Genomic DNA, 61,629 nt, shown 5'->3' on the forward strand with positions numbered 1-61,629 from the left:
TCCATCTTTATTAATTTTGTATATTTTTGTCTGTATTAATTGTTGTAGAATTTAATGGTTAAAATCATTTAAATAAGTAAATCAAATTTATATATCCAAATAATTATAAAACTATTAAATATTGCTATTTTAACTTTTAGAAATAAATGCATCTCAAATTTTATTTAAATATTAGGTCAATAAATACATAATAATTAAATGCATTCCACACTATAAACTACAAATCCATATTGTCTACATATATCAGAGATTACTCCGATAGTTCTATAGAAGTAAGACATAGCGAATTTTTGATTAATTCTGCTATAAAAGACATACTCTTCCTATTCTCCATTTTGTACAATTTTTAAAGCATTGCAGCATAAAATTTAATATACCAAAATAATTATAAATGTGCTTTTAAAGCTCAAGAATATTGTTTGTTTACCATATACCCCAAATTCCAATAAGATTTTCTAGATACAACGTAAGCAAATATTATGCATAATGGATATTAATACCAGTGATTTTTAACATTATTTTCCAAATATTTTTTGTATGCACTGAATCTATCCATAGCACTATTAACTTCTATTTCCTTACATGAAGTTCAGTGTATTGAATATCTCAGCTTTTATTCGAACTGTTCGTAGCTACGAACCCTTCATGGCTTAAGAATTCTCGTACATTTGAAGTGTCCGATTCAAATATTTGAATTCGAATATAGTCGAAAAGCTAGCTTTGTAATGTTCGAACACATTGAAGTATTAGTTTACATATAAACATTAAAAAGTATAAGACAAATTTATTAATTTATTAGCTTTTGTTAAATCTGTTCGAAGCATCGAGTATTTTGATGTTTAATATTGTCTGTAGTCGAGCATTTGATCTCGTACACTGTGAACTGCTTAAAAATGCCCGAAATTTATATGCAAGTGTCCGTTCCAAATGTTCGAATTCGAATAAATTTGAACTGGTCGAGTATCTCGAAAATCAAACAATTTGAAGTATTACTTTGTTTACATATAAATATAATCGCAAAAATTTCAATCGTTTGAAATTTTTATATTACTTACTATAATAAATTGAACTCATTTTATGGCTCGAAAAATATAATCTAATCTAACATAATATAAGAGATTTTGATTTTGATTAGCGTCTTCACAGAAGGTGGATATATGCAATTAAAAAGTGAATATCAGAAAGTTTTTGTACAAAATGAAATATTGCACAAGTCTGTAAAAACTTCTAATACCGCATTTAAAATTTTAATTTTGAGAGTAGAAAAAATATTTTTATATCGCTTCTCGTTAAATGAAATTAGATTTTATAAATGTAATAATATAATTAACATAAACAAATTAAACTCCGGTTCACAGACGTTTTCTAGAAATCCAATAAAATAAAATTTATTAAAATAATATTAAATTTTTTTATTAAAAAATTATTAAAATGAATTGTGTAAAAATTGTAAAACAAAGCCGAAAACTTTGCAGCATTGTTTGTATCCAATCTACAAAGTTTAGATAATTTTACCTAAAACTTTAATAAAATAAAATATTCGATATCGAAACATTATCTAAGGCTTCCTCTGACTAACGCATAAATTTATGTAAACACAAAAAATAAAATAAATGAAACGTAATGTAAATTTGAATTCAATGACAAACACATAATACATAAAGTTTTAACCTATCCCATCGTTATCTATTAAATTATCACTTTAAATGTATATACAAACATATAATATATGTTGAGTATATCTTCCCCAACTTTATGTTAAGGAGCACTCGATTGAATTTTTAAAAAAGTATGCAGAAATGTATAAACCACATGCAATATGCTATATAATTTCTATAACATAAAAACAATATATAAATGTATATTAAAACCAGAAAACCATATTTTGTTTCAATTGTTTGGAGTAACCTTAACTTTTGTACATACTTGATTTTGGTTCATTGAATAAACAATTAATTCACTGTTTAAAATTATTTCATTTAGAATTAAACATTTTACTATGTATTAATATTTTCACTACAAAACTATGTTTATATGTTTTAAGAGTTTGACACCAATTGCCAAATTATGTAGAATGTCTTCTTAATTAAAAATCCAAATATAATTGGATATAATTGGATTTTGAAAAGCAAAATTTTACACGCATATACATATAGACGAAGAATATAAAAAGTAATAATTTCACTAAAGTTTTTATTTTATAAAATAAAAGTTATAATAAATGGATCATTCATTTAAATTGAAAGCGAATTATATTTCCTTCGTTTAAATTATATTCAGCCAGTTTGGTTTTTTTTTGGTTTGGTTTAAGACCGACCCATAAAACTTGGTCTCCATCTTTTAACCATTGGGGATTCTTTAAGTTTTACTTGCAGTTCGCGTTCCTTCTCTTCCATTTGCTCTAGCAAAATGCGTTGATTATCTTTGAATTTTTCTAGTGGATCATCGAACTGCCGATAATAATTTAGTACCTCCCTTACATCGGATACATCAGAAGTTGCAATTGCTTAAAATAGAACATTTTCTTAACAATATAAAAATTATTTTTAATAATAATAGTTTACTTTTTAATAAATTGACTAGGTCAAACAATTGCGCATCATCATCATTGCCCATCCATCTGCCAATATTAAAAGTATTCTCTGGATGCATTTGTGTTGAGTTGGGGTCCCAGTCAATGACTATTACCTACAAATATAGTACATATTTAATATTATTTATATTGTCGTACGAGTATAAAATATATCAATATTTTCGACTTTTGAATAAGAATAATTTTATAAAAATAATAAATTTTTGTATTTATAAAAACACTTAACCGCCTAAATTTTATAGCAAAAACTTTTTCAGAGTACACACAAAAAAAAAAAAACAAATAAAAGTTGATGGAAATATTGAAAGAACATAGTTATCTCCACCTTTCATCGATTACTTCATCAAAAGAAGGCATTCACGTGTGTTTTTTATGATTATATATATTATAATCTATGAATTTACCTTACTTAGATCTCTGTTAAGGTTAGTCAGATTTTTTACATGGTGTCCATCAACAAAATGAGTAGCATCACGCACCAAGCGATACATTATATACCCATTTGGATCCAAGGCATCTAAAATTGGAAATACGGTCATGCCCTGTTCAGCAGTAAAAACTACAATTTCGAAGTGTTTTGCGCATTCATGTAAAAAGTGATCAACACCAGGACGTTTTTTAAAACGCCATCCAGTTTGATATGTCCAATCCGGATGTACCAACACGTCTTTCATTTCTAATATTAATGTATATGTTGGCTGTATATATGGTGGTTTGAGAGGATCTGGGAGTAATTTGTCTCTCGATGGTTCTTGAATCATTTTCTGGTAATAATGCATAGATCTCCACATTCGTAGAAAATATTGCTGCAATAGTGGTTCGGAGCTGAATTCGTCTTCAATAACTTTACCGTCAGTATCCACATCAGGTTTGCCGAATTCATACATAGCCCAAAGGCCTACTGCGATAGATGCGCCACCAAAAATGGCAAAACTACATTAATGTTCAAAAATCTACCATAAAAATTATGCAATAATAAAAAACTGAATAAACCAACCCCATTTTCATACGCTTCCACGCCTTTTCATTTTCGGCCTTATCTTCCGCTTCTTTTTTCTTACGTTCGCGCTCGACTTCTTCCTCTGATTTTTTTTCTCCCGTTTGAGGAAATAATCGTGAAAGCAACTCTGTCCCTTGCGTCTTTTCTATAAAATGCTTACTATAATTGTTATCCAAAAGAAAATTCTTTTAATACCAACTTGTAGTTTCTGTTGTCAAATTTCTGTATTCTGTAATATTTAACGAAGCTACTGGCGGCACCGCATGTTGGAAGTGATTATTCAATATACATTTTTGTTTCATTCCTTGAAACAAATTAAAACGGCGCGTAGTGTTGTTTCCAAAGTTATGTACCAAATTATATATATTCCTATGTGCCATGCTGTTATAATTTACAAAAGAACTTCGCAATTTTGCTTGATAAATCAATGTTTATTTCATTTCACCGGCGTATAATGTGATCAAAATTTTTGCTGGTATTGCTTTACTTTATTACTTTGACAGCTCTTTGACAGTACTTTGACAGTTGGAGCACTGCTGACCTCTGTGCTCAAACTTAAAATGCTGTACATGTGACATCTAGCGGTGCGCAATTAACTTAAAAATGATATATTTTATTATTTACTTAAATATTATACATCTTTTCCCTAATTAATAATAATTTAGAAAAAAAAAAATAATTATATTAAAAACTTTGGTTTTAAAGTCAAATATGACGAAGAACTTTTTTAAATAGAAAAATTCAAACAACAATTAATTGCAACAGTTAAATTTAATACACAATATTCAATTAATTGCATTTATTGCATTCTAAATATATACGTACAAAATGTTAATTATATATAATTATGGGACATATTTTGAATGCATCCGCAATAATTAATAATGCAATATTTTATTATGACATATAATAATATGTCTATATTCTATTAAATGACTTTATTTATATTTTAGCTTATATGGGTTAACTTTACTATGGTTTGGTATTATCAGAATAAACAGGATTATTATAAAGCTTGACTAAGTTTAGAATAAGAAAATAACTAAAGAACAACGCTAAAGCATATACGATTTTCACTATTGAGAACTTGATTACTGTATAAGGGAATTAATAACTTGAGGCTGTGGTTATATTGCATACGAATTTAGTTTTGCGTACTCGTACAAACAAATCAAATATTTGTAATCATATGTTAGTGGTTAAAGTTGCTGAGAAATATTCACACGACATGTCTCGCGCGAATTTTTGATTAAAGAAAATTTTGAAATTTTGTTAGCTGAATATAACAAATTGTAGTGTCTTCCAATTTTGCAATGGCATATAACATGCATATTGTTGCGTAGTTATTGTTCCTTATCATTTTACACGCTAACAAATGGGCGTATATTAAATCAATTATATTATTAAATCAATTGTATAATATAATTATTTTTTATTAACTAATGTTTCATTTCAGACATAAGCACTAATTTTTTTTCAGAGTTGTAAAAAACAGCATTAAGTCTGGTTGAAACATATGGACATCACTTTAAAATGTTGATTTTGTTAAATGCTTATTTTTGACATATGTTTTTTGTTGAGCACTTGTTTGTTTTTTTCAGAGTAACAATAATGCTCTTAAAATCTTCAAAATCAGGTTCTACACGCAAAAATTTTTAGGTTTAAGTTTTATTGCAGTCAAATTTAAGAATTAGTCTATTATGAATGTTCAATGGAAATATGTTCCAAAACTCTAGTTATCCATTAAAATCATATAAGCATTTCGGTTACTAATATATTCAAATACATAGATAAATAAATTAATTTAAATATATAAGATAAAAATGTTAACCATTGCCCTTCTAATATTTACTTCGTTTTCTTTTATATAAATTAATTAATTTTTAGTGTACAATTTTTATATATCATATTGTAGACAATACAACAAAAAACATACATATGTCATAAATAAGCATTTGAAATATTTGAGTAGTAATGCCAATTTGTTTCAACCAAACTTTTCTGTTTTTTACAATTCTGAAGAAAAAATTACGGCTGATAAAATATAAAATTGGTAACAATAAAAAGTGGTTGATTTATATAAAAGAAAACAAAATGAATATTAGAAGGGCAATAATTAGCATTTTTATTTATTTATTTAATAATTTAATTAATTAATTTTTTTATTAAATATAAAATACTCATATGATATTAACGGATGACTTAATTTTGCGATATATTACTTATTTTGAATATTTTATGTCATCTATTTTTTTTTTTTTGCTTTAAAGAACCCTTTTTTATGTCAAGTAAAAAGTAAACAGAGAAAATACTAATATTGGAAATGAGCATCTGTTGTTGTTTTAAATTTATTTAATATTATTATGTTTTTTATTTTGTTCTATACTACATACAATACGAAATAAATGAAAATAATAGAATAAATATACCTATAGCAAAATGATGGAGACGGAGATATGTCGTGCCTGCTGTAATCAGAGCGACTCTCTCAAGTCACTTTACCAGTCGGAAGTATTTAATGAAGATAAGGAATTAACCCTTGGTGAAGTACTTTCTTACTGCACAAACATTGAATTTACTCCAATAGAAGATAAGAAGCATATTCTACCAGGCTACGTATGTGCTTCCTGCGAGGAAATCATAATTGCAATTTTTAATTTCCGGCAATTGGTATTAAGATCGGATCAAATTTTGCGCAGTGGTCTGGTAATGTACGATGTTGAACTGTGCAAAGATAGTAACGATGAAGAAACGGTTGAATCTGTGAATATAAATGTATCTGAGAATTCAACAGACTCCTGCCAATCCAATGCATCTTCAATACTACACGAAGATAGTGCTAAGAATAGTCCTAACGTTACGCAAAGTACTAATTTGAGGAACAAGACTCAAACTAATGATACAAAATCGTACAAAACTGAGGTTGAATGTAAGGTTTGTAGATTATTATTTATTTTTAATTTTATATAATGTTTCCTAAATTATTTTAGTCATGCCAAAGTGTATATGATAATTACGATTTATATAATGAGCATGTTACCAAATGTATCGGTTTAACTGCAATAAATGAAAATAACGATGAGAATCAAAAAGCTTCTATACATAATTTAAATAAATTGTCAAATTGCCAAAAACTTAATAACAATAATGTTTTTGAGTGCTGTAAATGTAGTGAAGTATTTACATCAGCAATGAATCTAAGAAAGCATATTTTAATTCATTGCGATATGATGACTTACTTCTGTCATATATGCAAAAAATCGTATAAAAGTATTCGTACGTTGCGCACACATATGTATTCACATACGGAAGAAAAGCCTTTTCAATGTGATATATGCGGCAAAGTTTTAACACAAAAACATATTTTGGTAACTCATATGCTGACACACACTGGGGAAAAGCCACATCATTGCAATTTTTGCGGGCAACAGTTTCGCGATAAAAGAACACTGCTGGTACATAAGCGTGGTAAACATAGCAACATTAGACCTTACAAATGTTCCCATTGTAAAAAATCATTTGCCACTTCAACTCAATTAAAAGTGCATGCCAAGATTCATTTCGATGGTCTTTTATTTTCATGTGCCTTATGTGATAAATCTTATCGGCAATCTCGTTCACTGCGGTTGCATATGCTGGGACATGCTGGTGAGCGGCCAGTTCAACCAAAAAATTTTACTTGCAATATTTGTGGTAAAAACTATCAACAATTATTTTCATTGCAAACTCATATGAAAACGCATACAGGTGAAAAGCCTTTCAAATGCGAAACTTGTGGCAAAACGATGATACGAAAATCTGATTATAAAAAACACATTCTTTCTCACAGCAATAACAAACCACACGTATGTGATATATGTGGCAAATCATTTCGGTATTCCAGCAATCTAAACGTTCATAAACAATATCACAAAGCCAAGAAATATAAATGTGAGTACTGTGAAATAAGTTATTATACCACTCATTCCTTGAAGCGCCACATAAGGAGCAGACATGCTGAACAAACTGATAATGAAAATAAATTAACTCTGTCGAACGAAGAGGAACGCACAAATCTGAATTGCAATTTAGTACAAATATATTAAATATTTCATTTATAAGTTAAAGTTAACGTTAAGATTTATTTGCAATAACATATAATTATACAAACAATTTAGTAAAACAATTTATAAATTAAAATTAATATTTTGTACATATGATTAAATTTAAACTTGAAATACCTGTGAGTAATATTTAATTCATTCAATACTATTAATACTAGTGAGATTCTTGTAAATGTTAAATGTATCTTATAACATAACATATAATAACTCCTTCCTTAACATTTTTTAATGTATGCTTATGGTATGCTCTGGTATGAGTAGACAATTGTGTTAAAGGAATGTAAGATATTTGCTTTAATAATTTGTTAAGGTTTTAAAAGCATTGAGCAAAAAATGTTTTAATTCTTTGACATTTAAAAAATTTTAATTGATATTATTATAAAAATATCTGCTCAGTTAAAAAAAAGAATGCTCTCAATTTTTGGGACATATACGTAGGTTTTACGCACACGGTTTTTGTCAAACCTTGAACATTTGTTAAAACGAATAAAATAACTAAGTTTAATGTATTGTTAAATATTTATTTCGAAATAATCCTATAGTCATTGAGGTACTTGTATATTTTTATTTTGTCTTATGTAAGTTGAAGGATTTAATTTACTTATTTATTATTTATTTTTTACGGGTGTTTTCTCATAATTTGCTTTTTACCTTTGTGAAAGGATATTGATATATTTCATATTTATTTTTACAACATATTTTGTTAGTGAGTTGACGTAATTATATACCCATAATTTTAGTATATGGATTTTATGTATTATATGCTTAGAAATAAACCATCTCTTGTTTAATTGCAAGTTTACGTTTATAAGTCCCTAGGTGATAGTAAATTTTTATTTAAAATTAAGTTTCAATGAATTCATCTTTTCTGATACATATCTTTGTAACATTTCAAGAACACCTTTCTATCTATTTATGAACCAGTTCTTCAAAAATCGATTTTCATTTTGGTTTAGTATCAAATAAATTTTACTTTGAATCCAAATTTTTTATTTACATATGTTTTTATACTAAAAAAAACTTAGTTTAAATTTGTTTGTAAAATCAATGAATTGTGATTAAAATTAAATTTAATATTAAGTAAAAAATTAGACCTTTCGGATAATATGTATTTGAAAAAGACTAAAATTATTACTAAGAAAAAATTGATTTGTTTATGAAAATCTCTTGAATTTTCGTTTAAATTTCTAACTTGATAAAAATAATTTAAATTTCGTTAAATATGCGTGAACTGTAATTTTCCAAATTTAATCTGTAATTGTTTCTAAACTTCATATACCTGATAGCCCGTGCAAATTTGCTGAACAGATTAGACAGCAGATTGTGCTACAATAACTATGCCATATATACGATGTTATGACGTTAAGTTCATTAAACATTTTTAATGCATTCAATCTGCGTACGTTTATTCCTTTCATTTCTTTAAACCACTGAATAAATCAAAACAGACACATTTCATCAAATTACTACTATAAACTACAGAATACAACCATGAAGCACAGACAATTGCTATTTTTTGAGGAACGTTTCTTCTGACCGAACTTTGCGATGCAAAAAAGGAAGTATACTGGGGTCAAAAATGTTATAGAAAAAATATTCTTTAGCAAGTTTTTCCCGTTTTCCCCGGTATGCTCGAGGTAGTTATGCTCCGATATTTGTAAGGTATTCTTTGATTTATTTGGTAACGTTTATGGATTGTCTTGAACTCTTAGGGCCATGTTACGCAGGCGATCAAATAGTCGTCAATCATCACATTTATTGTTGCTTTCAATTTGTTGATCGTCGATTAGGGTGCGTAATAGCACCCTAACTGCGCCATGTCATATGAAAAGTTGCATTACTAACGACATCTTACATATAGTCTATATCGAAACATAAGTTATTCGGCTTAATAATCGTTAATATGAAATTAATACTAGTATTCTGTTGCAATAAATTATTTTTCAACATCTATTACCATTTAAAACTGACAGTTAAGATATCCCATTTAATATATAGAGCCCAGAGCATGCAATAAAATAATGATTAAACATTCCCGATTTTTAACAATTAAATCAAACAATATATTTTTAATGTAACGCCACTGTGTTAAACCAAAAAGTATTAATTAATTAATGTAAATAATTTTAAAATAAGTTAAATTTAAAGTTAGTTAATAAATTTATAAAATAAATATAATGATTATTATATGAGTATCTTAATTGAATTCTTTTTACCATCTCGCTTTTTGTAAAATTTATTATGCAAAATAAATTATTCTATAATAAATTGAAACAAATTTTTTAATCTGACGATATTCGAAACTAACTCATTTTGGTCACTAAAATTTTCTATTTTCTTAGATCTGCATTAGTTGTACACGTTTTACACATAGGAAAGCAATTCATAAAAGTGGTTTCAAGTATCCGAGCCCAAAGTGTGACTTATGGCTCAAAATGTTATCGGCCATTTGAAAAGTATTAGATTTTGAATAGTTAAGTTGCTATAAATACAGTTCCCACTTTCATTTAAAATAAATAATCGGTAAGAGTTCATTTCAATCCATTGGAGACTGTCTTAAATACGAGCTTTTAAATGTTTTTGCTAAGATTTTTCGCTATTTGCTTACTAACTCAGTGTTTGTTTGCAAAATTTATTGTTTATAAATCGTTTGGAGGTAAATATATTTACACACATAAATATATGATATAACATTTTCAGGTCCTTTTATTGAGTAAGATATTATCTTCGTGATTTTGATATAATTTTTTACTGATGGTTCAGATGATCAACGAGAAAAGACTATTAATTAGCTGATTTTGACAGAATCATCTGAAGTCTGCTTTTAGTTCTAGAAATAACGATAATTAATTTAAACAATAATTATAAAATTTTCAAAATGAAATAATTGAAGTTTGAAATTTCAGATTTATTTAAGTGTAATGGAAATACTTTCAAGAAAATAGGATCTAATTATTATTATATTGAAACTATTAAGAAGGTGAGATTTAATAATGATTTATAACTTTCAATAATATCGTATAAAAAATAAATAACATTGAAATTATAAATTTAAAGGAGAATTGGTTTGAAGCTGCCGCGAGCTGTCGAAGACTCAATGCAAATTTGGCATCAATTGAAACCGAAGAGGAATATGAGGCTCTTATAGATTACCTAAAAGAAAAAGAATATGGTGATTGGTTTTGGCTGTCTGGCAACGACTTGGGCAATGAAGGGGACTATGTTTGGCTAGGTACAGGCCAACCTATGACATATAGAAAATGGTACGAGGGCCAACCAGACAATACTGCTGAATTGGAGCACTGCATCCATATATGGGGTATAAATGGAGAATATGGTTTAAATGATGCTAAGTGTTCCGAGAAAGAACTATATATTTGTGAAGCTGATGAAAAGGATATGTTCACATATGCTTAGGTTTGAAATATAGTAAGAAGTTTAATATAATTTAAAAGTAATTGATAAATGCAATATATCAAATTTATATAATTTCTTTAGGATAATTTTTTGAAATAAATTAACAGCAAGAGTTAATGTATTTAGGATTAATACTAATATTTTGAGTTTAATAATTAAAAAATAGTAATTTATCATAAAAACTCTTTGATTTTTAGTCTTAGGTATACATTCGTACTATTAATCATAGCATTTTTTATTCTGTTAGATACACCTCTTATATGAGGTTTGTTAACGCAATTACAACTTTTTGTGGTCTATGTAGTTGACATGATTCTCATCTCCCGGGTATGCCTATTTAATTCGGATTTTAGTAAAGACAATTATTTGGTGTAACTTTTTATTAAACTATAAGCCAATATAGCCAGAGTTACTAATTTTTGCAAGTTGAGGTATATCCCACCTGTTTATATGACAATTACCAATTGTATAATTTGTGTGATTAGTGTAAAAATTGCATGAACCAGTTGGCCCTAGATATAAAAAATTATCAAGTTTAAACTTCAATGTCTTAAGAAATAAGTTATATCGATATGTGGTTTAGTGGAAAAAGTTACTCAAAATAGTAGAGTCTACAATGTTGTTAAATCGGTGAGCCCAGTCAAGCGGAATCACACCACGTAGTTTGTTTTTGAGTTGCAGGACAAATAAATAGTCATTAGCTGACAAATCAGTACTATAAAGTAGAGGAGAGATTATTTCAATAGTTTGAGTACTTAAATAGGTGGGTCTTACGTCTTACGACTCATATTTTATGAGTTTTGGTTTGCCGAGTTTTTTAATCTCTCAGAACAGTTATGGCAAAGAATTTGTGAGGTGAGTTGAATTCATAACTATTCGTTCTACGTTGCTCTATTCACTATTGTCATTAACAAAAACAGAAAAAATTTTTCGAAGTGTGTTATATTTTATTTATAAGTAGATATATACCAAATATCGGTAATTAATTTCGGCGGCCAATGAATTAAAATATATTTATTACATGTTTTATGTAATTATATTATTAAGTGGCATAATAATAATAATAATAAGTGGCATAAATCTTTTACCTTCTTGCCATATATTATTTTGATACTATGGCGATTTTATTTCATAGGAGTAATTGCATATGGTAATCCTAAAATATTGCCTAACCAATATGATATAGTAATATGCATTGTATTACTATTGTGATCAGTGAGTTTTTTGTCACATCCTTCAGATAAATTAAACATCGATTTAAACACATTAAACTTTATGTTGAATTTTTACAATGAACGATTAAAACATGGCTGTTTCTCATATCTGGACAGATTATTATGGTTATGGTTAGTTATTTAGCAGACAGGTTGAAAAATGGATATAGTTGTTTTATAAAATGCTGGTTCCGAAATAAGATTTTTTAAGAAATAGAATATCACTCTTGTTAACAGATGCTACTTTCGGTTAAACAGTCAACTGAGAAATAAACTTCTCTGTTCATAAACAAATACTGCGCGTTACAAGGGTCTTTTCGCACATGTCTCTATTCAATAGGGATGAGAAGGCATTAGGTGCATTCTAGATAAAAATTAGTTGGAAGACCTATAGTCCATCTACAGTGAAAGGACAAGGTTATTAAAGATATACCAAGTAATACCAAGTGGCGACACCAAGCCATTGATCGAAAGAAGCCTGAGGAAGTTCATTGGACGCGGCCATGGATGACTTACATCTGTAATGGTTTACTACAATAAGTATTCGTTGAGAAAGTTAGAACCAGGTTTAGAAGAAGTTAGTTGGGGATGTAACCAAGAAGGGATTATAAGGTGATAATCTCTCTCTATTTTTATTCTGTTTATGATGCGATTTTTAATAAACAAAAAATTTTTTAGATAAAATGCTTAATTTGCTTTTAAATTTATTTTATTTCATTTTATTTTCTCTTATATTTAATTTTTTAAAATTAAAAAACCAAAAATAAAACTAAATTTGGCTGAACAAAATTATTCGCACAGCTAACGTAAAAATTAAAAAAGAAATTTCGATAACAATTAATATTTTTATTTAATAATAATATTATTAATATTATTTTCTATTTAATAATAGCGACTATTTGTTTTGAAATCGAAGATATCAATTTTTGTTTGGTTTTTGGTCCCAAATTTTGCCACTCTTCAACAGTGCCACCTTGAGTTCTGCCTTTGTTGTTATAATGGGTTTCTTTGGACGTCTATCCAATTTAGTGGCCAAGCTCTTCTATTTAATAATAGCTACTATTTGTTTTGGAATCGAAGAAATCAATTTTTGTTTGGTTTTTGGTCCCAAATTTTGCCACTCTTCAACAGTGCCACCTTGAGTTCTGCCTTTGTTGTTATAATGGGTTTCTTTGGACGTCTATCCAATTCTATATTTGCACAACTCGTATTATTATGTTGCGTTCACGCAAATTTCAATTTACTTTACCTCAATTTACTCGAGTTCGCACACGGCCTAAGTACAATATCAGCAATTAGAACTTAAACTTATGACACCTACCTTGTTAAATTACGAAGACTATATACTTTTTTATAGTTCTTACATTATAACCTTATTAGATATTGTTGGTTTTAGTTATGCTAGAATAATGCAAAGATTTAAAAATATTATATTTTCACAATTTTTTTAATTATAACAATATATTTAGTACTAAAAAATCACAGCAATGAAGTGTTTATTTTAGTACCCAAAACACACATGTCCCTTTAAAAGTATTAAAATCCTACAGGATCGACAGCGAAACTGATCATTGAGCGGGAACTACTCTACACAACAGTAAAAATGTTTGGAAACAAACACAATTTCCATTCCAATAGCAGCTCAAGCTCAAGTTTGCAAGCGAAGAGAAGTGAAAATGAATATTTCTGAAAAAAAATAAAAAATAAAAAACCAAAAACAATTTGTGTTTGCAAACGCAAACACAAACACAAGCAAGACGAACACTCCAATCAGAAAGCGAATTCATTTTCGAAAATGAACGCCAGCAATTGCACCGAACTAAGCAGAATATTGTAAGTGGATTTCAGTTTCAAATGAGAATTCGTGCGCGTTGGTTGTGTGGAAATCGATGTGCTTAGAAGAGACAGGGCACGCGGACGAAGTGCCTTTTTGTTGATAGTTTGCAAGCGGCAGATGTGTGTAAATAAAACGTAGAACGCATAAGAAAGTACGAGCAAACGTGCTGTTGCGCGGATGAGTAAGTCGAGTTCGTAACGAAATTTTTAAGCAAAACAAAAATTGGTGGTTGCTGGCATTTGTTGTGGATAAGTTTTGTGTTTCTGGCACACACACACACTGTCTGCGTAACTCTGCACACACAAAAAGCCAAAGCAGCAGTTCTGCTGTGAGATACAATGCAATGCAATACACTTAAAGCCGGTGACTAAATTCTACCAGGCGAACAATTTAAATGATTGTTTATTTTATCAAACAGACAAACAAACAAACAAACAATATTTGCAAATAATATTTCCTTTAATTATTTTTTTTTCTACGTAATGCAACTAAAGTGATTCTTATGTGAATAAATAAAATTAAATAAAATATTTAAAATCAGAGATTTTCCTATGATGAAGTGGATGAAGTGGATTATGTGATTTATAGTTTCAAGCAGTTTATTTTGAAACTTTATCAGTGGATGTTGTTAAAAATATTATATTTTATTAAAGTGCGCCATAAATCTCTTGGATTAAATATTTTAGCAAACTTACCTGTTATTGCTGCACTGACAGAGTTTATTTACTTGTGTCACAACAATTCCTGGAAAGCAAAGGTTTTCGAATAAAAAAAACCGTAGACGTTCTCTGTATTGGTGTCTAGTGAGTTCGTGCCGCTGTCGTTGTTATCAAATCATATCAAGGTAAAAGCTAAAAGAACTAAAGTACGTCAAGAAAATAATAAAAAAAATACATTTCAAACCACATGTGACTGTGCTAACAAATGAAAACCCATAGCCACAAGACTCTCATTTACGATATTAGTTATATTATGATGTTATGGACTTCCCCACTTTGTGATCGTACACATGCAAATTTCAATTTTAAAAATCTGTACAGATACAAAAGACAACTGTCCAGTGACAGCTAAGCTTAGGTTTGTGCTACGACGACACAATTTACAGTTAAAGTACATTGAAGTTTAATTAAAATGATATCCGTTGAGTGAAAAATGCTGATCATTCAGAATTTAGAGAAGAAAATACATAGAATGAAACTCACAAAAGAAATATACAGCAATTCTCACAATTTACGATTTTAATCCAAGTTTTTCACCGGTTCCATGCAATTCATCACAACTTGTTTGAAACGTCACAAAGCAAATTAGACGTTTGTTGTTCCCATCAAGTGACTTCACATAAAATTAATTGAGTATCGCAGATTGAGTATCTAAAGAGCAAGTCACTCATCCATAATCGCCCACACTTAATTAACTCAGTAGCTCAGTAAAAGCTTAAATCAAATGTTCACACAACACAACTTCTTTTTCAATGACAAACAAGAGAAAAAAAAAATAATAGTTTAAGTATAAATTTAAGTATATTTAACCAAATATATTTAACCAAGAATTTAATACCAAAATTTAACAATGAAATCTTCAAAAAGCGACTACTTTTCAGGATATGGAATTAAAACGCTATTTTTTAGTAATCAGTTCTATTCGTTATTGAGGATTAATTCTTAAAATAATGACATTATCTAAAGCGGGGAGATTGCAGAATACTTGAATCGTATTACGTACGTGTAAAAAACTAAAAAAAACCTACTGAAATTGGAGCCACAAGTTCCTATTTCAGAGTATTCAATGCATGTTCTAATTTAATCAGTTCTAATTTATGAACTCTCATATATTATTTTAGCCTATTATTAATATATATTGAAATATAAGTTGTTCTCTTTGAAAACATATAAAGAGGTATATTAAAATTAAAAGCATTAACATTTCACCCACGGTTGGGTTTGGTTTAAATGGAAGCCTTGTACACAACTTTACATGAGCTTAAATAATGGCCATTGTGATACCACGGGTCATTTCAGCTTCTTAATTAGGATTCAACTCTTTTTAAACTTCCCAAAAATAAATAGCACAGTGAAATGATATTAATTCACTTTTCATTATCCAGTATACCTTCACTTGAAGTCGAAAAACTATATAAACTAGATCATTAATAAAGAATACAGGTATAACTTGCATCGTCTGATTATTTAAAATATGGAAATTTTTTTAAATTATATTTGAAGAATAAATGCTTAGTGAAAAGTAATTTTTATATGTCTTCTTCTTCTTAATTCCTTTATCTCCTTGTGGAGCATAGAGTCTCAATTTTTAAATGCACTTAATTTCAAATCCGCAATTTTTTCTTTGAAGAGGGGGTGTTTTACAACACTCCCTCTTCTACTAGTATACGGATAACATATTAGTATACTAGTTAGGGAGTCGGATACACTATTCCGATGACGGTCGGTCTGACGGTGCATAAGGAAGTCCACCTCCTCAACACGAAAAAAAAAATTTGCAAGACTTTAGCTAATGTGTGTATCTTTTATATCTGATTCTAACTTTCTTTAGTTTTCATCTGAATGATTTTAGTTTATGCTTTTGTGTGATTTACTTTACTTTGCAATTATTATAATATATAATTATAATATAATATTATTATTAAGTATCAGCTTACATTTCTATTTCTGAAGAAGGTAAAAAACCTACTGAACATAGGTATATGTGTTTACATATGTATATGCACATATATGCAAATATATACATATATATTTATAAAGTATGATTATATTAATATAATATGACGACATATTAATTAAATGATATAACCATTCCAAAAAATATGTTATTTCGATTATCTTCTAGAAGATCATAGAAGATTTATTTAATTTTCTTTCTTTTTAAATTTAGAAGAAAGGAGTGCAACTATCCGTAGTTACAAATTTTTGGAAATTAAACTGATACCCAAAAGTTTTGAAGTAATTTGATTTAATATAACAATATTACTGACAGTTGTGTCTTATTAGTATATGTTTTATGTTTCTATTTAATTATATTCCAATACATATAATTAATTATATTACAGAATACATATGATTCTTCTTGCACAGGGCATTTATATCCATAACGGTATATAACTGAGGAACTTTGGTGGAATATTACATTCAAGAATAAGCAAAATAATTAAGAAAAAAATCATTAACATAATTAACAAAAGTAATTAAATAAGACATTAAAAACGTCGTAAGAGATCTTAGTCAAAAGATTAGATATTATTAAAATTATAAATAAAAATTTTTCTATATATTTCTACTTGTCTACTCGTATTCAAATTTAAATTTTAGATTGTAACTCCGGTCTCAATGCTGATTAAGGTAAGCAACTTCGTTAATTGAATTCATACTTAAGTCAGTATTAAGATTGAGATTATGACTCTAAGATTGGTCCTTAGAATTGCAATTATTATCTGCACTGGCATCAAAAATACGACCTTATATTTAGAAAGGTAACGTTTAGAGTCTGCGCCATTTCTCTGACTGTTGTATTAGTCATAACATTAAACAGAATTACAATGTATATCTAAACATGCAAATTTATTAAGATCTGCTGAAATAAAATATATAAATAAAATAAATAAACATGATGGAATAAACTACTAGATATAATCAAAGTGAGTGCACATAATAAAAAGCAATTTAGGTTATTCATGTGACCGCTGTCTTCGAGCATATGTATCTTGAAGTCATTGCATTTAAAGATAAGTTGTGAACTAGATGATATTATATAATACAGAATGTCAGTACGTAGTTTAAACGAAGGCAATAGTCCAGTGTGCTAAGTTGCAAAAAAAACCTAAAATTTAATATTTCAGCTTCGACATTTTCATTTATTTATTTGTTTTGTTCTTGAATATTGTATTCGAATCAATGACGTCAACCAGAAGAAAAAAAATTGATATGCAAAATATAGAGAATTTTTAGAATAGTCAGCTATTTTTAAGCAGCTTTTTCCAGTATATAGTTTACTTATTGAGATACTTAGGTTTAAAGTAGCTAACATTTAGCATTGATTACACTAATTACTCTGAACACCGAATTGACTCGTCAAAATGGTGTGTTTATTTGGTGTTGGTGGGTTACTTGTAAAAATATCCAACTTTAGAGTTTCATATTTCTAAAACTAAGCTAAATTGATGTAGGTATAGTACATCGATTTCCGTGTCCGGGAAATCGGAATCGCTGCAGAAATTTAAATAAAATATAAAATATATGAATAATAAATCAGCAGTTATCTGTATCTGTAAAGCATTTTTAATGTTAAAAAATTGTATTAATTTTGCGGATGGGTTTTTTTTCTTTACGAATAGATATGGATACATAGAATATAACACAATAAATATAAACAAAAAATTTGCTTTGAAAAATCGTTGCAGATATAAAATAAAAGCGCAAAACATTTCCAAGTTGAATATGTGGCAATGCCTAGCTGTCTGTCTTCATGTCAGTTTACATGGTTGAAGGACACATAAAAGCAATTTGAACAAAAGACCACACATTACCTCTTATCACAAAATTTTATCTGTTTATAATTCGATGAAAAACTTTATCAGAACAAATTATGGCCCTGCAAATATTGAATCAACACTCACGAGCATTTCGACGAGTGTAAAAAAATGCATGTGCATTTGTTCGAGTATCTGAAAGCTTAAATACAAATGTGGGCAAATCGATTGAATAAAAGTTTTCCGATATAATTTACTTAATTATTTACGTGGGTCTACACATTTAAGCATATTTCTCTTTGTGTTTTCTTAAAAAAATATTATAAAAAAATTAATAAGTTTACCTGCAAACTGAGTAAACAAACGCGGGGTTCGTTCCATGAATTTTTGTATTTTCATTCAGGGCAAGTAAATATTTTGTTAACACTTACGAAGGGCACTGACGTACCCATGAACGCGTTTATAGAAAATATGTAATACTTTTTACATGGTTGTATACTAACTTGTAGATAGACACATTGCCCAAACAATATTTTAAAAAATTATAAGTTATTTCGAGTATGAAAAATGCCATATACCTACATTATCTGTTCTAAGTAAAGCAGCTCAGATGATTTTTCTTTTCTCCAGACATACGACTGAGTTACTTAACTCAAGAAGTGAAATTTCGGCAAAATGGCCAGAATTACGAGTATGGCGTTTTATACTTTAAAAACTACAATATGAGAGTTGATGAGAATATATCTTTGTTATGGCTACTATTAAATAATTATTTAGTATTTCTAATGAAAGTTATTTAAATTAACAATAAAAACAACTGCAATGCAATTAAATTGTGAAAATATTAGTTGCATTGCGTGACAGTAAGTTTGTCTGCACTTGTGTCGTTTTTGTTATTAAAAATCGATTGCATTTAATGTTAAAACGAATTAAATTAACCTATTTTAGGTAGACATAAACATTTAATAACATTATGGTAATTAAAGTATAAATTAATAAAAAAAACGCTACACGTGAATTTTTATAATTTATATTCTATTATAAAATGGAATATTTTCATAAAATGGACTTCAACATATTTTTGAAATTTTTGCATTGGAAATGTGAGTTTCTACAAGTTTTATGTTGGAATAATAATGTTGATTTAAATATTTATAAGTAATGTTAATAAGCAATAAATTTACAAATAGACAAAGTTTTTATTTGAGAAAGATCGTGATAATTTACATTTTATATAAATAAACTTTGAATTTTCTTTTTGGTTTAATAGTGAGTATATAGTCATAACTGTGACATGTGCTATTAATTTACTGCTATGAATTTTAAACTCCATAAACCTAAAAAAGATGTGAACCAACTTCAGAAACTAATGAATCCAACTACGAAGCAAAGAAGCCTGTCTCTTACATATGGTTGTCTATTAGAAAATAAAATGTGGATATATCTCATCCTTAGAACATGCTTTAAGCTTATTAGACTTTAAGACCAGAAAGAAATTCTGCTGATCTCAAAAACCAATACCTATTTCTGAACTTATATAACCATTTCAAGACCTATATTACAAAAATAGAAAGGATGAAACCAGTACAAGTCTCAATTAAGGGTCGTCCACTAGAAGGGACAATTATATGTTATCATACTATTTTGTTTAATTTGGTATTCATACAACAGTCCCTCAGTTTAACGAATACTTGATGTAATAAATATAGTATATAATGAACGATCAAATATTTGTAAATAACAATCGTATCACCAATGTTCTACCTAAATAACGAATGTTCTATGCATTCGAAATAGCGAATAGTCTTAAGATTATATGGTATCTTTCGTGATACGAAAATCTATTGTATATTAACTTTAATTATTATTAGACAAAATTATTATTAGACAAAATATACTAATGGTAGCACATAATACATAGATTTCTATATAATAGATATAGTTATGAGGATGTCAGATCATTTCGCTTCCCTACTATTTATATCTTGTAACTGATTGCAAATAATTAATGGTAATAGTCGTTGTAAGCAGTTGAACTGCTGACATGAGCGAAGTGGCACTGTGATGTTTGTTTCTGATCATGTTTCACTATATCTAAAGTAGGAAGCCAAACTTTTTATATTTGCTATATAGGCTTCAATGAATATATCTGGTAGTAAATTTAAACCTAAGGATTATGTAGTCTGTAGTCTGAATGAAATTAGAAATCATTCTTTTAGCTGGTGGTACGAAAGATCTACTAAATTTTTAATGTTTTATTTATAGTTATTCAAAACTATTAACCATTACCGTTAAAGCTTAAAGCTTTTAAGTTCTTTACCTAATTTGCCATAATTCTCCGAGATTCGTATTCTCTCAATTGATTCTTTATTTTTTCGATCAATTTATTTTCTAATAAATACGAAACAATTAAAAAAATAATAATTTTTTAATTAAATCAATTAAACGCCTAACTGCATTTAGAGAATCTAAAGAATTGAATTCTTAACTTTAATGAATGCTTAATCAAATTTTCTTCTGAATAATTTTATATTAAAATCTTACTGTTGAAAATGATTGGAATTTTTGTTATTAAACAATAATATTAAAATTATTAATTTTTCCGTATAAAACTACAAAATCTTGTAATTGCATGAAAAAAATTAAAATAAATAAGAGTTTTTTAACAAAAGCACGTTTATTGTACATTATCTGTACAATAATTTAAATATTTTTTTTATTAAAGTTTTTAGTTCAAACGACTTTAATGATTACGTTGTGCTGTACTTGTATTTTTGAGATACTAAAGTATCTGTGCTGAAAAATGTAATTATTTCATTTCATAAACCGGTTGAATGTGTATTAAAATGAGCTCATTTGATGAATTTCACATTGAACTATTTGCAAAATATTCTAAGAGTATTCAATTTACTTGACGAAAGGTAGGAATAAAACAGGTTCCACAAAATTAAATTTTTAACAATCTTCAAGATAATTTAACATAAAAGGCTTTACTTCATTTTTTTAATTTAATTATCATGTTGCAAATTAAAAGAACACTATATTTATAGAAACCCATTAACAATCGGCAATATTTTTGCTCATTAAATTATTTATTTTGAATTTTAAAATATCTGAATTTTATAAAAACTATAGTCATAAAATTATCGAAGTAAACTTCTTTGCAGTTTTTTTATAGTTCTTATTCCAATTTTTCTTTCCTTCATATACATAAAGTTTGTTAAATTTACTAAGAAGTTTGTAACATCGTTAACCAGATATCTGAGATTATCTTTATTAATATAATTTATTAATCAGCTCGACGAAAAAAATCGGTGTAGAAAAATCCATCTTCCCATTTGTCCATTACTCATAGATTTTTTAACAAGGCAATTGAAACATACATTGAATGCCATAAATCAGATGACATACCTGTTGTTTCAACTGAACAATCAAAATTCAGTTTTGTGTATTAAATTTAACAGTGTTTAATTAAAATTTAATTAATTAATAAAAAATTTTATTTCATACGGGTATGAAAAAGTGGATTATAGTATGTTGATTCTAAAGAAAAAAAACTAAAAGTATTAGATTGTTATGTGAGGAATGGAAATTTTATCTGTACATCTAGTAATTTCCACATTTGGTTCAGAATTGGATATAGCTGCCATCTGACCATAACCATTCACAGGTTTAGATTTATTACATGTTTTCTTTCAATCTAAAACCCCTTTATTTGTTAATATATTTCTATCTAATCTGAGGACTAAGAATTACAATTCATATAATGTATGACATCAGAGACATCTTATTGTAGCAAAGTTCATCAGTTTGCTTGTCTATGCTACTCTAAACAAATTAGTCTCTCAGTTTCTGGGATACACAAACGCAAACTTCTTCAGAATGAATCTGGAATAACCAAAATCTTATGACTAAATCGTACGGCTACCATAAAAATTGCACAATTAAAAGTTCTTATCCTTTTTTATGTGTTATATTATGTTCAATATCGACAATATGCATACATGCGTATTGAATTTCATTTGAATTGGCTATATTTTACATCTGCAAGAAGATGTTATATCGACATATCGGCATAGACTTATCTTTTTAATGAAAAAGCTTTTTTATTGAAATAAAATGTAACTATTAAAAACTGGCATATAACAGAAATAAGTGCTAATTTTATGTTGAATCCTTAAGTTCATAATAAAATTTTTATTACTTTTAAAAATGATTTTTAAAAATCCATAAAATACTTGTCCGGTTGACATTTGTGGGCAGTTACTGTATATATTAAGAAATCAGACGCACATCTAGTACTATATTACTTTTGAAATGCAATCAATTTATTTATTTTTTATTAATTTTTAAATTTCATATAAACAAATTTAATTTACATTTTTTTCATTTATTTTACAATAATATTTTTATGGTTTTGTTTTGTTGTTATTTTCTGTAAGCTGTAAGCTGGCAACGAATTTGCTTTCATATATACCATAAATATCTATACATATGTATATATAACTTTTTAGATTGTTTTGCTTTAATAAATTTTATTTTTTTATTGTAATAAAAATCTTATGTTCAGTTTAATATTACTTTATAAATTTAAAATGAATGAAATAGTAGTTTATATGCCTCCATGCGCAGTACTATAAAATTATTTATAGATAAAAGCATCATACGTTCATATGACGTTCATATATGTAATAAAACTGGCAGTATTAGTTTACGAATTAATTGAGTAATTTGAGTAATAAATAAATTAATTAATTAATAATTGATTATAATTTTATTAAGTAAAATATGTTCAGTTTAAGATTATAGCTTGCTGTAGCGGTTTTAACAGGTTGCATGATATAGTTGTTAGTAATGGTCTTGTGCCAAGTAAAATATAACATCAAAACAATTGTTCTGTAAGTTCGGCAAACCTTTAGTAAAGTAGTGAATCCATTCTATAAATATACTTATTTGTACAGTTAACACATCGACACCAACTCTAGGAGATACAAATAAACAAGAAAGAAATTTTTACTGCCTTATTTTAGGAGAAGAATCTTGTCGTTTATCAAATTGTGTAATTTTTCTTTGATATTTAATAATATATGTTTTTTCCATAGGGTATGTTTTTTAATAAGGTTAGCTTATTTTTAAATGGTGTTCTTTTTCTTTATATTTATAACAAGTAATTCACTTTAGTAAAGTATTCAGGAACAGAAATCAAACAACTACAGAAGTGTTTCAAGAATTTTTTTTTCTAATATTTAGGTAAACTCTTATTAATTATTAGGTTAAAGCTAGTTGAGTCAGTGCACTTCAGCACTTTTACTCTCTATTAACTGCGAGGTTTCTTCGTAACCCGTCTCTACACCTTGACTGGATTATTGTTTATCACTTCATCGGACTAAGCAATAATTGACCTCAGATCTGCATACCTCCCCGAGGAACCTGTAAATTTTAATACCTATATTTTTACGTTATATAAATTAACGTAATAAAATAATATTAATTACATTCTATACGTTATATAAAATAAAATTTTTAAACTTTAAGGCAAAACATTTTAACCTGAAAACTTTTATAATGATTTATAATGATTACATACGTTATTCAATGGAATATGTATTCGAGAAGGTATTAATATTAGATCAAAGGGATTATGAGAGACAATAAAAGGCGTAATTACTTTAGAAAAGTATTTTTGTTAATTTTATTAATAAAAATGTATACATTACTTGGACTTAAAAAGTTCTTTTTTTTTTTAAAAAAAATTCTTAATACTGAAATTCATTTAGTTTTTCATATATTATCTATTTATATTAATTTAAATTCATATTTATATTTATATTTAGTTAAATTTAAATTCAAATTCATATTTATTTAAATTTAAATTCATGTTTTTATTTATATATTTATTTAAATTCATATATTTATCTCTTCTCAACTGTTGCTGTTTAAATGTGCTTTTGACTGTCACAAAACTTCATTAGAGTTGAAGTAAGTGTAATTTTTTATGTAAAAGTTTATCATTATATATAGTTAATTGTAATATTATGAGATTTCTGTTAGTGTTTCTGCTATAAATATTTAGATTAAATATATGAGAATTCTTTATAGTTAACTTTATTATTTAAAAAAATCTCTTGTTTCTAATGAAGTTTACTGATTGGGCTTTTACTTAAACCTGATTTAAATCTTTTTTCCTGTTTTAGCTATCGAATTGTGTATGATTTTTTACAAATATATTATATAATTATAAATGTACTGCAATATACTATACATACAACAATAGATTGAAAATTAGTATTTATTAAAAATTTAAAAAGGAAAAAACACTTCACTGCTTCCCACTAAAACAAAACACGAAAATTTACGTTGCATGAAAGCATCCGTAATGATGCTATTGTTTAAAATTGAACCCGAGTTGGTGGATGGTCAAATGGATAAGTTTGGAGAGGTGTGGAAAAGTGTGGAAAAACACAACACGCCATACCGACAAAAAGCAATTGTTAGTACCTAATGAACAAGAAAAAGCATCTATAAATTTGCTTAAGCACTTGCTGAGGCTATGAAGCCAGCGTTCACTTTAACGGCGAACCACTGTCAAACTGCAATTATCGAACTAAAACAAGTGCCTTTATTGACACAGTAACGAAAGCGAACAAATAATTGAACTAATTTAAAATGAAATTAAATAATAAAAAATAAACGCAAAACTAATAAAACGATGAAACGATAAAAAGCTGAAAAGCTGAAAGTATCTGAAGAAACTAACAAATGTTGCATAATAATTGCAGCGGCCTTAGGAGTGCAGCAAAGTCTGTTTCTTTGCCTGTGTGAATATGCATAAATTTATTGTATGGTTTTCCTTCGCATTTTACCATAGTTGCTGAAAAGCAGAATTTAATTGATTTTTTTCTTTGCAGTCATATTTTGCGGCAAAATAGACATACGTACCCATATTCACTTTTCGCTATAAAGCAGTAAAACCATTTCATTGGCTATTTACAGGGTGTTGAAACAGGTTTATTTTATAGTTATTAGATAAAAATTTAGATGTTCAGATTTTTTCCATGTATATGAGAATGGCTTTATATCAAAATAGTAACCAACACAAATATGTCAGTATTTTAGTAAAGGACTTAAACGATGGCAAGAGTACTAAGTTCTAGTTAATGGCTGTCCAAAGTAGGGCCAACAGGTCATATAATGGCCTGTGGCTAATGTTTGTGAGGCCACCGACATGTTTGTAATCTACATTTACGGAAATTTTCTTATAGTGTACTTTGGTTTGTATAACATCATATTTTAACACCACATTAAAAATAAAATATTTTTCTTTTGGTAACAACTTATATTAGTAATATTGATATTGATAGAATTGTAAAAGATAAACTAATGAAGAATTAATAAAACTAAATTTATCATTATCGCTGTATTTTTATTTTTCTCTGGCAAAATTATGAACTATGTATTTACTTCTGCGGTCCTCCAACCTATTCACTGAATTTAATTGGCCCGCGATCTTATTTGGTCTGGACAGCCCTGTTCTAGATGATGCGAAAGTCATGTAAATATATATATATAAACCAGCATCTACTCTAGACTAGAGTAGCCTATGGTAAGATTTTCTAATACTCTCATTTTTTCATTAACACAAAAATTCTTGAAATCCGAAGTACACATATGTCGAAACCCGAAGTAAATTCGTATTTGCATACGAACATAAAATCCTTGCCAAGGTTTGACCAGTATATATGTCCAGTAAGGTTTAAATATCGCATATATGGTAAGGAAGGTTAAGTAAGGTTAGGGTTAGGACAACCAACTTTATCTTAAATTTGGGAATAGTTAATTCTTAGATAACAATGCAAATTAAAAATGATTTTGAAGAAAGACGGGCTGTAAAATTTGAGCTCAGCAGTTTAAAATCCAACTGAGGATATTACTAGTATTACAACATATTTAGAATAACTAATTACAAAGGTTATAATAAGTTTGATTCCAAAATAAAAATTATAGTATATATATTTTGATAACTCTAATATCTGATTACTATTTTTAGTTTCTAAAAATAATAATTAAATATTATACATAAAAATTATTCATTAGTATATCATAATTGTTATGAAGTCAGTGCAAACCTTTTACAAATCGTCATACTTGACTTAGTGTGACAATTAGTGCAAACTAAGCTATTTGGTAATAATTGCACCACCGTTGCAACAGACATTTGCAATTTAATCAGTCACCCTGTATAATTTTACTTTTCAATCAGTTGCAGCATATGATAACCAAATACGGAGGTGGCGGTGCTGCTGTCCGATACCGGCGACTGTGCTATGCACAGCTCTTACCGGTTTACTTTGGTACAATGACATAAATTTCTATGATGTGAGCATAATTATTGTGAATTCAGTAAACAAGCGCCGGTTTTATTAGCAGAAATGCGTAATCGACTTTATTGCCTATGAGTATGTTCAGTTGATTAGACAACAACAAAAAAAAAATTAAAAAGAAACGCAAAGCCGCACTTCTGAATTACTTAATTTAATATTTTTCATTTTTCTTTGTCAACGTAATATGTGCAATATATTTGTATTTTAATATACATACATACATATATATTATTTCTCACATAAAATAATGATGATATCATTTTTGTGTAGTGTCTTAATTGGCAATTGTTTATAGTTTTACTAGCACCTTCACCACCTCCACCACCACCACTTCCACTACTTCCATTTCCACTACACAATCACCGGCATCGGCACCAGCACCAATACCGACGTTATAGTCGTGCTTATGCATAAATGCCTTAAACTGGCAATTACTTCATTTTGTGCAAAGTATGCAAATTACAAATACAACGATTTAAGCATTTAAGCATATATTTTCGGCATGAGCTCATGTCGTCCGTGCTTATCACGTCTTATAATATCATACCATACGCAAGTATTTCAAAATCACGATGCCCTCGTCAACATCAGCGTCAACGTCAACGTTAGCGTCAACAGCTGCATAATAGTCGCTTGCTTTCGTTCGAAGTCGTTGTTATTGCACATTTGCACCATTTTTGCAACCCTTGAGCTTTCATTGATACGTTCATTTTCAACTAGTCATCCATACAAAAACAAATACTAAAATAAATGTGTAAACGATGGCATTATTTGTATTGCGGGTACGTTACGAAAACAAAAATAAAAACAAAAAAAACAAAAAAAAAACAACAAATAACAAAGAAGCACAAATTAAAAAGAACTGCACGTCAATTATAACAACAACAAAAACAACAATACCAAACGCAATAAAGCCAACATAACGTATTGTACTTTCATGCTCACTATTACGTGTTATTATCATTATTATTGCTATCATTATTAGCTTCGGCACATGAGGCTTGTTAGCGAACAAACGATTGTTGTTTGTATTGAACTGAAAATTCATTAGCAAAATGGCAAAAACAGTTTTTAATTAAATGCAAAATAAAATTTGCAAACCAGTTCAAATTTTTATTGTTAGAATAACATTAATTACGTATACGTAACAATATTCACAAGTGGAAAAGTGATCGTATGTTATTTGCATAATGTTAATCTATTAATTAACAGGGTAAAAATTACTTATACTTGACATAAAATATAAAATATAAAGAACAAAATATTCATAAAAAAAATTAAAATATAAAATCTATAAGCTAAGTTCTAGATCAAATAAAAATTAAAGTTTTAGTTTAAAATTTAAATATTTTAGTGATTAATTTGGTACTTTTTGTACCAAACTAAATTAATTAAAACATTTATTTTTGTGTGATAATGAATTTAATTATGTTCCTATATATATGTATATTCTTTAAAATAATTTAACAATGACAATGACAAATGCTTTTTATATTGAAAATCGTGTCTGCAGCCAACGGTCGCTAGGTTCTCTGTGAACATTCAATGTTGCATCAACAGTTCATAAAGAGACAACTGCAGTGAAAAGAAAAATAGAAAAATAGATCTATTTGGAGTAAAAATAGAAACTTTTTTGAATCTTTAGAAATTTATTATTCCTAAATTCAGGTTCAAGCAAATTAGTTCGATAGACTAAATTAGTTAATTCATTATCATAAATCAATTAATTAAAAATATTATTCAAAGCACAGACTGAATATGACAATTTAAATATAGTTGGATTTGGATTTGTATGTATTAGATTAATTATATTATATATAATGTTATCAAAATATAAAATTTTGGTGGAATCCTACACAGCGACATTAAATTTGAATTATACTCCTTTAATTTAAACTGTCTTTGTCTGTTTAATTACTTTACGAAGTCTGACTCATTTCTTCAGCCGATATAAGATAATCGCTCAGGCATTTGTTTTATATCAGTGCAGGACATGTGCCATGTACCATGAGTTTGGCGGTATCAACCTTTTCCTTACGAAACCTACGAATTCCTTTAAATGCACAGTTTCTTAGGTATTTAACAAACAGTTCCCTATAAGAATTCGTGTAAGCACTGTTAAATTTTTTTATAATGGTTTTATAAAATTCTAAAAGCGATTTAAAAAATGTTGATTGTAATAAACCTGGTGAAGTGTGCGCATGGTTGCAGTGGTAGGCCATTAGATAACTTCAAATGTACCTCAATTAGCGATTATCGCCGTTTTGCTACCACATTCCTCGCAAGAACCCTAGTATAAAAGAGTAGAGACTAAATCCATCTTGCCGAATTTAGGTAATTTAATAGGTCTTCATCTTCATCGTTAAGTAGTCTGATAAACTATCACAGAAGTATTTTCCTAAGAACCTATATCTATATATATTGTGCGCATATAGTTTTCTATATTTCTCTAATTGTTTTTAGACGAATTAAAAATATTTCACTTCTCTTAGCATAAAAATCGTTCCGGAGGGACAATCAGCGAAGCTATTCCTTTCCTGTCGTCAATTTTTAAATTTTCAATGTGACTTGCTATCTATAAAATTCATACCTGATTAATTTCAATAAGAAATTTCAGAATTTTTTAATATATATTAGACTTTAATTTCAATATAAACATGTATGTATAAATATTTTGTTTATAAAATTTTTATCTAATGTGATATGAGTCAGAAGGCGTTCTTAATATAATATTGGCTAATGACAGTTATCTTTTTTTTTTCGTTTAGATAACATTGTAGAATTTTTGTATGTATTGTAAAAGTGAAAAATATAAATAAAAATGTTTATGATCAGTATTTTCATATAAAACACTTTTGCTATGTATGATCAAAATTTAAATATAAAGCAAATGAGTGGATGCAAACTATAACGGACTTTGTAATACCCTATAAATCATCTTTCAAAACTAATTTTGGAAAAGTTTTGTATTTCTTATAAAGTAGGTTGGTTAACTAAATGAGATGTTTTGCTGCTAACTTTCGACCTTTTTACTGCTACAATGTGAAGTAAATTTTATTGCAATAATTATATGTTTAAATTTTAAACTACTTTATTTATTACTAAATAAAATGTATAAAACTGTTATAACTGCAATAATTTATGAAATATCGATTAATTAATTAATAGCACCAATAATTTGGATGTCATCACGACATCCATTTGAGAATTATAGACTTCTCAAATATTTTAAGATCTATGTAAATCCATATAATATATGGTATGTCTCTGTGTTTTGTTAACAAACACAGAGACCCAAAATAATATTTTAAAACGAATAATTGTCTAGTAGTAATTTCAGCATTATTCTATGTTTATAATAAATGTCTCTTTTTTTAAATAAATACCTTAATATAAACAAAAACTTATATATAAAAATAAATTCAAAAATATTGCTTTTATTGTTTCAGCTTATTAAAAATAAAAGAAACTTCCAATAATCTTTTAAATACGATTGAAATTCAAATTTTTATTCAAAATTAATGGTGAGGTAAGGCATTTAACTAATCATTTATATAAGTATGGACTCGCAATTGCATCATTCCTTTTTTATTGCGAATTTTAAATCTGAACTATATAGACCAGAATTTACTTTTTACGTCTAACAACAGCGGTTAAATCATTATTTTCGAGTATATTAGTGGTAATACTTAGAGGTACTATTAAATCTTTGCAGTACAATACATATGACTCCGGGTCAAAATGGAATATTATTTATTTGAAAGGGCATCAATTATACAGTCTATGCTGCCTGCCTAATAGGCAGTGCCTATAATTTGTTAATCTAGAAAGAGCGTAATCTAGATTATCTTTATACGTTTTGGAAGAGATTGTTCCATACTAACAATCAAATAAACTATAATTTTTTATAAATTGTGAAAGCAGCATACAGTGTCAGTAAAAGAAAGAAAACAAACCAAAAAAATAGATGCGTTTATATCTTTTCTTAATAACAATTTACTCAATTACAAATGCGTTAACCCGTCATATCTCACCCAGTAATAAAATATTTGGTTATAAACATTGTAATGTAAACGGGATACTTGTAGATGATGATAATTATACTTTATTTGTAGTACAATTATATAGAAGTACGATAAATCTAATTATTTTATAACTTATCAGTTAGTCAAATAAGTTACAATTACGCAATTAAGTAGTTAGAGTGTTGCCATTCTTAAAAACATGTTTCTGTACTATATATGGTACAGTTGATCCAAGGAATTTATAGATTTAGGAATTAGAATATTTTTATAGCGTTAATAATTAGTATTTTGACTATCGAAATTAATATTGCAAAATATTTTTAAAGATACACAATGTACAAGTTTTAGTGTCTGAAAGTTTATTCCTTTCGATACACATATGTATTAATAATATAATAGTATGTACGATTGTATAAGTTTTAAGAGAAGCTTAAATAAAATATAAATGCATTAAAGTCAAGATTTGGCATAAATCACGCTGCAGGTAAAAAAAAATTTCTATATAAAAATTTTATATAGAAATGAGTACATAAAAACGTAACAGTTCACAAAAATTTTAAACTTGATCTTCCAGCCACATTTTAGGGTTCATTCACATTTTGCACATTTCAACGAAACGACAAATAAATAAATGAGATACTCGTACTATGTTGTCAGCTTAAATCGCGCCGTACCCACATTTTCTCGAGTACCTTTTCGCTGTGTGAATAACAAAAAAGTATTGTACAGACTCGTACAATATTTACAATGTAGAAGTAAAAAGAGGCCGTCAGGAAAGATATTTACATGGATCTAATGAAAAGATTCAACACTCGTAAAAGACTAAAAACAAAAAAGTACAAAATAGCAAAATGTGCTACAGCTCAAGATATTTGAGTGTTGATATTGCGAGAGAAATAGACGAACGAATCAGTTGCTGTAGGCACGACACATAAAGGTCAAGATTAAAAAATAAATAAAAAAAATAAATATTAAGAAATTTTTATATCTTCAAATAAAGATACTTTTCTCTTAATTTCATTTTGTATTGTCTTATTCGAACTTAAGTGTAAGTAGCTTCAAATACTAATTTCGTTACTTTTTCTGTTTTTTACAATTTATTTGTTAGACACTTACGTTTATACCATATATCTCTAACCTTAATTAAATACAATACAGCATTTTTGGTTTGTACATTTAATTTTGGTATATTTACTGTATTTCACTGTAAAATTTTGACTTGACTTAAGTTTATGGCTTCCATCTTTTGGGAACCCTTTGATATCCCGGGTATGGTGATTCGACAAAGGACTTTAGAAGAGTCATCTATTTTAATTAACTTTTTTCCACTACACTATATGCCGATATTGATATTAAGCAATTGTTAATAATAAGTGAGATTTTTAATAATAAATAATAATAATAAATACGTTGTATATAGAAATTAATTCTTCAAAAACTAATTTTTAAAAGTTTGTTACTGTATTGATATAATTTTCTTTTTTCTTGAAATATAATTTATATAAATATTAATTATGTGGTTTTAAGGTCATTAAAGGAGGTTTTTGAAATAGTGATTAAGTAGGCTTACAGCGTTTCATCAAATATCTCACATTATAAATACGATAATCCTATTTCTTTCAATAAGTAAAATAAAAATCTTCTCTGCTTAAGCTTTTAATAGTTGTTGCTATTTAAAATACAAAGTCAGTAAAAAATGTTGATTAAGCTTTGTCGATATTCTATTAATTAAATGATATTTTTTTGAAATTGAAACATTAAATGAATTACCGAACCCCAATTGACTATCCGATCCTATATTCAATTTCTGTGTCGATTAAAGTTTTGTGGTTTAGGTGGTGCCTGGTGCCTACTAAAAAAAACTATCCAATTAATGTTTCAGAAAATAAATCTTGTAATAATGAAAAAATATTGACTACGTACGCGTGTATGTAATTTATAAAGGTTCACGAATCTATTGTTTCAAGTACTTCAGAACAATCGAATATTGCGTGTTTCTCAAGTATAGGCTGCTTCAAGGTTAAGAGTCAACGTTTACAATCAAAATTTAAAATAAATAATATTGTATATACAATTTATATTTAATGAAGAAAATTGTAGACAAAGGCTACTTATATCAGTTGAGTTTTTTACTACGAAGTTGTACACATATAACAATTGTACTTAAAAATATATGAAGTGCTCATCAAGTCGACTTGGAGATCTTCGTCAAGTAAATAAGAAAAAAATACTTCATCAAATATAAAACTACATGAGATTATCATCAAATTCAGTTAAATATTCTTCAGATATTGAAAGAATCAATAGTATGAAATTAATTAATTAAAGCAATACAAGTATGTTCTTCTTACTGCAGATGTATATTATATTTTTTTATTTAAGTGTAATAGAAATAAATTGATGAAAGTGAAATAAATCGATTTAAAAATCTCATTTAAATTTTTTTTAAATTTAATTGCAAGCAAAGAAGAAAATAGAAGTTTTGAACTAAAATCAACAACTTACTTAAATAAACTAAGACAGACGCTCCCCATGTAAACAATTCGATAGAGCGAGAAGATCTATTAATTATGATGAACTTGGATAATTAATAAATATATTATACACAAACTATAGTTCTCGAACAATTCATGGAATATTAAAGCTATATCAGAAAGTGTCAGGACCTTATTAATCTTTCACACTATTCTAAGTAGTATGGAGTGACATATTTGAAATACAAATTTGTATATGATAAAGTTGTTTATTGTAACTTATCTTCTTAAGTGTTTTGACTAAACTCATGTTAATTGATTGAGAACATCTAAAGTGGAATGTAGAGTCTTTATTTGTTAGATTACGTGCAAATTTGTGACTGTAGTTATGTGTGGCATAATTCGATACTTGAGCTTTAGCAGTTCAGGGGTCTAGAAAACTTTATAGTGGTATTCACGATTTCGAGTGACGTTCTTGGTAATCTGGTTACATAGTAACACTGAAAAGTGCAAACAATAAAAAGCATACATTTCGTTATTTAATCGAAATCGTGAATACCCTTATATTTTTTATGTTTGATTGCACATAATGAATATTTCTTTAAAATTTTTATCTTAATATATCTTAATTTATATCTTAAATTCTAATATTAATTTTTTCCACATAGCTTTTACATATTTTTTGAAAATCTAACATTTTACTACTACTTAAGATTAACAAAAATTTGTTAGAACGTAAAAGTGCTATCAATAACTAGACAGCTATGAATAATGAATCGGAGAAACTGAAACTGACAATTAGAAATTTTCTTGGAGTCCTCCGTAGAAGCGAGCAAATTGGCTATGAACGAAAAACATTGGTTGTAAAAGGAAATAGTTGGAAAAAATTTGAATTGTTTTGCTAACATTAATTCTTAGTTTAGAATAATAAATTCAGTTTAGAATAAAATTCAATAATTTTTAACAAATTCTCCAGCATATTCTATTATACATAATAACATTGAATATATTGTAATATTAATATTGAAAGGTTTTTTTGTGCTGTTAGATAGCACTTTATATTTCTTTGTGTTATTAGTGTTGTTAGCTGGACTCTCAGGAAGATATGCTGATTTAAGGTCCGTCATCAACTAAAAGACAAATAAATGATATGATTTTTTTTTAGCCTAGTTAAAGCCTAGTGTGGGGTAGAGATAAGCCCCCCAGTCATTATAGAGTAAAAGTGCGTAATAGCACTAACTCAAGAAGAAGAAGAATCGAGAGAATCAAGAGAGCTGGCAGTTTGACTTTTAGTTTTTTAAATTTTTATCCTTGAGTTCAGTTAATTACTTATTGACTTGATTACTTTAATAAAAGATGTTGAAAATAATTTATTAATAATAAAGTTATAGTATGATCAGATGATCATTGATAAGTATATTATGTAAAAATAACCTAAAAACTAAAATAGTTACATACACAATAATATATTATACATATGCACAATATATATATATATATATTTTATACTAATTCGTGTTTTTTTTTGTTTTTTAGTGATGACCCATTTGCTTTAATAGCGGTTCAATACATTATTGGTACGTATTTATTTGAATAAGTTATTCAACATTAAAAAGTCATACTGTAAAGCTGTTAAATTTAATTAAAATCGATAAACTTATCTGATATTCATAACAAATCGTTCGTTTGTCTAGACTGTAAATATAGTCATTTATTGCTAGAAAAATATTCTTGAACGAACGTACGACCATTCAAAATCATACAATATCTAATATTGTATCTCTTAATCCAAACAATATCCATTTCAATAATTTTAATTATAGAAATGCTTATGTAATAATATTGTGCATATCAATGAAGATAGTTTTAATTGCACAACGTCTGATAGCAAATTTTAATAAACAAAACCGCACAATCGAATATCAACTTTTGTGCTTCGAAGCAGCACGTTTGCACCGAAAATGTGAAATGTGAGTGAAATGCATGCGAACGCGAACGCGAACGTTTCGTAAGCAAAGCCTCGCCTCATTGTAATGCACCGCGCGTACGGCTGATAATCACACGTATAAGAAAATTAAAATATCAAATTAAAATGCCGTTTTGACTAATTATCGTAAAATTTTTGTAGTTAAAAAACGAAACTCAAGCACATTTTGGTGTTTTATTTTGAGGAATTTTATTTTGTTTTGCCTGTTTTAATTTATGTTTATTATTTTAAAATAAATTTTAAAAATAAAATGGGCTGGCATATTGCACAAATACTGAACTAAGTAGCAACCCCGTTTGGATCACCTGAACACTGACAGAAATTTACATAAATGTAAATTGCACCTTGAATCGAGGCGTGGGTACGGTTTGTGTCATTCATCACTCTTCCATGGATTCGGTAGTTTCTGGTAAACAAAAAAGAAAGGTGTTTATGCCGTTAAGTAAACACAAATTATTACAAAAACCGAGCCAGTTTACAATTGAAGAGTTTTCCAGTGCGTTTTTTCGTAGTCGGCGCACTCATTTCACAATACCAGCCGTTGCCTCCATTTTTTAACAATAAAGCCAAAATTTTATTATATGCGAAACAAAGTGTAACACTTTCGAAGTTCTGGCTTTACGGCCGAAATCTGTTTTTGTATATACAATATAAGCCAACATAACTCAGGAAGTGCTTTTCATGAAAACACAAGAAACCGAACAATGGCATTAAATTTTATGGACGCATAATTGGTTGCCTCTTTAAAAAATTTAAAGTTTCGCTGGCGGTAGCAGTTTCGGACTTGTTTGGAAGAATTTTTGCTATTGTGTAAGAAAATACTTGGTAATCATTTCCGAAATTGTATAGAAAAGCAATGACGCATCGAGGTGAAAAAGAAACGCTTATGCGTGAACAGTTGTGAACACCTGCTGACGGTCTTACTACTTCGGCTGACCATTCTGAGATAGGAAACATTAACACTAATAGGCACAGAAATAGTTAATAATACTGGATTAGAGCTTTGCATGACGAATATTTATTGTATTGTTGAAATTTTATGGAAGTACTAAATTACATAAAGCAATACTGTTGAATTTATATACTTATAATAATGTGATTAAAAAAACAATTTTTTAAATTATATAATAAGTAACCGTTATTTATTTTGTGCTGTAATAAGAATTGTTAGATGCCCATACTTTAGTTTGGATTTAGAAATTCCTAATTAATTTTGTTATTGTGTGGTATATGATATGAATCTTAGGAAAATTATAGGATCATAGGAAATGAAAAATTATCCAACACGCAATTCTGCTAGTAAAGCAGAGTAAACATTGGATAAATTTTCTAGAAAAAAAAATATGATGATAAAATAGCATATGTTAGTTGAAGTCAGTTCATTTACTGATGTATAGTCAAAATTTAATGGTATAGCCAAACAAATTCTTTACCGAAGAAACAAACACTTTGTGGGCTTGGAAGTCACCTTAAAAAACTTGTACCGATCTTATGAAGGACTGCTATTTCAGACGTATTAAATCCGCTATTCGTCCAAATGTAATGAAATTTTGATAATTCGATAAAGTACTAATACATCATACCTTGGATATGTTACAATATGTACGGTCCTTTTTACTTTGGAATTCATTTTCTATATAAAGTGCTTTAGTTTATAAAATCGGTGCGCTCTCAAATCAAGGTTGAAGTAAAAATGACTTAGAACTTTTGTCAGTGTTTGATAGTTGATGACAAATTTTATGGTTTCATATATTTTAACTAAAATTATACAATAATTTTTAAAATTATTCTTATAATTGTAAAAAATATATCAGTTACTGGCGCTAGGTTAAAATAATTGAATTTTGAATATTAAAATTAGTGTTGATTTAAAACGCAAATTCATCAGAACATATAAAAATTTAATTATGTGGTTATAAGTAAAGTGATATTAATAAGATATTATGTATCACTTGAAATGTGATTTTTTAAACGTACGTACTATAATAGATTTTTAAGTGTAATTTAATGTGATTCTCAGGAGTTTGAATAACAAACCCGATTTAATATATATGTATTATTGAAAAATTTTGAATGAAATTAATATAATTGCTATACACACGGGCGTAGCCAAGAAGCGAGTCAAAGGGCTGGAAACATTTAAAGATTAAAGATTTCTAAAATATAATAAATATTTAATGAGGTTCCGCTGAATATTTACTATTACATTATTTCAATATGCTGTACACAACTGCTTAAACATATAACATATATGGCTATAGTTGCGTTATTGATCTATTACATTTAGCGACGAACCGTTGCCCCATTCGCCTTTTTTTCATTACTAAGTATTATAATTTATTTCTTTGGTCAAATTTTATATCATATTCTCCTTTGGAACGCCCTTATATACATACTCGTTTACACTGAAATCAAATACCCAAGATTCTTTTTCTAGAAATATCTCAGCTAGAATGAACATTTTGAGGTACACGCAAATGAGTTACCCAGTCTGTAATGGTTTTTAAACATTTTTATGATAAAACTTAGAACTAAGTTGTTAGCTCGGTCAGCAACAACAGCAATAATGAAGCAAATTGGTGTATAATATCAATATTTCCTCATCGGCAAAAGCATTGTAATTTACTGCTTAAATGTCGTAAAGCCTAGGAAGCATGGGTATATAATGCAAAAATCAACATTCTATATTGTATAGACTGTATTCACATCTTTATATACCAAGGTTTAGAGTATGAAGTAAACAAACTTCTTTTCACATAGGGAGGTCGTAATTGTAGAATGATCCCATTTTTTAAAAAATTTAATGAGACAGATAGTCTGTTTTATTTTAATTGTTCTGCCACTCTGCAAGTTAAATTTGTCAATAAATAAGTTTATTAAAATAATTTTTATAATAAAAAAATTTTTTAATTAAATAAAATCAATCGTTACCACATATATTAAATTTTTGTATTAAAGTCTATTTTAATTTTTGTATTTAAAATTAATTATTATTTTTGATTTATCAACGTAAAGTTTAGTTTAAAAAAATTTAATGACTCTATCTTAATACCAGCTTTTAAATATAATTTTATTATTGAGATTCTTATCATGCTAACTTAAATTTCTATTTCATTTTCTAACACATTCCTGCAAATCAGATTCTCAATTAAGGGGACTAAAACTACTATCTCTCAAATTAATACTTAATCAGTTCTTTATCTAATTATATTGAAGTTAATGGATTTCAATTACTATAAAATTTAAATATCAAATTATAGTCCAGGGTACTTGCCAACATCTGAAGTAGGCGTAAAAGTTGTAAAGTTGTAAATATCGAAGCTATCACTTCTCACTTAAATCATTGAGATGGGCATGTAAATTATTTAAATTGTTTTAGATTCGTTAAAAAATTTGTACCGATAACCTCAAGATCATTGAAAAATTTACGATTTCCTGTAAAAAAATTAGTGTTTATATAATAAAATGTAATGAGTACAGGCAAAAAGTAAAACAAAAAGTATCTGCGGTTGAAAAAATGTTAAAACGTATTTACATTGAATTTACGTATTGTGATTTGTGCTTTTTTTTTATTTTTTTGCTGTTTTTTGAGAAGTTTATCCAAATCATATTTATCTTGAAATTTTGAGAAAACAATCTCTGCGGCAACAAATTTGCTTTTTTTCTTCATTTTTATTTCATTTTGGTATGCTCCAAAAAACATTTACAATCTCCATAGAGTTAGTCAAATACAACCAAAAAAGCTAAAATACCAAAACTATCTCATCTCATCGTTAGATGAGATTTAAATTTTCATTGTAATTACATAGAAACGAAGCGAACCAAAGCGGCGGAGGCAAATTATAATGGGTCGCAACAATTGCTTTGCTATCGATTAAATTTTTCCATTTGTATTTTTTAAAAAACAAAAAAAATTGTTTTAATTTTCGTTTTGTGTGGTGTAATAGACGAAAATTTGAAGATACTATAAATTTAAAAAATTCATAAATTCGTTATACCGCAGGGAATACATTCGCTGTGCGCCGTTATCACATTTGTAAATTATGATGAATGCTTCAACTGTGAACAAAAAAGAAAATCGGGCGTATTGCGTACTACGTACTATGTACTAGGTACTAGGGCTACTCTACGACTCTGCTACGGTACTCGTTTGAATACTTGTGCGGTACATTAAAAGTAGAAAAACTCAATGTCAGCAGCGGAGAGTGTTTAGTTCGCTTAATTGACATTTTCATATTCGTATTTATTGTCATAATTATGAAGCGAGAACAAATGCGAGTACATTGGAGAATTATGATCTGTTCCAGAGGCTCCCTCTGTTCTGTTGTTCTGTTGTTCTGTTGTTCTTTTGGCAGCCAACCCACCCAAAAATCAGAACAATATTTTGAAAATTGTTTCTGTGGCGCAATTGTTGCTGCGGATAAGCAAAGTATTTATGAAATTTTATTTATTTATTTGTTTGTACTTCTGAGTTCTTTATTTTTCGTTTTGTGTTGCATTTAAAAACACAATTGAAATTGAGCTCAAGTGGTCTGGTTGGTGGCGCATGTTCCTCATACCCGCTCTTTCAACAATTTCGACAAATTGAAACAACCCACGTGCTGCCAATTTACGTACTCGCGTATCATCAAAAACTCCAATCACAAAGAATTGCGAAATTAATCCAAATTGAATTGAAGTGTTCTAAAGTTGATCTTTTTAGGAACTTGTCACGCAGTTTGTTAACAATATAATTACTTTATTTATATAGTTGAAAAAATACAGTTCATATACACTGCACCCTATAAATGAGGATCTCTTCTTAGTACGATAAATTGTAGAATAGTACAATAACAAATGTTTTATTTCTCTGGTACTCGTATATACTGAATTTCATTTTAAGAGATTATGAGTAAATATGAGTCAAACTTTTGAAGAAAGGGGAAAATATTCACGTATCCACTTTCTTCGTGTGTTAAAATTGTCCGACGAATTCAATACTTCGATCTATATCCCATTGAATCTCCTAATAAAGACTATCATTAGTCTTTTCTTTCAAGGTAAATGAAGAGAATTTCTTCAATAAATCTTATTTGTATGTAGTTCTATACCACTGACCTATCCCATAATAATGAGTGAAATATATAATATATAGTCCCATTAACTCCAAAAAGTAAAACAAGCAGTTTTTTATCACATATAACATATTGGACTATAAACAAAAATTTAAAATGTTTAATAGTTTGGCTTTATATATATAGGTATAGTTTAATCTATATACAATTAATTTATATACAAAAATGGTTTACAAAACATGAGGAAGCCCGGATAAGGAGAGAGATCTCTTTATTTTATCAATCAATTTTTTTCTAAATCTATACATGTAATTTTTTTTATTACAACTTCAAATAAATAATAAGCTTTTTAGTAAACTAACATGCATCTGTAAGTGAGATGGTTCACTGATGTATTTTTAAAATATATTGCGAAGAAGTAGTGGTGTTACCGCGACGGACGTAGCCGACTCTCAAAATATCGATGTAAGCGTTTTGTATGGCTTTAATGTCTATAAAACGCTTTTTGTCATCGGCAAAGGCTTTTCTCGAAAAGGTAAGATTCGCGCTTTGCCAAAATAGTGAATACATGGGGTTAGTGGTAGTTAAAATGTAATTTTCATAAAAAAAATCGGTTTGGCGCGTTACTCAATGAGAGAAATTTTTGGTTTCCTCAGGCACACACTTTATGGTAGCCCAGTGTTTAGAGTGATCTGTGACAAATTCATTCACAGTGTTGATAGAACTAGTTTGCCAACATATTAATTTTTCTTTATACCTTTACGACCATATATTTAAAAAACCATAAACTTGGTTCATTAATTAAAAAATTTTGGTACAAGTTTTTCGAAGTTTGAAATAAGACCGCTTTACACGATGCTTATTTGTCGTACTGACGTCACTAATAATATATTATCATTTCGGCTGCAATAAGGATTGTATTCGACCAAATGTCATTTAATTCTGTTAAAACCACAGTGAAAGATCCATCTTACCACTTTAACAACAAATAGTACAAATATTCAGTGTTTTCTTCTTAAATGGCATATTCGCAGAAAGTGTTTTTTTCGTTTAAAAAATAGACAAACTTTAGTTACTCAGTTATTAAATCATAATAATCATGTATATATATATATATGTATTTATAATTAAATTTTGCAAGTGTATAGTATATAGATATATAATAATTATCTTTTTTTAAATTTAATAGTATTTATTGAGTAAGCTTTTAGACTGCTAAAGGGACTTGTATTTCAGTCCATTAAGCATCATTTTTTTTATTTTCAGTTTAACAAAAAATTAGAAATTGTCATTTTAATAGACTAAATTAAAATCAGTCATACACATTAGTTTAATGTTTTTCAAAGAGTGCATAGCGTCCTATTGTCGACTTGGGTGTTTAGCTTTCATAGTAGAATTGCTTAACACAGTCGTGGGCTTTAATTGCTTCGTTGAAAGAACTAACTAAATGACGTTTATCTAGTTTTTAATGAAGCAATTCATTGAAAGATTTTCCCATGAAAGCATAAACAAAATCTCAACAAATTCACATACGAATAGATGACAGTAGAAATACCAGATATGTGTACGTTCTTTTGTTTTTTTTAATTTGTCTGCAATGTCAGCGGGTCTTTCTCTCTGCATAATTGGATTTTTATTGCCATAACATGAAAGGAATTTTGCAAATAAAATAAATTTTGCCGCACATTTTCAATAAAAACCACCCTAAATACTTTGCTTCAAATATTTTCCAAATTTTAGAATTTTTCCGCTTTCTCTTTTACTTTTTCCACATATTTAGTTGGGCTCTTAAGTTGAAGGTATGAACTAAGATTTTTCTTATTCAGTTGTTGAAATTACTGAAATGAAAATTCAAGAGTTGACGACAGTAGGTAAAAATCAATGGGATAAGCGGCTGCTCTACTAGAACCCCAAGCTTTAACAAGCAAAACAAAAACAACATCAATTCTTATAACTAAATAACTACAACAAAATATTATAGAAATGAAGTGACTCTGTGCACTGAGACTAACATTGTATGAAAATCAAATGCTACACACCCTGCAGCAGTTAAGCTAACTAATGTGTCCCCTTGGTGAATTTTTATTGGAAATCAAAAATGCGTGGGTAGTTGTACACCCTCACTCTGGGTGCCCTATACTCTATGCATCGAATATATTGCAGACATATTCCCCCTTCAGTAGTTCTTTTTTTCGGGCATATAAAATTTATGGCTTTAATTTATGTACGTGGACAAGTATGTTTATCTGAACTGCATTCGTCTCTCTAGTGCAACCACATGTCTGCTTCATCCCTTTTGGTGTAGTTCTCCATTTATGGCATTCTGCGAGTTCAACTCATACGTAAGCACGTATTCTCATAAAAATTTTGCAACAAAACGTTTTAAGTTTTTTCGATAAAGTGTGTTCTAATGTATTCTCAACTCTTTTGTTAATAATTGAGAATACAATAAACTTAAAAAGTTAAAAACATAAAAACTTATGAGTTAGCGTTTTTCGTTGTGCACCACAGAGTATTTACTGCTTCATAATTTCCCGAAACCGGAAATTAAAAGTGCTTAATTTTAGAAAATTGATTTAATTGCTATTTCTTTGTGAATGTTTCTCCAAAATATATATATTTATAAGACTTACTTAGACTAAATATCACTATATATATTTTATTGATATGATAAATCAAAAAATGTATTAACAAAATATGAATCAAATATGACCAGTTAAACGTAATTCTAAAGATTTACCTAATCCAGGTCCACATTCTAAGAAATTTTAAATAAATAACATACTAATAATAAGCCGACTTTACTTTTAGAAACGTACATATGTTATGATGGACAACAAGACTAAAAGAATAAAGACATTAAATTCATTTAAATTAATTATAACATATACAATACGATTAAAAACAAAATCCAAGCACCTTTTGTTTTGCTCCTACAATATTTTTATATATAAAAAAATTATAAAAAAGTAACGAAAAGCCAATAAAAATTGCGGTTACTAAAAGTTACACACCACAAGCCTATAGTCAGGACGACACTAGTCTGTATTATATGTAGTGTATATATTTTTTATTACATACGAAAATTTATAATTTTTATGTTTTTTGGCAAAGCTGTTGATATATTTCGTCGGAGTAGATGATGGCAACTTGGGTAATTTAAACGGATCACGTTATCATCAGTTTTTTGTTTTTAAATAATATGGGAATTAATATAAAAAAATCCTGCTCTTTACAAAACAGTTAGTTCCATCTTGCATGACTGTATATTTTAATTCAATTGAAAATACACATTTAACTTGTGAAGATCCATAAAATTCTTTCTCTCTCTCTCTCTCTCTCTCCAGAATAATTTGACCTTCTTATTATATAAACCGGATAATTGATGGAAGCAAAATTTACAGAAGTCATAATTGTTAAAGGAAATATCCAGAAAAAAAGATTTTAAATTTTTTAATAAGGATTATGGAAAAATAATTTAATTATTTTTAAATTTTTAAACAATATTTAGTTACTTAAGTAACTAAGTCATTTGATCAAATTAGTTCATTACAATTTTTTAATTATAATCCAAAACAATCAGGCCTATTCTGAATACTCCCAGCGAAAAAACTCCCTATTCGCACGCTGTTCCCGAACACACAGCTCCCTTATTCTGAATCGCTAGGGAGACAGCAGTTTCGTGAACAACAACAATTTCAAATTTGTTTTGTTAAATTTTGGCAACCATGCCACTTTTTAATGACGAAAAGTGAGAAAATGAGCAAAACAAAGAAAAGAATTGCGTATCATATGTTGATTTAAATGTAAAAATCGCATTATTTGTTTGCTGCACAAATTATCGGAAATAAATATAAGTTATTTTATGAGTAAATAATAAACAATTAGAAACTTTTATTTTAATGAGTAAAATAAATATATAAAAAGAATTATGCATGAGGAAAATAAACCAAATGCTAAATTCTAAATTTTTAACTCTTTTTTAAACTAATTAAAAAACAACCTTACGTTATGATATCAATTCTTCAATGTCTTTATTTTCAAACATTCACTGCTTTTATACAAAATTTGCGTAAATTATAATTTACTTTTTTTATATAATTAGGATAGAAATGTCCTTCATGCTTAAATTAATGAACTAATACTAGTTTATACCTATAAAGATCTTACAATAAAAAAGAAGCAATGTTTTACCTGAACATAATTGCAGTTTTAACTTATTTTAACTTATTCTAGGAATCCACTTATTTCAGAATTTGGTTTCCTTTCATTTTTCTATTGTTTTAAAAACAATAGTTAACACTTTAATTAGTGGAAAAAACCCGTGTGAATAAAATAAATAAATAAAAATTTAAATTTTTCAAATTTGTTATACTTTTATTAAAATAATAATTTTAATAAAATATATTAAATGAAAATTTTGTTATATTAAATTTATTAAAATATATTCGGAAAACTAATCAAAAAATAAAACTTTGAAAATATTAAATTAATTGTAATAATTTTATTATAATAATAATTTTATTAAAATATATTCAAAAATCTGATCATTTTCAGTTACTTTTATATTAAATTAAACTATTTTTAATACTTTTTTAACTTGTCTCCCCAACAATTTGGTAGCGAGAGAATTTGTGCAAAATTAGGAAAAAACTCACATTCGCATGCGATTCAGAATAGGGGAATTGGGAACAGGGAACATACCAAATTTATTCAGAATAGGGGAATTGGGAACAGCGAACAAACTCGCATTCCCTTGCGATTCAGAATAGGCCTGAATAATTTATTTTTGAGTTGACATTGAAATAATTAAAAGAAAGAATTATACTAAAAATTTGATAATAATAATTAATAGGTTGTTTTCAACAGTCTTATTAACATCTGATTTGAAGTAAAATGATAGTTGGATTGAAGAAATGAAATAATATTTTACATTTATGTAAGCAAGAAAAGCAATTCGAGTTAGTATACGGTTTGCATATCGCACAGGAAGGGTTTAAATTATTTTTAAAAACAAATAATTTATAATAAATATATTTTAATTAGCAATTGCTTCTTTCAGAGAGTGTAAATTAAAATCACTATATGATAAATAAAAACAAAATACATATATTACAAAAAGTAGTTTCTACAATACAACCAATTCGAATGCTAAGGTTTCAATAATATTTTCCACTACTTAATCTTTGTGTTTAATGAACAATTTAGAAGTGATAAATTTAGTAAATTAGACTTGCACTCATACTCGCAATGCCACATTAGATTTATTAATTATGTGAAACTATCGCACTTTGTAGGATTTTCAATAATTAATTATGAAAAATACACATTGCACACAAGCTGTTGCTTTTTGAAAAATTAGCTCCGTTTGAATTTATAACAGATGAGATAAAATGTAGAAACATTGCTAACTGTTGGCATCTAAAAAACGAGGTCCGATTATATCTACAAGAGGTGACATAAAATATCTATATCGTTAATTGGTTAACGCAAATGCGAATGGGACGCGCTACTATTTAATTACCAAATAAGTAGAATAAAGACAAAAGTTATGATGTGAATCATAAAAAGTTATAGAATCAATAAAAAGACTTAAGCTCTTAGAATGAAAATAATCAAAAGAAGAAAAGGTCTTCAGCATAATTTATCTACTGGAGAGATAGTGTCATTATATTCGCAAACAATAATTTACTTTTGAGTTGACCTTCATATATATACAAATATTAAAATAACATTAACAATATACATGTATTAACTGTGACAATATTAGGTTGATAATCTGCTAAAGATGCTAAAGATAGCAAACAACTATTCGACATAATATTTATATAGAAATATTTATATGGGAAGTTAAAAGAAAAGCAATAGTGACCTCGTTAATTGTTATGGGATCTAAAAAAGTAAGCTTTAAATTCTGTAGAAAGTAGAGAATGACCACCAGTATTAGCGAAAGGGAACAAATAAGTAATAAAGACAAGAAGAAAAAATGTAGAAAAAATGGAATTAAAATATTACTATGTTAAAATATGTATGAATATTTCTTATCACATATGTTTATAATATATTATGACCTTTAAGGTAAATTATTTATTATCCTTAGTCTTTCAATTTAGTCCGTTTTTAATCTTATATGTTCATGACTCCTTAGCATCTATTAAATTCGAATTTAACAGATTAACGAAGTAAGAAATAATATGGCGTATTAGATGGAGAGTGCATAAAATTTTAATATTATATAATGTAAGACAAAAATTAAGTTTTGTAAGATAAATTTGGAACTGCCATCAAATGTTAATACTCGTAATGCATTCTGTGTTTTAAGTTTCAAGTCAACTTTAGAATTGAGAGCTATATATTTGTTGGTTTCTTAAAAAATCACAAATGGCCCCTTGTTAAATTTTACTGAAATTCATATAATTATTATCTCTAGATATAAATGAATTTAAAAAAATTCTTTATAAAATATTTCTGATACTTCGAAAAATATGCAGTTTCCATTACAATGAAAACCGTTTATTTGCTTCTTTCAGATATACGACAAATCCAAAAATAAATTTTTAAAAAAAATTGTCAAGCAGTAAAATATGTCACGGTCTAACGTGACTATTTAGATGTCGATACTTGGTTTACCTAATATATGTACTTTCTTAAATATGATTTCAAATAAAATTTTATTTAACTATAATTGATATAGTGTGTATGTTAATTAGATTAAAGATTTATATTTAAGAGTAAATAATTCCAAATGTTATACAACGTTAATACAATTCTTAAGATTATTTTATATGAAGTGATCTATTATCTTCGTTAATAACACTATTTTTACGATAATGTATTAGATTAATTTTATTTAAATTAGCCTAATATATATGTAATATGGTAACGCTGGTCATGAAAGGAAGCTCATTTATTAGTTCATTTTAAAGTTTAAAACACAATATGACTATAGTGTTTATTTCAAATAGTGATCCTATATATCATATGTCTATATGTAAAATATTTAGTTAGAGTGCGTATCTTACAATTGAGTAATTTACTAATAGAGTCATATTTATATATATAAATCTTATGTAGTATGTCATATATTTAAAATGTATTTTACGGATAATTTTTTTGTATAGAAAAATGTAATAAAATTATTACAGTAGCCAAGTGGCAAGTAAAAATTACATCCACTTCTGTCTGTAATGGCAATATTTCTCACATAAAAGTCTGAATGTAAATAAACGACGCCACAGTTCTTTTAAAACTCAGCTTTTGGAATAATTTAGGAATACAGTGTATTGGTGCTGTTGGAACAAGTCCAAGCAGACACTCAAAAACTTAAGACGAATGGGTTAAAATAATTGAAATATTCCAAAATTTATCTTATCAAATTTATTAGTGTTAGTCGTTTTGGTTTTTTATTTCTGAGATATGACTTGTGTCATCTGTTTGTCCTTTTCTTATTTTCTTATTATTGGCAAAGTTTGCTGAAGCAAACTATAAGCTTTCATATCCTTGTTGAATGCAAGTACTTCCGCTATATGCCTTTTGGAGAACCATTTCAGTTTGTGAATGTACTATTGAAATCATAAAACAGTACGAAAAGCACTTAATGACTTGCTATGCCCAGCACAATTGCGGATTTCTAAAGCTTACCAACTGTCAAGTATAAAGTTGTCTGTTGATTAAGCATAAAATAGTTGAATTTATTAATTTAAATATTCCGACTGAATCGTACGAAGTGTGATTGCATTATATTAAAACTAATTTTTTCCAATCTAATTTGTTGTGCATATCATTTGCTTCAACTGAGAAATCTTAAACGAATTTCGCGGTTTAGGTAGTTGATTGATTTGTGGTTAAAACAAAACATCACATTTTTAATTAATTATTTCAAAAATGTGAAAAGAGTAGTTTCAGATAAAACTAAGAATGTAATTGCTTCAACTATTATAGCACATATATAGTATAGTTAATTATATAGCCGTTAATTATTCATTTTAATTATAGTCATGAAAGATTTGATTCATACAAATAAAACATAAATTATATTAAACTTATAACGTTTTGATTGAAAACTGCTATTGCACAACAATTTACATTGCTTTCATCGGACTACAAAGCATTAGCACCTCAAAGTTAAAAACAGACAGTACCAACCAACTACAATTTGCAGTTGGTTTGTTTGTTTGGCAGGAGTTCATTAATTTATTATTTAGTGCCTTTCCGTTATTTTGATCCACTTGAGTCCAGTCACAGATGTTCAAATTTTATTACTTATTTGAAGCTGGAACTAATTTTTAAAACCTTACGATACTCAAAATCATTTGATGTTCATTATTCAGTCAGAGTGTAAAATTCAGCCAAATAGAATTTGTTAGGAACTGGCAAATAACATTAAAAAGATTTTAATTAAAAAGATAAATTTTAGCTTAAAAACTGTTACTGCACTAAAACCTAGAAAACAGAGAAGGGATAAGTTAATGTGAAAAAATATACCAAAGACTGTTGAGAACGTATCCAGAAATACTCGTAAGATTATTTACAAAACAGACTCATCGTGGCAGTGTCAATTACATTTTGCCAATTGCTGTACTAAGTTTTTTCACAAAGGCAGCCTTTTCATGACCATTTAGACGTTAGTCTTTAGACTTTTCTAGTTTATTGAAAAAATTAACTCTGAACACCAATAAATTTAAAGAGAGTTTAAACATGTTCCGCGTCGCATTAGTTTTGAATTTGCGCGGTTTGTATGGCCAAAGTTATGTCATTTGCCAAATGACTCTGTTTGTCATTTACTGAAAGTACACAACAACTCTAAAACTCATAACTATCCAGAACTACTCATATATAAACAAAAGTAGACAGTGAACTTTAAGTATTATCAGTTAAAGTTATTTTTCTTCGGAAATACCTAGATGGTTAATAGAGTTCTTTGACTTAGTTGTGCATTTGTTCTACAATTTCTTAAAGTGTTTAAAGTAAAATGGGCAAATTAAATCAGTCAGTTTCAAGATGTCGCCTCCGGCCCTAGTTAGAGACGTGATTAATAGAGTTGTAACTGTATTAGGAATTGCGTGTTCGTATTTATGGCTACGTGGCCTGTGTATAAGGTTGTGTGTTCGCTGCATGGAGTCCCATAGTTCTCTAGTCGCAATATCATTATGATGCTATATTGGTTTTCTGTGTATAACATTATTATATGCGTTCCAAATCTTATTTTATCTCGTTTCTTTCCACAGCCTTATGTTTAGATATACAGAACACACGGAACTTCCTTTGGCATCCGATGAATCTATGTTGCATTTGAGTATATTTCTGGTATTAGAAATAGAACAGTCAGACTAACTAACTTATACTTATTTCATCGTTTGTTCCAATTTGTTGGAAGATGCTGCAGAAGTCAGATATGCTGTATGTCTTTGTTCTACTTCGTTGAAAGTTATTGCACAAGACTATTAGCTGATATGTCTTTCTGATATTTAATTCTTGGTGGTAGAACTAAGCTACTAGATTTCATTCAATCTTGAAATTATTCTTGAAGAAGTCAATAGTATTAAAAGTAGTCTTTGAAAAAAAATAATTTTGAAACTTTTATTTCAAAATTCAATTTGAAATATACGCAAAATATACAAAATTTTACTAATCATTAATGTTTCACATGCAAGCGTTTTACTTACAAGACATGATATTTATTGCCGGTATTAAGCTTTTGCTCTTATTTTTGAAAATTTAGCGTGATTACTAATATGCCAGATAGTTCTAAAGCATGGGTCTACTTTTTATTGGCACAAATATGCGTAATCAGTATATAGGTTCATTATTTTATTATTATTTGAATAATGAGTAATAAACAACGATGAATTTATGAAACATAACTTTCGTTTGGTTTAAACTTTTTTATATATATATATTTATTTTAAAGAACTAATTATAACAAAAGTACTGTATCGTCTCTAACAATATCGTGTTAATCTTGTCAATTAAAAAAGATAAATATTACCTATATATCTTATACAAAAACTAAAACATACTAAATTTTTTAAATAAATTCTTTAGAAAGCAAGTGCGTTTATTTTAACTCCTAGCTATATATAACGTTTAACAGATTTAAATGTAACATAATTTAATATTCAATATAAACCATCGGAATTGTGTGTTATATTTTGTATAAGTTATTTCTTAATAACTAAGTATTCATGTAAGTTCTGTTTGTTTTCAAATAGTTCCAATTATTCAAATACATATTAATTTTTCAAATATAGTGAACAGCACTAATTCATATAAAACTCGCATTGTATAGAAAAACGTAGTAGTTCACTATACCTTTTACCTCTCCATAAATTCGCTTTGTACTAAATAAAATTCCACTTTTAAATATGTATTTTATTATTTTTAATTAAAGCTGTAGGATACTGTATTATTAATATATAATATATTTAATTCTTTTATGGTTAATGGTTCAAGTAATCTTAATACTGAAATTAATTACTTAATACATGTTCTGTAGAAAATGTAGAAATTGATTGACATGTGATTGATGTCCATTTGCTATATTTTTCATTTGATCAAACCGAAATATTGAATAGACCACAGATTTAGTTTGCCTATTGTAAGCGTAGTTGTGGTATTATCATTAGTACTGGAATTAAATTACTAACACAGAAAAATTAAATTTGACATAAACGTTTTATGATTAATTTATGTTTAATAAAAATATGTTGTTTAAAAGCAAAAGAAATATTTTTTTTAATATAACACACATCGTAATATAATAACTTCGATTTAAGAAAGTTAGATTACCAATTCTCCTAAAGCAATAGCTACAGTCGCTCTAAGATATAAAATGTAAAACATGTAAAAATATACTAAAACTTGTAAACTTACTACTTATAACAATCATTAATCATTAAAGTACAATAAAAACGTTGGAATATACCTTATATGGAGCAACTAATCATTGTTCATTTTGGGCCTCAATCCGAAATGAAAGTCGCCATAACCTTTCATTAAATAAAAATAAAATGAAAAATATGTGACGATCTTTGCTGTTAATCCATCAAGCAGTCATAAAAAACTAACTTTCAGATAGACTACATAATAATATAGATATTAGGTTTTTAATTTAAAACTAAAAAAAATTTTGTTGCTCAGCTATTATAATCTCTTATTAATGGGAATTCCGCCGATTTTTGCAGATGATAATACATAGAAATTATTTTAAAATCAATTCTGTACAAATTTAATATAGAACGAATTATAACCCAAAATTATAGTTAGGAGTTAATTGAAGTAATAAAAACAACTTTATTGTTGTCAGTAGTGCAAACAGTAATTGTATATCGTTTTTAATAATTGGTTAAATGATCACTGAGTACAAACATATATAGTCAGAAAGCAGGCTCCCTGCTTTCGGATGTTATTGTAATGCAGTGGAGCAGCTATTGAGTATCCTCTAAAGTATGTACTTAATAAGTATATACTTAAGTAAATATGTACTTAAGAAGTCAACAGAAGTAAAGCAAGTAAATATCTAAGCATATTTGTTTTACTATCTGAATGTCTATTTAAGAACAAACTAATATATCAACTTTTAGCTAAACAATTAGAAATGTTAGTCAACTAAATATATTTAGTTGATGTTTTGAAGAGAGTTGAAGAGAGTTGAAAAACTTCATTTGTTTTTAAGTTTACTATTTAAATAGTACATATTACTTTTATAATTGATTGATCGGTAAAAATATAACTCCAAATACCAAATACACAGGTGTTCAGATGTTTTTTATTTTTGATTAAGATTTTTCTCCAAAATTTGTATTCAGGTCCTAAAATTGTGTTAATTCAATTGACTCAATTGATTTAAATTAAGAAGTTATTGCTTCTCTGTCTCTCTCTCTGCCTCTTTCCCTATCCAATCTAATGTTTTTAATTTAAGGTTCAACAAAAAAATTTTGTTTTTAACATTATTTTATTATAATTTGTAATAAAATAATTAAGGCGAATTAATACCCTCATTAACGGAGGTGTAACAGATCAACTACATATATAGTGACCTTTTTTCGTGTTAAAACCTATACTTTGAAGATTACTCACTATGCTGAATGTTAAAATTTTAACGACTTATCTTTCTAGCTAAAACTTTGAGCGGGAATGCTTTAACCCTGGCAGATTCCACCAAGAGTTGCGGAATCAAATAAACCAATCGGAGCTTATCAAGCTTAAATTACAATGTTCTATTTAAGTATTTGTTTATAGAGTAAATGATTATACCCGTGTGTCGACTTAAATAGTATTTTAGTCATAAAGAAATTTTAAACAAAAGGATTTAAAAATTTATTATTTAATTATTTTTAGAGCCATAGTCAGTATTTATTATTATAATAAACAAAAATAAAATAATGTAACAATTTTTAAAGAGTGGAGTTATCTTCATATGAACTTCGATGGTTTCAAACATCTTTTGGCTGAGATATCTTAAACTTAATTCTATTGCTGTCATTTATGTTGATAATTTATGATAAATTAGCAGGTCAACTTAAATATGCTCTAATCTCTCAATGCAGTTTAATACATTATAAGAATAGAAGCTACGATAATATGATAAAGCCGCATTTAATAATGCCAAAACCTTTAAAGCCTCATTTTTAATATAATAGTTTATGTTATTTATAGTTTAATATGTAAAATATAAATAAAAAAATCATTTAGAAGAAGATACGGTTCTATTCCAATGAATTATAAAAATATGAATATGCAAAAAAAAAAAGAATTATGAATTATGTAAAATATTTCACTACATTTACTTAATTATATTAAAATTTTGTCGTTTTGTTTTTATAAAAATGAGTAGATATTTTTTAAAAGAATTCCTTTAAAATGACGTTATAAATAACAGATTCTTTAGATTAAATTTTTTTCTTTTATTGTTACTCGAACTTAGTATTCATCAAAGCATAATTTTTTGCTTCATTTTGCAGCAATTTTACCACACACTCTCATCGGCAGTGCCGTATTTACTTCAATTCTTAGGAATATTGGTGCAGAGCTTGTGGTTACGAGATAAAAATGTATCTTATGGATAATGTAGCCCATCTTATGCTTGAATGATCTTTTGTGTTTATTTACCTTTGCTGTGTTGTTCTTGCTTCCATAATTTCACATTAAACCAAATTTAGAAACCGGTTTACCACGTTCCAGTGATTCAAGAGATGCACCAAGCTCGAACCTATGACTGTTACATTTATAAAACTAATCTCAACCACAACAAATACCGTTATAATAAAAACTCGCGGTACTTTAAATGAATCCAATAAGAAAAACTAAGAAAAAAGTATCTGTTCGGAGTGAAAGGTCGATCGCGTCGCTGCAGGAAAAGCAAATGGAAAATGCTTTATGCATTTCGAGTTGTGTCGGCACATGCGTAGCCTGATCGTATGGAAACGCTACAGATGTGTTATGGTAAACCACAAAATATTGTACGACGAATATGATGATTTTATTTATTTTTACAATTTTTATCTTCTCTGGTGTGCTTTTTTGGGTCGTTTTCATAAATAAATTACCTTTCCTCAATTGTGTTTGCTTAAGCTTCAGCCGATGTGTTCCACGATCTTATCGAATTGTATGCGTTGCTGCGTTCATTATTATTGTGTGCACCCATGATTACGAGTACCGCATCTTCTTGGCTTTCATTTAGATTTTTTTTTGCTATTTTTTGTTGTGCTTTTGTTTTATTTGTTTTTAATGTTGTTGTTTTAAAAGCATAAATAAATCTGGGAATATGCAAGCTGCATGCAGTAAGCAGTATGCAGTATGCAGTATGCAGCATGCAGTATGCTTGGCTGTAGCCATTAAAGCCAAAATCGATAATATAGAAACATTGTTTAGTTGCCAGAGTATTGCATCATTTTTATTCCCGTTCCCGTCAGCTGAATTATTTATACGCGATAAAGCAGTGCAATCCTTTGCCAAAAATTCCTCATTCCACAGTGTGAAAACACACACACACACACACACTCACGGTGAGGCACAGTGAAATAGAACACAAATCAGATTTCTTGGCCTTTAAGAATACTTAAATGGCAATGAAACGTTTGGCATGACTGCGACAAATTCCTTACGGGTTCGCAACTATTGACATTATCGCAGCCGTTCTATGCATTAGAGTATTTTATTTTAAATGAGTTTTCCTTAACTGATTTTACGACGCCATTACGTCACTGTTATGGCCACATTTGCAGTCATCTATTGCATTTTAATGTGAATTTTATTAGTTTTTCACTGCCTGAAATGTCTCCAAATAAATATTGTGCTACCATAAATCGCTCCACTGTGTTTGACCTTTGAGAAACATTTAATTTACAACAAAAAAGTAATTCGCTGCTGTAAACAATTTATAAACAAACTTTTCTGTGTTCTGTACTACGTACTACGTAGTATGTAATTAAGTTAGGTCAGGGCTAAATTTAGGTAGCCTTATCTAAACTTTTTTATCGGGCGATAAGTCTAATTTGTTGCCTTCGATTTATTTAGTGCAGTTGGTTTTATGGTCATACGATAACTTTCATTGAAACCACTAAAGTGTATGTGGAGCATTAATGACGCATCAATCAAGGCACATATTGAGTGACTTTATAGGAGATACAAAATGTGAAACATAAATGGCTTTATTTTATTAAATTTGGATTTTTCATTAATTTTTTAAATATCCTGTGTTATTTATTGATATATTAAATAACCTCTTTCTATTGATATATTAAATGCAGAATATAAGAATATAATAAAGAAACATCTGCTCTCTTAAAGTGAAACATAATGGAATTTTGTTTGAATTACATTAATTTATTTTGAATTCTATTTGGAAGAACCTAGGAAATTTTTATATGAAATTAATAATATTTTTATTAATTGATTGTTTTAATGATCAAATATTTTTAATAATAATTTTTTTTGTTTTACGGACCCGATATTTCGACTATAATCTATAGTCTTAGATTACCCTTGTTCGTTAAATGCGGTTTTTTCTTTCTTTAAAGTTTCAAAGAATATTTCATTTATTTATCTCTAATATTACTTATCATATAAAACATATTTTTAAATGTAATTAGAACAAAACTCAAACAAATTTACTGCACAACACGAAACACAACCGAACACGACGGATGCTCGTACAACAAGAAGAATGAAAAAACTTGCTAACCATTAAAAGCAGCCCACACACAGTGGTTGCCAGATTGATATAGATAATTTTAAACATTTCTCCCACCTAGACGTGGAGATACAACCGGATCTTGCGTCTATATTACTCGTGTGCTTCAGGACGTCCTTCAATGTCGATTGGTAAAACAGAGATCTTCGTAATTGGCCGTTTCACAATGGCGGACTGTGTTTGTATGGTTACGACCCGAACAGCACCGTCCGTGCCAGGATGGACTTGGATAATGCGGCCAAGCAACCAGGAGCTTGGAGGCAATCGTTCATCTCGAAGTAGGACCAGTTGACCGGTTGCGACATTTGTTTGGCTTTTAGTCCATTTGTTTCTGGCATGTAATTGTGTTAAATATTCTTGGGACCAACGGCGCCAAAAGTCTTGATACATCTGGCTTAACATCTTCCATCGGAATAGTACACCAATCTTTGTATTTAGCAAATTAGGTTCAGGTACGGCAGATGGCGCTCGTCCAATCAAAAAGTGTCCTGGTGTCAACGCTGATAAGTCTGTGGGGTCATCAGATAGAGCCGTAAGCGGCCGCGAATTTAAACAATTTTCGACTTGTTTTAATAACGTGTAAAATTCTTCAAAAGTTAAAGTTGCCGTGTTTACTACACGCTTAAGATGAAATTTCATGCTTTTTACTCCTGCCTCCCATAGGCCACCAAAATGAGGCGCTGCGGGTTGTATAAAGTGCCAATTTATGCCAACGGTTGATGCAAACACAGACCCAGCTTCAATTTGTTTTTTAAATAATTTAATTTCATCTTTCATTAAAGCATCAGCACCGACAAAGGATGTACCACGATCGCTGTACATATCTGAGCATATGCCACGGACTGATACAAATCGCTTTAACGCTGCTAGAAATGTTTCAGATGTCATATCACTCACAAGTTCCAAATGAATAGCTCGTGTAATAAAACATATAAATAGAGCCACATACCCCTTGTAAGTACGTTGGCCTCTCCCTCTTGTCGCTCTCACATTAAATGGACCAGCATAATCCACGCCCGTGTGCATGAATGGCTGTGATATATTACACCGTGCTGGAGGTAAGTTACCCATAAGTTGTGCTTGCGGTCGACAGGCTTGACGAAAACATGTAATGCATTTGTTAATCACTCTCTTCACAGCGGATCTTCCTTCAATAACCCAAAATTGCCGTCGCACATATGCTAATGTTGTTTGAGTTCCGCCATGTAATGTTCGACTATGAACGTGATTAATAATCAACGTAGTAAAATCATGACATTTGGGTAATATCATTGGACATCGTTCATCTGAAGGAATATTCGCATTTTGCAGTCGTCCATTTAGACGCATAATTCCGTCGGAATCAAGCTTCGGATTCAATTTAAACAATTTACTTGATTTGTTGATTGGATTGCCTTTCCGTAAAGCGGCATAATCGTTGGTAAACTCGGTCCTTTGTACAATTGTTACTAATTTTTTAAGAGCCGTATAACGTTCTTGCCAAGTGCAGAAACTTTCATCTCGACGCATCCTTTTTTGACACGCATGAATAAAACGTAGACATTGCGCCACGACTACGAGTAATTTATCAAGAGTAGCATATCGTCCAAATATTTCCCACACTTCTGTTGATAACTGCGTAGTTAATGAGTTAATCTCTTTTTTCTCAGGTAAACTGTCAGGACTATGATTGATTTGGTGGTTAGGCCACATTTTCTCATTTAAGCGAAGCCAAGATGGTCCATACCACCACATCAGATTATCTTTTAGTTGCAAAACGGTACTGCCTCGTGATGCACAATCAGCCGGATTATCCTTTGTTGCAATATACCTCCAGTCTTCAATATTTGTCATTGACTGAATTTGTGACACTCTGTTTGCCACGAACTGCTTCAATTTGCCTGGATCAGTTCTAATCCACCACAGTGTGGTTGTATTATCAGTCCACAAAATACAGCGTGATGGTTGACACTTAAATGTTCCTTTTACCTTGTGTAGAAGTTTTGCTGCTAGCAATGCTGCACATAATTCTAAACGTTGTATAGACGTTTCTTTCAACGGGGCTACCTTAGTTTTACTAATAAGCAAATTTACAAAACTGGTCGTACCGATGGTTGTTTTCGCATATACTGCAGCCGCATATGCTTGATTTGATGAATCACCAAATGCGTGTAATTCAATTGCACTTGTCGAAGTGGTGTTTATCCAACGTGGGATTCGAATGTGATGTAATTGTTGTAAGTCAATACGAAAGTTATGCCAAATGTTTGCCATCTCTATTGACAAGGGATCATCCCAATCGGATCCAGTACGCCAGAGTTGTTGCAGAAACATCTTTCCTCGAATGATAACCGGAGCCAAGAACCCAAGTGGATCAAATAACTTCGATATGTCAGACAACATTAGTCGTTTTGTGTAATGATGGTTGTCACAAGTTACATTGACGCTGTAACCAAAACTGTCGGATTTTGTATACCAAGTAAGACCAAGTGTCTTAGTTTTATACTCGGTGTTAATTTCCACATCGTCGGCGTGAGCTTTTACGTCCTCAGTCAGAGTGCTTAAAACGTCATTTGAATTCGAATTAAATTTACGTAAAGTGAAGCCTGCAGTTGCTAGAAGCTCCTGAAGTTCGTGCAATTTTTCTGCAGCTTCGATTGGAGTGTCTCCACCTGATAGTACGTCATCAATGTAAAATTCATTTAGAATCGATTCAGCTGCCCGTGGAAAACGAGTTTGCTCCTCTTTTGCCAGAGTACGCAATACTTTGATGGCAAGATATGGAGCACAATTAGTCCCATATGTTACAGTGAGCAACCGGAACGTTGTAGGGGCGTCCCCGTGTCGAACGCGCCACATTATTCGTTGCAAATCCACATCTTTGCTATCAACAAGAATTTGCCTGTACATTTTCTCGATATCTCCTGTAAACACTATAGGGTAATGCCGCCATTGCAAGATGATATTTGATAGATCATTTTGTAATCTGGGACCTATATGCAGACAATCATTAAGCGATATTCCGCTCAAACATTTATTAGAAGCATTGAAGACTACGCGAAGCTTCGTTGTAGAACTCGATGCTTTATAGACACCATGGTGAGGAAGATAACATGTTGAAGCTACATCATACGAGTGTGGCACCACTTCCATATGGCCACAGGTCTGATATTCGTCCATGAAATCTTGGTAGAGTTTGTACATATCCGGATCTCGGGTTAATCGCTGTAACGTGCTGTTTAATAATGCAAGTGCATTTAGTTTACTTGACTTAAGTGTTGCCAAATCAGCTTTCTGCTTGATTGGTAGTCTAACCACATATCGACCCGTTGCGTTGCGTACAGTTGTACGCTCAAAAAAATCTTCACAGTACATTTCATCTTTTGTAAACGGAGCGTGGTTTGTTATTTCTTCCAATTCCCAAAATTTATGTAGCATTTCGTGCAATGTTGCCCGAGTATGACAGCAATTAACTTGTCCTTTCACTGAAATACCCTTTCGTCGCGACAGTCCACCAAAAATTACCCAACCGAGTTGCGTATATTGGGCAACAATATTGTTAGTTGGATGCCGTTTTAGTCGCTCATAGACAATAGCAGCATAATCTGAAGCGCTCGAAATCATATCGACTGCCCCCGGAACCTGTAATTGAGGATCAGCTAAATCTAAATTCATGAACTCACCAAGCGCTTCTTTCGGTATGGGAATGGTTGGGGTAACGCTACCCACTCGTGGAAGTATTAGTGCAACACAATTCATGTTGAAATCGGATTTTAACGAATGGATTGTAAATGAAACCATTCCTCTTGAATTAGCGACCCTTTCACCATTTGCACCACTCACCGGCACTATGACATTTGTTTTGTCCAGTTTTAACCGCTGCACGATGAATTCGCTGACAAACGTTGCTTCCGACGCGCTATCCAAAAGAGCTCGCACAATAAGCTTCTGACCAGAAGGACTCACCTCTATCAATGCAGTGCCAATTAAAACAGTCTGTAGATGTAAAGTTCGAGCACCTTGATTAGCACTGGAAATGTATGTATTATTTGATGTGACAGCGTATTTCTTAGTCGCTTCAGTGGTCTTTTCCGGTATATTTGAGTAATTAGTTTCTCCACCACTTCCACTATGGTCATGTAGTAATGTATGATGCGCTGCATTACATCGCAGACACCGATATTTCGATGGACAATTATGACCCATGTGTCCCGTTCTCAAACAATTGAAACACAATCTTGCAGATCTGACTACCTCATATCTCTTTGTCCCAGTCATTTGCCGAAATTCTGCGCAATATGCCAGTAAATGCTTACCTTGACAATGCACGCATTGTTGAACAGTGGTATGATGGCTTTTCACGAACCCCTTTGTTCTGATAGGTGTTACAAACTTTTTCTCCTGATTAGAGTTATCGGTCATGATATTAACTACCTCCAGCGAATGTATTCGATTTTCTAAGAAACTGACCAGCTCCTCAAATTTTGGAATTTGTTCTAAACTGGTTGTTGACAGCTCCCAAGCTGAGCGTGTTTTCGTGTCTAATTTTTGGAGCAGGGTAAAGACCAACCAATCGTCCCAATGCTGCACTGGACGACCCAATTGCTCTAACGCACGCACAGCTGACGTGATGGTGTCACATAACAAGCGTAAACTATTTGGTAAACCATCAGACACCGTTGTTAAATTAACAATTTGTTTTAAATACGCATTAAGAATGATCCTCTTGTTCTCATACTTGCGGACGAGTAAACTCCATGCTACTGCCCAATGTGCATCTGTTGTAGTAATGTTGTCTAAGGCGTGTTGAGCGTCCAACACTAACGCATCTTTTAAATATTGAAGTTTCTGTGTATTAGACAATGCAACGTTATTTGATACAACTGACGTGAATAAATCCTTAAATGCGTACCAGTGCAGATAATTACCATCAAACGACGGAATTTTAATACGTGGTAAATTAGACGTCAGTTCCATGCTTGACACACCTTTAATTACAGTTTCGTTATTACCTGGAGATTCTATAACTTCAGTGCTTTCTAACTCATCGATTAGCTCTCCCATCATTTCCGAATAAATTATTTCAATTTCCATGTAACTGTCTTCGCTGACTAACGCTTTTATTGAGTCACTCGCTTCTTCCACCTTTGCACCGTCATAAATATTGGCCAACAAATCTTCTCGAGCTTCCTTGTACTGCGTCCAGTAACTTTCCAAGAGATTCTTTCTGGCAGTGAAGAAACCTTTTGTTTGCTTGCTTTTTGCCGTTTTCCGTATGTTGGTGGAGAAGTTTTTCAGCAGGGATTGCGTAGCTTCCAATTTTCTGGCGATTTTTTGCATTTTCAGATTTTATGCGAATCAACTGTGATTGTTATATGCAATGTAAGCCGTTGTGCTCAGCGGCTTTTCGAAAGTAAATAATTGTGCCCAGCGGCTATAAAATTTAGTAGATATGCCCAGCGGCAAAAATATGAAAGATACGCCCAGTGGCTATAACTTTGAGAAATATGCCCAGCGGCTAGACGAAGCACGCGATCTTCGTAGGCAGCAACACACAATTGAACGCAAAAGATATGTTGCTCCCCGCAAGGGATGCCAAAAAATGTTCGTTAAATGCGGTTTTTTCTTTCTTTAAAGTTTCAAAGAATATTTCATTTATTTATCTCTAATATTACTTATCATATAAAACATATTTTTAAATGTAATTAGAACAAAACTCAAACAAATTTACTGCACAACACGAAACACAACCGAACACGACGGATGCTCGTACAACAAGAAGAATGAAACAACTTGCTAACCATTAAAAGCAGCCCACACACAGTGGTTGCCAGATTGATATAGATAATTTTAAACAACCCTGATGACTATAAATTATAGTTAAAATATCGG

The 61,629-nt window shown here is 29.0% G+C and overlaps 4 protein-coding genes across 4 annotated transcripts; 2 read left to right on the forward strand and 2 right to left on the reverse strand.

The window, feature by feature from the left end:
* Positions 1 to 2,186: 2,186 nt before the first annotated feature.
* On the reverse strand, positions 2,187 to 4,223 carry LOC119668932 (mitochondrial import inner membrane translocase subunit TIM50-C). Its single transcript, XM_038078619.1, has 5 exons — positions 3,793 to 4,223; positions 3,591 to 3,738; positions 2,998 to 3,526; positions 2,565 to 2,688; positions 2,187 to 2,506 (listed from the first exon to the last, which is right to left on the reverse strand). The coding sequence occupies exons 1-5, from the start codon at positions 3,971 to 3,973 to the stop codon at positions 2,307 to 2,309; spliced, it is 1,182 nt and encodes a 393-aa protein (XP_037934547.1). The 5' UTR covers positions 3,974 to 4,223; the 3' UTR covers positions 2,187 to 2,306.
* Positions 4,224 to 5,887: 1,664 nt separating this feature from the next.
* Positions 5,888 to 7,728, forward strand: LOC119668934 (zinc finger protein OZF-like). The gene is made up of 2 exons (XM_038078620.1): positions 5,888 to 6,527; positions 6,584 to 7,728. Exons 1-2 carry the CDS (start codon positions 6,033 to 6,035, stop codon positions 7,676 to 7,678), a joined length of 1,590 nt encoding a protein of 529 aa, XP_037934548.1. The 5' UTR covers positions 5,888 to 6,032; the 3' UTR covers positions 7,679 to 7,728.
* Positions 7,729 to 10,270: 2,542 nt separating this feature from the next.
* On the forward strand, positions 10,271 to 11,124 carry LOC119666268 (C-type lectin 37Da-like). The gene is made up of 3 exons (XM_038075551.1): positions 10,271 to 10,352; positions 10,603 to 10,676; positions 10,754 to 11,124. The coding sequence occupies exons 1-3, from the start codon at positions 10,271 to 10,273 to the stop codon at positions 11,111 to 11,113; spliced, it is 516 nt and encodes a 171-aa protein (XP_037931479.1). The 3' UTR covers positions 11,114 to 11,124.
* Positions 11,125 to 55,851: 44,727 nt separating this feature from the next.
* Positions 55,852 to 61,077, reverse strand: LOC119666269. Its single transcript, XM_038075552.1, has 2 exons — positions 56,400 to 61,077; positions 55,852 to 56,321 (listed from the first exon to the last, which is right to left on the reverse strand). The coding sequence occupies exons 1-2, from the start codon at positions 61,075 to 61,077 to the stop codon at positions 55,852 to 55,854; spliced, it is 5,148 nt and encodes a 1,715-aa protein (XP_037931480.1).
* Positions 61,078 to 61,629: the final 552 nt, after the last annotated feature.

The sequence above is a fragment of the Teleopsis dalmanni genome, chromosome 1 (assembly GCF_002237135.1).
Source record: "Teleopsis dalmanni isolate 2A chromosome 1, ASM223713v2, whole genome shotgun sequence".
Lineage (NCBI taxonomy): Eukaryota > Metazoa > Arthropoda > Insecta > Diptera > Diopsidae > Teleopsis > Teleopsis dalmanni.

Excerpts from the sequence above, each read along its gene's own strand:
- LOC119668932 (XM_038078619.1), bottom strand. The coding sequence starts at position 3,973 with ATGGCACATAGGAATATATATAATTTGGTACATAACTTTGGAAACAAC. Across the intron at positions 3,527-3,590 it reads TGGAAGCGTATGAAAATGGG|TTTTGCCATTTTTGGTGGCG; the intron begins GTTGGTTTATTC and ends ACATTAATGTAG. Across the intron at positions 2,507-2,564 it reads CCTAGTCAATTTATTAAAAA|CAATTGCAACTTCTGATGTA; the intron begins GTAAACTATTAT and ends TTCTATTTTAAG.
- LOC119668934 (XM_038078620.1), top strand. The coding sequence starts at position 6,033 with ATGATGGAGACGGAGATATGTCGTGCCTGCTGTAATCAGAGCGACTCT. Across the intron at positions 6,528-6,583 it reads AAACTGAGGTTGAATGTAAG|TCATGCCAAAGTGTATATGA; the intron begins GTTTGTAGATTA and ends AAATTATTTTAG.
- LOC119666268 (XM_038075551.1), top strand. The coding sequence starts at position 10,271 with ATGTTTTTGCTAAGATTTTTCGCTATTTGCTTACTAACTCAGTGTTTG. Across the intron at positions 10,353-10,602 it reads TGTTTATAAATCGTTTGGAG|ATTTATTTAAGTGTAATGGA; the intron begins GTAAATATATTT and ends TTGAAATTTCAG. Across the intron at positions 10,677-10,753 it reads ATATTGAAACTATTAAGAAG|GAGAATTGGTTTGAAGCTGC; the intron begins GTGAGATTTAAT and ends ATAAATTTAAAG.
- LOC119666269 (XM_038075552.1), bottom strand. The coding sequence starts at position 61,077 with ATGCAAAAAATCGCCAGAAAATTGGAAGCTACGCAATCCCTGCTGAAA. Across the intron at positions 56,322-56,399 it reads ATGGGAGGCAGGAGTAAAAA|TCGAAAATTGTTTAAATTCG; the intron begins GCATGAAATTTC and ends TATTAAAACAAG.